Raw genomic sequence first — 72,089 nt, 5'->3', positions numbered from 1 at the left:
TGGCTCACTAAACCTCCACCTCCTGGGCTCAAATGATCCTCCCACCTCAGCCTTCTTGGTAGCTGGGACCACAGGCATGTATCACCACGCCCCGCTAATTATTATTATTATCATTATTTTGTAGAGATGAGGCAGAGTCTCACTTTGTTACCCAGGCTGGTCTTGAACTCCTGGACTCAAGCGATTCTTCTCCTTCATCCTCCTAGTGCTAGAATTACAGGCATGAGCCACCACATCTGGCCCCACCGCTATTTTATTTTATTTATTTATTTATTTTCTTGAGACGGAGTCTCGCTCTGTCGCCCAGGCTGGAGTGCAGTGGCCGGATCTCAGCTCACTGCAAGCTCCGCCTCCCGGGTTCCCGCCATTCTCCTGCCTCAGCCTCCCGAGTAGCTGGGACTACAGGCACCCGCCACCTCGCCCGGCTAATTTTTTGTATTTTTTAGTAGAGACGGGGTTTCACCATGTTAGCCAGGATGGTCTCGATCTCCTGACCTCGTGATCCGCCCGTCTCGGCCTCCCAAAGTGCTGGGATTACAGGCTTGAGCCACTGCGCCCGGCCCCCACCGCTATTTTAAAAGACAATATTGAAGCAGGTTTCTATGTTTCAAGCAAGCCGCTGTGAAAGCAGAGGGAGCAAAAGACATTAAAAGATCTTAATTATCTCCCAAGTAGCCAGGGCTGAGATTTGGACCTGGTTTATGACCCTGTTTTGTGGCAGCATTTTTGACAGTCTAGAAGCAGGGTCCCTAGCAGTAGCCAAGCAGTACTGGATCTCTCACATTTTTTGTGAGGAGATGCAGCTTTATGGACTGGCCAATCCTAATCGTTATTTATTTATTTATTTATTTACTTTTTGAGAGGGAATCGCTCTTTGTCGCCCAGGCTGGAGTGCAGTGGCTCGATCTCAGCTCACTGCAAACTCCGCCTCCCGGTTCACGCTATTCTCCTGCCTTAGCCTCCCGAGTTGCTGGGACTACAGGCGCCCGCCACCACACCCCACTAGTTTTTTGTATTTTTAGTAGAGACGGGGTTTCACCGTGTTAGCCAGGCTGGTCTCGATCGCCTGACCTCGTGATCCGCCTGCCTCGGTCTCCCAAAGTGCTGGGATTACAGGCGTGAGCCTCTGCGCCCAGCCCTTAATCGTTCTCACTAGCATACAATGGGTAACAGTTTCCTTTTGCCTTTTCCTCCTCGGTCAATAGGCGGCAGGCAGAGGCTGCGGATGTAATGGCACACCTTGCATGCTTCCTTGTCACTGTCCTGAGTTCATGAAGGTTTCATTCCTTTTTTCTTCTTTTTTGAGTCTTTATTTTTTTAGAGCAGTTTTACGTTCACCAAAAAAACTGAGTGGAAGGTACAGAAATTTCCTATATATTCCTGCCCTCACACAGGCAGAACCTCTTCCACCAACAGTATTCTGCACCAAAGTGGTACATTTGTTATAATTGATAAGCCTGCATAGACACACCATCATCACCCATAGTCCATAGCTCACTGTAGGGTTCCCTCTTGGTGTTGTGTGATTGATGGGTTTTGACAAATGTATGATGACATATATCCACCAGTATAGTATTATACAGAGCATTTTCACTGCCCTAAAAATCCTGTGCTCTGTCTATTCACCCGTTACCCCTAATCCCTGGAAACCACTAAAGTTTTTACTTTCTCCATAGCTTTACCTTTTCCGGAATACCATATAGTTGGAATCATAGTACATTGGCTTTTCAGATTGGCTTATTTAACTTAGTAATATGCATTTAAGTTTCCTCCATGTTATGTTTCCTCCATGTCTTTTAATGGTGTGACAATTCATTTCTTTTTAGCATTGAATAACATCCCATTGCCTGAATATACCACAGTTTATTTATGCATTCACCTACTGAAGATGTCTCCGTTGTTTCCAAGTTTTGGCAATTATGAATAAAGCTGCTATAAACATCCATGTGCAGGGTTTCTGCATAGATGTGCTCTCAACTCCTCTGGATAGGTACCAAACAGTGTGATTGCTGGGTTGTATAATGAGAGTATGATTAGTTTTGTCAGAAACTGCCAAATTGTCTTCCAAAGCAGTTGTATCATTTTGCATTCCCACCAGCAATGAACGAGAGTTCCTGTTGCTCCACATCTTCATCAGCGTTTGGTGTTGCCAGGGTTTTGAATTTTTGCCATTCTAAAAAGTATGTAGTGGTATCATTGTTGTTTCAATTTGCATTTTCCTGATGATATATGATGTGGAAACTTTTCATATGTTTATTTGCCATCTGTGTATCTTCTTTGGTGAGTAGTCTGTTCAAATGTTTTGTCTACTTTTTAATCCGGTTGTTTGTACTTTTATTGTTATCCATTGAGTTCTTTGTATATTTTGGGTACCAGTCCTTTATCAGACATGTGTTTTGCAAATAGTTTGTCTGTAGCTTGTCTTCTCATTCTCTTTGAGAGTGTGTTTCGCAGATCCGATTTTTAAATTTTTAATAAACTATAACTTATCAATTACTTCTTCCATGGATCATGTCTTTGGTGTTGTCATTTTCCGTTTGAAGAGTCGCTGTTCTGTACTGTGCATCTGAAGCAACAGACAAAAACCTTTGTGCCCGCGGCTGCTGCAGTGGGGTCTCAGGGCAGAGAAGCTCTTTCAGAGGGTGGGGGCGTGGCGCCTGCCTCCGCGGGAGCGCCTGGCCAGGGCCTATCCCGCGTCCCGGGAAGGCTGTTGCGTGCAGCTTCGTTCTTCCGCGCAGCAGCCTTGCGGAGACTCAGAACGATGTACGGGGAAAGAGCTGACGGGTGGACCAAGAAAAGAGAGAAATAAGCAAACGCACCTTCTTAAATCTAGAATTCTTGGTAAAGCCAGAGTTCCCAGATAAAGCTTCGGTATCAGGTGAGCTAGATGGTATGTGTGGCCCGAGTCATTGCATGTGGTGATAAAGGTCAGGCAGGATTTTCACGTTTTCATCTATTTGGACAGTTGCTTCTTCGAGCCGGGTCAAGCGCGTGGGGAGCCACAGCTCCCAAGGTGCATTTCATCATTCAACGTACTCAGATGGAGGGAATTTGGGTTGCATTTTCCATGAGCCTTCGGCTAGCAGAAAATTTTTCAAAAGGTCTTGAACAATCCCTCAATTCTTTCCGCCTGGGATTCAGTTGCGCCAAGAGGACTAATTGTGCTAAAGCTGTAAAAGTGTGCTCTGCTCTCTGTAACGACACAAGCTGGATGTTGCTGGTGCGTCCCGGAAGGAGGTTACTCGGGTGTAATCTGGATTAGGCTTTAGGTGGAATCCATCCTCAGAGTTGGTCACTCCCTGGTCCAGCACGAGATAATATAAAATGCTTCGCGTTTTTAACAGGACTGGAATTCTCCCTTACGGATAACTGGTGCCAGGGGATGTAGCTCAGTGGTAGAGCGCATGCTTCGCATGTATGAGGCCCCGGGTTCGATCCCCGGCATCTCCACGGCGATTATTTACATTAGCTTTTGTTTAATCCAGCCTCTGGCATAGAATATAAGGGGAAAAAGAAAAGAAAAGAAACTATTTTAGTCCTTTCACATATTTGCCATTATCATTTCCTTTAAATCCATCAATTCCCTGTCTTTATGTTTTTTTCTCTTCTATTTGCTTGACTAGCTACAGGCCATATTCCTGTTTCCTGGAAACTTCCAAGGTGTTTTAGTATGCGGTGAGTAGTACAAAGTCAGAGGGACAATTCAGAAATGTACTATTCCTATGAGTGCATCCAGAAAGAGGGAATACAGCTGAATATTCAAGACTATTTTAAGATCCACTAAATGAGGCCCTAATCCATTCCCAGTCTCCAGTGAAAAACAATCAGTAAAATGTAGTATGTCTCCGTATCATAGTTTTTTTTTGGGAGGTGGGGAAAGTGGAGTAGGATGAAGAAGAGGAAAGTAGCATGCTTTTTTTTAGTTTTAGTATTCAGGTGGGAGTTGCTTTCAAATTAAGGTCCACTCTAGCACCTTAAGATAATGTAGATCTTGTCCTATAGTTACTAACCTGGTAACCATTTTCTTACTGCAGCTTTTCAAGGTTTTTGTGTGGGAGACCTGGTCATAAAATATTTGGGACATCTGAGAAAGTAGTAAAGGTTACAAATAGCCTGTGGAAATGGAAGGCAGAGTTGGTTAGAAACTCACAACAGGTGGAACGCCATGGCTCATACCTGTAATCCCACCTACTTGGGAGATTGAAGAAGGAGAATCGCTTGAACCTGGTAGGGAGAGGTTGAAGTGAGCCAAAATCGCGCCACTGCACTCCAGCCTGGGCAAAAAAGAAAATCATAACAGATTTCCTGACAACACTGAGAACCCCACTGAGGTTGCATTCTGGGCAACTGTAAGTAAATGAATTTTTAGGTTTATGTTATTTCTGCATTGCACTTATGTTCATTCCTTGATTCATTTGAGTGCTTTGGAATATTGATAGTAAATTTGCTCTATTGCTTCAGTTCACATTTAAAGATACACCAAAAATGCCAATGTGTATTTCTCTGCCATTGTTAAGAGAAAATAATTAAACATGATAGACAAGAAAGGATCACAATAATAGTGAAATATTACAATGAAACATTATAAGAGGAAATAAGGAAACATTATAAACAAGACAGGATCACAATAATAGTGAAATATTACAATGAAACATTATAAGAGGAAATAATGAAACATGATAAACAAGAGAGAATCACAGTAATAATGAAATATTACAATGAAACATTATAAGAGGAAATGAAACATTATAAACAAGAGAGAATCACAATAATAGTGAAAGATTACAATAAAACATTGTAACAGGAATTAATAAAACATTATAAATGCAAGGATCACAATAATAAGGAAACATTACAAAAAAATTAGCCGGGCATGGTGGTGGGCACCTGTAGTCCCAGCTACTTGGGAGGCTGAGGCAGGAGAATCATTTGAATCTGGGAGGTGGAGGATTACAATCAGACTTGAATTTTACCAAGTTAATTCCATAAATAATGTGGAAAATGGATTGGGAATGGTGGTGAAATAAGATGAAAAAAAGACTAGTTCAGATATTACTGGAAGAGTCCAGATGAATTTTGGTGGGGACTTTCACTGAGAAATAAATTTCAGAACATGAAGACCTGTCCTATGACCATTCTTTAGGAAACAGAATAAGAGTAGTCAGAGGCTGGAACTTTCCCAGGGGCTTGAACTGTAGTTACTGCTGACTTTTTCCAAGAGATTGATATCCAGCAAGATCTACCTCAAGGATGAAGCTATCTGTCTCAATCTCTTAATTTCTCAATTAACCTCATTTCCCACTCAGTTTTCTACTTCCAATGGGATCTTTTGGGCTGTGGGGAATGTTTAATTTACTTGGAAAACATTTGATTCGCTAAACTTACTGTCTCATATTCCTGCTATCCCAGTTACCACTCTGGATATAGGTCCCTCTAATTCTCCACCTATACCTTCATCTCCATAACCCTCTGTTCTTCTGTTTCAATGATGTAGACTTGCAGTTTGTCTCTTTGCATATTTCAACTCCACTCTTTGTATCTCACATTTCCATGTTAACAACCACAATCCTTAACTACTTATCCAAATGTGAGTGCAGTGACCGGATCTCAGCTCACTGCAAGCTCCACCTCCCGGGTTTACGCCTTTCTCCTGCCTCAGCCTCCCGAGTAGCTGGGACTACAGGCGCCCGCCACCTCGCCCAGCTAGTTTTTTGTACTTTTAGTAGAGATGGGGTTTCACCGTGTTAGCCAGGATGGTCTCGATCTCCTGACCTCGTGATCCGCCTGTCTCGGCCTCCCAAAGTGCTAGGATTACAGGCTTGAGCCACCGCGCCCGGCCTTTATTTATATTTTGAGACAGAGTCTCACTCTGTTGCCAGGCTAGAGTGCAACATCCAGCTCACTGCAACCTCCGCCTCCCAGGTTCAAGCGATTCTCCTGCTTCAGCCTCCCAAGTAGCTGGGACTACAGGTGCCCGCCACCATGCCTGGGTAATTTTTTTGTATTTTTACTACAGATGGGGTTTCACCACATTGGCAAGGCTGTTCTCAAACTCCTGACCTTGTGATCCGTCTGCCTCAGCCGTCCAAAGTGCTGGGATTACAGGCATGAGCCACCGCGCCCGGACTTCTATCTGCATTTTAAAAACCCTGTTCTGGGTTGGGTACGGTGGCTCATGCCTAGCATTTTGAAAGGCTGAGGCGGGCAGATCGCTTGAGCCCAGGAGTTTCAGACTTGCCTGGGCAACAACATGATGAAACCCTGTCTCCACAAAATCATGCAAAAATTAGCCAGATGTGGTGGCATGTGCCTATAATCCCAACTACTTGGAAGGCCCAAGTGGGAAGACGGTCTGAGCCTGGGGAAGTGAAGGCTACAATGAGCTGTGATTACACCACTGCATTCTAGCCTAGGCAACAGAGTGAGACCCTGTCGCAAAACAAAAACAAAAACAAAAAAATCCTATTCTGGCCACGTGCAGTGGTTCATGCCTATAATCCCAATGCTTTGGGAGGCCGAGGAGGAGGATTGCTTGGAGCCAGGAGTTCAGGTCTAGTCTGGGCAGTATAGGTAGACTTCATTTCTAAAAAAAAAAAAATTAGAACAACCACTCTCCCTTAAGAAAAACCCTGTTTCTGGGAGGCTTTGCTTTATGAAACACAATCATGGCCGGCAGGGTGGCTCACACTTGTAATCCCAGCACTTTGAGGACAAGGTGGGTGGATCATCTGAGGTCAGGAGTTCGAGACCAGCCTGACCAACATAGAGAAATCCTATCTCTACTAAAAATACAAAATTAGCTGGGCGTGGTGGTGCATGCCTGTAATCCCAGCTACTCCAGAGGCTGAGGCAGGAGAATTGCTTGAAACCGGGAGGTGGAGGCTGGGGTGAGCCGAGATTGCACCATTGCACTCCAGCCTGGGCAACAAAAGTGAAACTCCATCCAAAAAAACCAAAAAAACAAAAAAACACAATCTCACATTTCTCAGCAAGAAAACTCTTCCTAATTTAACAAAGACCTGGTGCCTGGTTTCTTCCACTCACCCTTGGTGACTTCAGGGTCCATGTGGACAGATCATCCAGGACCCCAGCTTCTCATTCCTTTGTTCTCTCTTTTCCCAGTAATCTTTATTTCCACTCTATTTAGTCACTTGCACACATGGCCATGCTCTGGACATTGTCATGTATCAGTATTATGCCAAAAGAATAAATCCATCAATATTATGCCAATAATCCAGTATAGAGTAGTTTATAAGAACACAGACACTGGAATGAGAATACTCATGTTTAAATCTCAGCTTTTCTACTACTGTGAGATATAAGGCAGACCATTTAATTGATTTAAACTTCAGTTTTATCATCTGTAAAATGGGGAGAAAATGATGCCAACTCACAGGACTTTGTGAATTTTAAATAAAATAATACATTTAATAGTTCTAATTATTAATAACTGACTGTGGGTAAGAACTCAATGAAAATTAAATATATAAGAATCAATTGGCTGGGTATGGTGGCTCATGCCTGCAATCCCAGCACTTTGGGAGGCTGAGGCTGGTAGATCACCTGAGGTCGGGAGTTCAAGATCAGGCTGACCAACATGGAGAAACCCCGTCTCTACGAAAAATACAAAATTAACCAGGCATGGTGCTGCAAGCCTGTAATCCCAGCTACTTGTGAGGCTGAGGCAGGAGAATCGCTTGAACCTGGGAGGCAGAGGTTGCAGTGAGCTGAGATCGCACCATTGTACTCCAGTCTGGGCAACAAGAGCAAAACTCCATCGCCAAAAAAAAAAAAAAGGGGGGGTGCTGGCCACAGTGGCTTACGCCTGTAATCCCACCACTTTGGGAGGCTGAGGCTGGTGGATCACCTGAGGTCAGAAGTTCTAGACCAGCCTGGCCAACATGGTGAAACCCCGTCTCTACTAAAAACACAAAAATTAGCTGGTCGTGGTGGCAGGCACCTGTAATCCCAGCTACTCAAGGAGGCCGAGGCAGGAGAATCGCTTGAACCTTGGAGGCAGAGGTTGCAGTGAGCCGAGATTGCGCCATCGCACTCCAGCCTGGGGGGCAAGAGTGAGACTTCATCTCAAAACAAACAAACAAAACAAAAACAAAAAAAGAATAAATTAAGTTAAAACTTATAGGAGGACTTGTGACAACATCTTAGAACAATATACATGCTCAACAAATGTTAGCTGCTATTATTATTAATATTACTATCTGCATTATTTCCCTGTAACTGCCCCAAATATAATGACCAGAGTGCAATGACTGTTCCCTCACCTGGACCATGGCCTCTGGACCCTGTTAAATTTCGAGCTGTCTCCATTAGCCACAGGGAGTGCGGGTATTCTCTAGACTGAGGCCATTTCACAGCTGGGTGTTATCTTTTCTCTGCTGTCCAACAGAACACCACATCTATTTTATGTCAAAAGTGTATCTGGAATCCACCCACACCTCTCTTCCACTTTAAACTACCTAAGCCAAAAATATTCACTCAATAAATGTTGACTAAGCACTACCTAGTTGCCGGTACTCGTCTAGAAACTGTAGATACAATAGGGAACAAAGATAGACAAATTCCCTCCACTCAATGAGCTTACATTCTGGCTCAAAAAATTTCCCGGGCGTGGTCATGGGCGCCTATAATCCCAGCTACTCGGGAGGCTGATGCAGGAGAATTGCTTGAACCCGGGAGGTGGAGGTTGCAGTGAGCCGAGATTCCGCCATTGCACATCAGCCTGGGCAAGAAGAACGAAACTCAGTCTCAAAAACAAAAAACAAAAAACAAAAAAAATTAGCCAGGCATGGTGGCGCGGGCATGTAATCCCAGCTACTTGAGAGGCTGAGGCAGGAGAATCGCTTGAACCTGGGAGACGGAGTTTGCAGTGAGCTGAGATCTGAACTCCAGCCTGGGCAACAGAGAGAGAGACTCTGTCTCACAATTAATAATAATAATAATAAATTTAAATATACATATATTACATATCATTTCCTACCTCAAATTCTGTTTCAATTAGCATATGTTTGCTTCCATTAACAGAAAACCTGACCATCAGTCATTTAAATGGGAACAGTTTATTAGTACCACATAGCAAGAGGTCAGAAGGAAGGGTTGACAAAGCACCTTAACAACACCATCAAGGACCCAGACTTCTCGAATCTTTCTGTTAGAGGAACCCCTGCTTACTAGGCCTCTGGTTTAATAAAACATGACCAGAATGAAATAGCGAGACACTTACAAGTTATCTATAAGGTTAATACTCATGATCTGAAAATAGTCACATTCTAATCTGACCACCAGTTGTAATTGCAGAATATTTATGGTCATACAGAACACCTCCCACCAAGCCTGCAGAATGTCGAGATGTCCTAAAAGTGCAGCCCACTTTATTGAAAGATATGTTAATGAGCAGGCTTAATGAGTTGAAGGATTAATGGTCATTGATAGAAACAGTAGCCCCTAACTTTGGTGAGCACATCTACATATTACAAGTTTAATTATAGCTCCTCATAGTTTTTTGTGTTTTCTTTTTTCTTTCTTTCTTTCTTTTTTTTTTTTTTGAGAAGGAGTCTCACTTTGTTGCCCAGGCTGGAGTGCAGTGGTACGATCTCGGTTCACTGCAACCTCTGCCTCCTAGGTTCAAGCAATTCTCCTGTCTCAGCTTCCTGAGCTGGGATACAGGCGCACACCACCAAGCCTGGCTAATTTTTGTATTTTAATAGAGACAGGGTTTTGCCATAGTGGTCAGGCTGGTCTCGAACTCCTGACCTCAGGTGATCTGCCCGCCTCCACCTCCCAAACTGTTAGGATTACAGGTGTGAGCCACCCCGCCTGGCCCCTCATAGTTTCTTATAAGTGAAGAAACTAACAAAGGATAGTATGTTCCTCCTCCTGCTTTCTGACACGCTACTCTGTAATGGAATAGTTTCTAATAAACTTGCCTCTTTCACTGTGCTCCATGACTCATCTTGAAGTCATTCCTGGGTGAGATCCAAGAACTCTTTCTTGGGATTTGGTTCAGGACCTTCTTTTTCCAGCGACATTTTCATTCTGTCATCCTTAAGTGTCAAGAGTGTCTCTTTCATGATCACAGCAGCTCCAAACACTGTGTTTTGTCTTCAAAGTAGTGTTTCTGAAGCAAGAAAGTAAAAGCAAAAGCAAAGAACATTCTCCCTTAGCACATTTGTCCTCTAACAAGATAAATACTTGTCCCAGAAACTTCTCAGGAAGGCTGTACTTACATTGCATCAGCCACAACAGTGTCTCATACTCATTTCTAAATCAATTGCTATAAAAAAGAAATAGATGACAATACTGAATAAGCGTTTCTCAGGACAGTTCCACTTGGACATTTTTTTTTTTTTTTTTTTTTTGAGACGGAGTCTCGCTCTGTCGCCCGGGCTGGAGTGCAGTGGCCGGATCTCAGCTCACTGCAAGCTCCGCCTCCCGGGTTTACGCCATTCTCCTGCCTCAGCCTCCCGAGTAGCTGGGACTACAGGCGCCCGCCACCTTGCCCGGCTCGTTTTTTTTGTATTTTTTAGTAGAGATGGGGTTTCACTGTTAGCCAGGATGGTCTCGATCTCCTGACCTCGTGATCCGCCCGTCTCGGCCTCCCAAAGTGCTGGGATTACAGGCTTGAGCCACCGCGCCCGGCCCACTTGGACATTTTTAGAGGGGTTGGTTTTCTCAGAGACTAGTGGCTGCTACAGGCATCTAATTTAAAGGGGTAAGAGTATCTTACAAATAAACACAGCAATTCCTCATAACAGAAAAATTGCTGTACATTCTGCAAGACTTTTATATGGTTTCTTGAAAATTCATGTAGGTAAGAAAACAAACAACTAGCCTGTTTATAGTTTCCGAACCTTTGTTTTATGTATAAATACAAAGTTCTTTATTTCTGAACAATTGTTGCGTTCAAAAAAATTGTTTTCAAAATTGTTTTCAAAAAGTTTTGTTCAAAAAAAAAAATGTTTACCATATTAGCAAATCAGTTTGTCAAGGCAAGCATGGTTCTTGGCTTTAAACATCCAATACTACGTACTTGTGCCTTCATTACTGTTTTATTCAAACTAATTCTTTTGAAAAGTACGAGAACTTGACTGTATCATGTTTTCTAAAATAGTCATTTATTGATTTTGCTGAGAGTATTAAAAAGATTATTATTCCTAATCATTTCCATAAGGAAATATATGTTGTCTTATTACCTATTTTGAATTACTATCCTTTTATTTCTCATATGTATACCAGTTAAGGAGTCTTATGAATTTGAAAGGAAAATTATATCTGTGTCTAGTTTAAATTAACTATCACTTTTATTTCAGGATATTAAGGAATGTGCTGCAAAAAACTTGTAAAGAGAGAGGAATGGTTCTGTTAAGGCTAAGAACCATGCCTTAATTACATTATGATTCATCCCCTGTGATAAGGCACATCGCCCTCTGAAAACAATCAAATTTTTACAAGATAAGGAAGAAGGACTGAATGTTAGGTAAACAACCAAAGTAGCACCCTCCATTTCACTACTTTTAGCATAAAATTCCAACTCTTATTTGCCTTTACAAAGTTCTACAAAGTCTAGCCTCTAGAGTCATTTATCGAACTTCAATCACACTTTCCTTTTTTATCATTTTTGAACCAACTAAGTTAGTTTCTACCAGAGAGCTTGTTACCTTATCTCTTCTTTCTCCATGGAATGTTCCATTTCCTTATCTTTATATGATTGACTCCTTATTGTTGAGATATTATTTCAATCTAGTCCTAGTGGCATCCCTCTCTCCCTTGCCCTTACAGTTCAGGGGAATGTTCTTTTCAGTAGCTAAGACTGTTTTCCAGACATGATGGCACAATATGAACCTATTGATACATATGTGACATGATGTGATATATATTTTTCAAAGATAATTCTGGCACCAAAGTCTTGGTGGCAGCTTTTACGACAAGACAAGAATGCCTACACCATGGAATGAATACACCTCAAAATATATCCACCAGAAATTCCCTTCTTGATTCTTGAAACAACTCACATCATCAGTATTCTCAGTGCACTCTAAGGTCCTGCTTTTTGCTCTCCCAGATAGGGAATTATGACTATCCCATACTATTATTTAAAGTGATTGTGGTAAAGGGAGGCCATCCTTCCTCTCTTACCAAAGAGTAGTCAATCATCTATTAAAAAGAAACAATGATTTAAACTTATATTTCCCAAATCAGTGCAGTGCATGGATTCCTTTTTAATAAATTGTTAAGGTCTTGCTTTTAGGATTTGTTAGGGAACATCATGCCGATAGTTAACGAATGTTGTGTCTTGAGTCTGGTATAATTCTGTCCTCGATTTCCCTTTTCTTTCAAGTCAGCTGATTGTGTGAGGCCCATCCCCACTGTGGAGGGTCATCTGCTATACTCAGTCTACTTTCTTTCTTGAAACAAAGTCTCACTCTGTTGCCCAGGCTGGGACATAATGATGCAATCTCAGCTCACTGCAACCTCCGCCTCCCGGGTTCAAGTGATTTTTGTACCTCAGTCTACTGAATAGCTGGAATTACAGGCATGTGCCACCACACCTAGCTAATTTTTGTACTTTTAGTAGAGACAGATTTCACAATGTTCGCCAAGCAGGTCTTATCCTCAAGTGATACCCCTGCTTCTGCCTCCCAAAGTTGTGGGAGTGAGCCATAGTGCCCAGCCTACGCAAATTGCAGTGGCGCAATCTCGGCTCACTGCAAGCTCCTCCTCCCGGGTTCACGCCATTCTCCTGCCTCAGCCTCCCGAGTTGCTGGGACTACAGGCGCCCGCCACCAGGCCCGGCTAATTTTTTGTCATTTTAGTAAAGATGGGGTTTCACCATGTTAGCCAGGATGGTCTCGATTTACTGATCTCATGATCCACCCGCCTCAGCCTCCCAAAGTGCTGGGATTACAGGCATGAGCCATTGCGCCTGGCTGATTTAAATCTTAATCGCATCTAACAAACACCTTCACAGAAATTTCTAGACTGATGTTTGAGCAACTCTGCATTCTAACCTAGTCTAATTGATACATAAAATTAACCATAACACCTGTGTGGTGGCCTGGAGACACCTCTGAAGGCAGTAAACTGAGGCATTCGTTGTTCTCATCTTGTTTCTCATTTCTCGGAGATCACCGTCCTTCATTGCCTAATGTTCGTTGTTTCAGATTTTGCCTTTTTGGAAATTTTTGGTTGATTCAGGTGGAATAGTAACTCTGGTTCCTGTCACTCTATCTTGGCCAGGGGTTTTCACTTCCCACACTTACCAGTTTTAAAGTTCAAAGTGAATCATGATGGAAGAAATAAGAAGGCACACTATGATTCCAAAAAAATCTTGTTTCCAAGCAGAGGTGTTAATAGTTGTCTGAGTCTTTTGTAAGATTTGTTCCTTACCTTCCAGGTGTGTACTGGGGTCTAGAGTAGGGCATGTTTACGTGAATGTCAGATCTGGAAAAGATATTTAGTACTATTACTTCTATTTTCCACTCAGCAGTGAGAAAACTTTTGTGAAGGTGTTGTGATTATTACATGTTTTCCCCTCTTTTAATCCTCTAATATATTGCATTAGATTAATGAATTTTATAATATTCATTGACACATGTCCATTCCTTTAATAAACTCCGTCTTTTAGTTAGCTCAGGCTGCTATAACAAAATACCATAAACTGGGTGGCTTAAACGACAAGCATTTATTTCTGGAGGCTGTAAGTGCAAGCATTTAGTTCTGGAGGCTCCGGACAAGCATTTAGTTCTGGAGTTCTGGACAAACATTTAGTTCTGGAGGCTGTAAGTGCAAGGTAGGGTGAGAATTGCTGGTGTCATCTTGCCAAGCTACCTTTTATAGCCTCCTCCCCACCTTGCTCCTTCTCCCAACTCCAACCGTTCTGAACACTCCCAAGCACAGCCCTCCCCTCATTTCTACTTGGCATGCCTATCCATCCTTCCAGATTCAGTCAGAGGTGACTGTAACCGAGGACTTCCTAAACTCTCTACGCAGGTACAAAGCCTTCTCTGTTCGCTTGGTGAGACAGGGTTCCGAACCATCTCTCTACATTTTCTGTAGAGAGAACCATTCCCTCTACAGAAAACAATGCGCCACAGAAGCAGAGATTTAGCCTCAATCTTAGAAGTAACACGTCTCCAACTTCATTCTGGGCTCTTCATTTCAAAGAATCAGAGTAGGATCTGAGGATTCCTACTCTCCGGATTTGATTTGTATTCTCTGGAAAAAATGCGGATCAGGGGGCCGCGGGAGGCAATCCAACATCTTTACCCTTTAACCGTCCCCGTTGCTAACGGAGTGGAAAGAATTTAGTTTTGTAAAAGAAATTCCTTCACTACCTCCTTGTTTTCTAAGAAAAGGTGCATAGCGGTTTCTGGAGTTTGGGAATAGGATGCAGAGACGGGGTAAGGAATTGGAGGCAGTTTAGTAGTTTCCCTTAGTAAAGACAGTCGTTGGCAAAACATTTGCTATCTTTTCTGGAAGGATCTTTCCTTTGTCCTGAAAATCGTTTTACAAATGAGAAAAGCATTCAGAAAAGGAAGGTCTGGGAGGATGCTTCTTAACTGAAATTTCCTCTAGTCTGTTCATAATCCTTACCAAATGTCCACAAGATGCCGGTTAATCAGAATTTCTTGGTGATAGGGGACTACAAAAAGGGGAAATGAAAATTCTAACGTTCATTTATGAAAGAATAAATATAAATGTTAAAAAGAAAAAGCTAAAGAGGGCAATTTCTATATTCTTCATAAAAGTAGTTTAAATAGGAGCATTTTTCAAGGTGGGGATGTAGCTCAGTGGTAGAGCGCATGCTTAGCATGCATGAGGTCCCGGGTTCGATCCCCAGCATCTCCAGTATTTTGTATCTCTGCTCCGGAACCATCTTTCTTTTACAGAAACAGTCACAGCCCATTTCTGTAGAATCTGAAAATTAATCGTCTTGCCCCCGACTCCCATACTTATATCTTGCTTTGGTTACGCTTGTAGCTCTTTCATTTTTAAAATCTTATTCTTGCCTGGCCAACATGGTGAAACCCCGTCACTACTAAAAATGCATAAATTAGCCGGGCGTGGTGGCAGGCACTTGTAATCCCAGCTACTCGGGAGGCTGAGGCAGAAGAATCCCTTGAACCCGGGAGGTAGAGGTTACAGTGAGCCGAGATCGCGCCATAGCACTCCAGCCTACGGGACAAGAGCGAGACTTCGTCTCAAAAAAAAAAAAAAAAAAAAAATCCTTTCTATTCTTAGCCGCATTTATATATGATGAGTGACTTTGGACCCTGTTCCATTAGGGCGGTGGTGGAAGGAACATTTATCAATAAAAGGACAATTATCAATAAAAATCGTAAGTGGATGTTCTATGAACGAATTCGTCTTTTCACTGAGTTTTGGTGCTGGGTTTGTGGTGGGGGATGCAACGGTAGGCTGAGCTCTGGTCTCAGGTTTCACCTTTTGGGGCTCAATGCGAAAAAGATGGATTTCTCCTCAAGCTCGCAGGAAAGAAAATGTACTCTTCCCAGGCCGGAGGCTACGAAGGTATTGGGTAAATTTAGCGTCTCCAAACTTGGCAGTTCGCTCAGAAATCGTACACAAAGAGGTGAAATAGTAGCATTTTGACACTGATGTTTTCCTTCAGTGATTGCATTTTGCCAGTGACTTCATAGCGTTCCCATGATTGTGTGGATTTGATCCTTTCTATATTGATCTCTTTTGAAATCTCTAAATTTACTTCACTGATTCTAAAACTGCCCACTTCAATTGTGCTTCTCAAACAAAAAAACAAAAACACTTCTCTTTTTAAAACTGGTGCTTTTATACCATGCAAGTGTGTGAGGACTTTCTTTGGCTAGCTCTTTTGTGTATTTCGCAGAATACACAAAAATCTCCTTTTGGGATGCAGCGTCTCTTATATCTTGGTGCTTTAGTCTCAACTTCCAACTTCGGACAAGGCAGAGATGCGGTGAGGAATCGGGGGGCAGTTCAGTAGTTTCCCTAAGTAAAAACAGTCGTTGGCAAAACATTTTCTGTCTTTTCTGGAAGGATCTTTCCTTTGTCCTGAAATTTTTTTTTTTTTTTTTTTTTTTTTTTTTTGAGACAGAGTCTCGCTCTGTCGCCCAGGCTAGATAGAGTGCAGTGGCTGGATCTCAGCTCACTGCAAGCTCCGCCTCCCGGGTTCACGCCATTCTCCTGCCTCAGCCTCCCGAGTAGCTGGGACTACAGGCGCCCGCCACCTCGCCAGGCTAGTTTTTTTTTTTTTTTTTTTTTTTTTTAGTAGAGACGGGGTTTCACCGTGTTAGCCAGGATGGTCTACGATCTCCTGACCTCGTGATCCGCCCGTCTCGGCCTCCCAAAGTGCTGGGATTACAGGCTTGAGCCACTGCGCCCAGCCAGTCCTGAAAATATTTTTACAAATGAGAAAAGCATTCAGAAAAGGAGGGTCTTGGAGAATGTTTCTTAACTGAAATTTCCGTCCCCACTCTGCTCCTAATGTCTGCCCCCAGTGGCCCTCAGTGCCACTCTTTCCCCATCAGTTCCCTAAATTTATTTCATATAAGAGACCTGGAGAAGTTATACATTTCACTGATTTAATACTTCAGCTACCCACAGGTTAAAGCTATGCATGCTTTCTATCCCCTCCAAGAAAAAAAAAAAAAAAGATTATTTTATTTTGGTCACAGAAAGCCTGAGTCTTCCATTTATTCCTTCAGCAAATAATTTAAGTGATAGATTTATAGTTATTTACTTATTTGCATTTTCAGTGCATAGCATGTAACTGTCTTCCTCTTCCCATCTACCATCCTTCTCTTAGGTCCTTTATATTGTTGCAGTGTAGGGTAGTCCCCAAAGTCTGCCTTTCATCCCCAGTTGACCACAGGTTACAACTTACTTCGTATTTTAGAGGTTCTTGCCAAACACTGCCAGATTTCCTCCCTTGAATGTTTAAACTTTCCCAGGTTTGCCCAATACAGACAAGAAATTAAAGAGAATCACTGTTAAATTTCTGTCTACCCACCATGAAGTATTTTATTTTAAATTACTGAGAGGTTATTGATCACAATCTAAGAATAAACTGTGTGAAGATTTTCCTACATTACCTTGTAGGTCTGCTGTATCTCATTTCTCCTTAATATGAAAAGAACAAATTATATTCCTCGCTAAATAACCTTGATTCACATCTAATTTTCTCTAGCACAAGACTTTGTAGAAACCCCTAAATGGAGGCTCAGAGGAGTTTCAATCTGGTAACAAAAAGGAATCTTTTTAGCTTTTCAATGCTAAGGAATAGGCAAAGAGAAGATTTTTCTCGAGGTTTCAGTTCTCTGCTCATTTTTATGTTTTTAGAAAATTGCCCCTTTTCTTTCTATCTTTTGCTTCTCTTAATATTCTTTTGGCAGAAAAGTTACAGAAAATTAGGCCTGGTTTTATCCAATTAAAATAGCCATCTTTTGAAATATTGTTTAAAAAAATGTTTAATTTTCCTATCAGGAACCTAGAGTCATATGATAAATTAAAACAAGCCTTTCCTTTTACTTAAGACAGTCCCAAGTGATCAACTTCCCTTTTCCATGAGATAAGTTTGTTTCAATTGTCCTCCCTTGCTTTAAGATGAGGTCGGAACCATCTCAGACCACTGGCAAATAACCTCAAATTTCGATTTGAGGGAATAGGGCTTAAGGGTCTATTTCTTCCATCCCAGAAGGCCCTGAATTCTTAAGGAATCTGCTTTCCCCCCCAGTAACTAGCTTTGCAAAGTAGGGATCTCAAGAAGTGGCAATTCTGATTTCTTAGTCCTGGGACAATTTTGGAAAGACAAAACGTAAAATAGAAGCTTCTCTCTGCTTGGCAGAACTGTACCTGGCGAGATTAAGTTACACCACCTCCACTGGCCCTTGACTTTTAAAATGTCTGCGAACTGCTCATGTGTCTATGACTAACGGGCCAGTGGATACAGAGATACTGCTTTGACTCTTATTTTCCCTAAGAGCCTATCCACGGTGGGAAAACCTCTGGAGTCTCCCAGCCTCCTGCAGGAGCCTCAGTTCTGTAGCTCTGCCCCAAAATAGGCCCCAGGCCATGAGTTCTGGCTCTGGAAGCACTAAGGTAGAGCTGCTATCATTCACTGAGGCTTCTGTCTGTGCCTCTGGGTTAAATGGTTTTACTTCATGCACTTACTATGCTGAACTTGAATTACTGGTGGGTTTTTGATTGGCTGTGTTTGTTTTTTTTTTTTTATTTGGAGTTTTCTTCCTCTCTTTTTTTCCCTTATGATATGGATATGTATTTATATTGTAGTCATTTTACATTTATATTGTGATCATTTTACATTTATACTGTGGTCATTTTAAAACTTACTGGATCTATTGTTGTTGTTGTTCAAGTGGGTACATTTTGTCAGAGATATCTCCGACAACAATATTTTTTCATAAGGTCAAAATCTTCTTCTTCTTCTTCTTTTTTTTTTTTGACGGAGTCTTGCTCTGTCACCCAGACTGGAGTGCAGTGGTACGATCTCAGCTCACTGTCCTCCTGGGTTCACTCCATTCTCCTACCTCAGCCTCCTGAGTAGCTGGGACTACAGGCGTCTGCCACCACACCCAGCTAATTTTTTGTGTTTTTAGTGGAGACAGGGTTTCACCGTGTTAGCCAGGATGGTCTCAATCTTCTGACCTCGTGATCAGTCTGCGTCGGCCTCCCAAAGTGCTAGGATTATAGGTGTGAGCCACCACGCCAGGTCCAAGATAAAAATCTTTATACAGTCATGTGTCAATAGGGGCAAATGTTCTGAGAAATGCACTGTTGGATGATTTCGTCATTGTGTGAACATCACAGAGTGTACTTATGCAAACCTAGATGATATAGCCGACTACACACCTAGGCCATATGGTATAGCCTATTGCTCCTAGTCTACAGAGCTGTACAGCAGGTTGCTGAACTGAATACTGTCAGCAATTGCAATAGAGTGGTATTTGTGTATCCAAACATACGAAAGGTACAATAAAAATGTGGTATAAAAGATAAAAATGGGGCCAGGAACAGTGGCACATGACAGTAATTCCAGCACTTTGGGAGGGTAAGGTGGGTTGATCGCTTGAGCCCAGGAGTTGTAGACCAACCTGGGCAACATGGTGAAATCCCATCTCTATAAAATACAAAAATTAGCTGGGTGTGGTGGCACATGCCTGTGGTCACAGCTACTCAGGAGGCTGAGATGGGAAGATGGAGTGAGCCCCAGAGGTCGAGGCTGCAGTGAGCTGAGACTGCGCCATTGCACTCCATTAAAATGGTACACTTGTGCTGGGCACTTGCCGTGAATGGGTCTTGCAGGACTGGTAGGAGTTGTTCTTGGTGAGTCAGTGAGTGAGTGGTGAGTCAATGTGAAGACGTAGGACATTACTGTACACTACTGTAGATTTTATAAATGCTACATACTTAGGCTACACGAAACTTATATTTATTTCTTCAATAATAAATTAACCTTAACTTATTGGACTTTTTCACTTTGTAAACTTAATTTTTAAAAACTTTTTGACTCTTTTGTAATAACACTTAAAACACAAACACCTGGCTGGGCATGGTGGTTTATGCCTGTAATCTCAGCACTTTGGGAGGCTGAGGCATGCAGATCACTGGATGTCAAGAGTCTGAGACAAACCTGGCTAACATGGTGAAACCCCATCTCTACTAAAAATAAAAAAAATACAAAAGTTAGGCAGGTGTGGTGGTGGGCGCCTATAATCCCAGGTACGAGGAAGCGGAGTCAGGAGAATCACTTGAACCTGGGAGGCAGAGGTTGAAGTGAGCCGAGATCACACCACTGCGCTGCAGCCTCGGTGACAGAGCAAGACTCTGTCTCAAAAATCAAAAACAAACAAACAAAAAAACCACAGACACCTGTAAAGCTGTACAAAAAATATTTTTTCTTTATATTCATATTCCATAAGCTTTTTTCTACTGAAAAGCTTTTTTTTTTTTTTAAACTTTTAAAACTTTTTTGTTAAAAATGAAGACACAAACACACACATTAGCCTAGGCCTAGACAGGGTCAGGATTGTCAATATCACCATCTTCCACCTCCAAATCTTGTTCCACTGGAAGGTCTTCAGAGGCAATACCATGCAGGAAGCTGTCATCTCCTATGATAACAATGCCTTCAAGAATCCCTTGTGAGGGCCTGACTGAGGCTGTTTTACAGTTATTTTTTAATAAGTAGAAAGAGTACACTGTAAAATAACAATAAAAAGTATAGTATAGTAAATACATAAACCAGTAACATACTCATTTATTATCATTTTCAAGTATTAGGTACTGTACATAATTGTATGTACTGTATTTTTATACAACTGGCAGAGCAGTAGGTTTGTTTACACCAGCATCACCACAAACATGTGAATAACACACTGGGCTACGTTACCACAGCTACAATGTCATTAGGTGATCAGACTTTTTCAGCTCCATTATAATCAGTCTTACGGGACCACTGTCATCTATGTGGCTCATTGTTGACCAAAATGTCCTTATGTGGCATGTAACTGTGTTTCTACCTTTAAAGGTCAAGTACTTCATCTTTCCTTCAGTTATATCTGGTTGCTCATCAAGATTTTTAATGCATGTTTATGGTTCAAATAACTATTTCACTTGAGTAATACTCCAAAGTGTGATGATCTAATATTCATATTCCTAGGCTACTTGACGTAATGCAATTTCTTCTCAAAGTCAATCCATTTGATATAGGACTAGCAATTCTACTGTGCTTAACTATTAGTACTTTTACTTTCTCTTGCCTCATTACGGTGAAATCCGAACTCAAACATAGCCTTTTCAGGCTGTAAAAGGACTAAACTGGAGTACTGTGCTAAGTTGCTAGTGTCAAAGCTACCATTAGAGAAGTTTGAAAGGACTTTCTGGTAACCCAGTGTCACAAATGCTGTATTAAAATCACTGGTGAATGTAGATGGTACACACATGGTATACCAACATTCTTCACTAGACACTGAATGGCACTTCAATCTCATGGCAAAGTTATATTAGGGCAAAATGCCCAACATTTTAGCATAGATACCTGCCAATTGCCTGCTTTCCACTGACCGACAGTCTTATTCCTCTAGCTGATTTGGTGTTCCCAACTGGCATTTCTCTAGCCTCTCCTTGAGCCTACCCATTCTGTGGGGTCCCCTCTGTAGCCACCACCTATGCCTCTCACTTCTGTGTTCTGCCTCAAAATACCTTCTCCAGTGCACCCACTCCATCCCTTATTCCTAAATTACCTTCCCACCTTAATCTCAGATCACATTCATCTCCATCTTCTGTTCTCCAGACTCTCTTACTTTCCCCCACCTCAACTCATTCACTACACTCACTACAGTAACTCACTACCCTCAGGATCCAGCCAGCTTTGTGCTCCTAGCTCACAGTCTTTGCTTTTACCACTTCCTACGATGGCCCCTTCCTCTACCATCCCTGTGCTATCCTTTGGTTTCCATCCTTTCTAACTCCTATTCTTAGCTTAACTTTTCTTCCCAGGCTCAACCTCTCTTCTTCCCACACATCTGTGAGATACTCCCATTCTGAGTGGCCCTTGTTTATCCCCACCTCTGGTTGTTCTCAGAAACTATGGACTGGGATCGCTAAGCTGACACATACTTTTCCTTGTGCCTTTTATTTTCTCCTATCTTTGAATTCAAATTTTTGTTCAGCTTTTTAATTAGGCATATGAACCTGTCACACTTACTTCATCTCACCCCTTACTTACTACTTTTCTTTTTAAATAAGTTCATTTTTAGTAAAGTTTGGGGGAAATCTTAGGACACAACTTAGTTATTTCTCAGAGGATGCTGCTTACTGCAATGGTTGCCATGGGCTGCTATAACAAAATAACACACACTAGGCGGCTCAAACAAAATAACTTTATAATCTCACAGTTCTAGAGGCAAGAAGTCCAAGACTGAGGTGTTATCAGGGTTTCTTCTTTCTGAGGGTTGTGAGGGAGAATCTATTTCAGGCCTCTCCTCTAGTTTCTGGTAGTTTTCTGACAATCTTTGAAATTCCTTGTGATTGCATCACTAAATCTCTGCCGTCATGTTCACATGGCATTCTCTCTGCATGTGTGTGCATGTTCAAATTTCCATCCCCCCTCCCTTTTTTTTTCTGAGACGAAGTCTCGCTCTTGTCCCCAGGTTAGAGTGCAATGGTGTGATCTTGGCTCACTGCAACCTCTGCCTCCCAGGTTCAAGCGATTCTCCCGCCTCAGCATCCTGAGTAGATGGGATTACAGGCCCCTGCCACCACGCCTGGCTAATTTTTGTATTTTTAGTAGAGATGAGGTTTCACCATGTTGGCCAGGCTGGTCTTGAACTCCTGATCTCAGGTGATCTGCCCACCTCGGTCTCCCGAAATCCTGGGATTACAGGCGTGAGCCACTGCACCCAGACAAATTTCCTCTTTTTATTGGGACACCAGTTATATGGAATCAGGGGTTCACTTTACTCCGTATGACTTCAATTTAACTAATTACCTCTTTGATTACTTTATTTCCAAATAAGATCACATTCTGAGGTACTGAGGGTAGGATTTTAACATGAATTTTCAGGGGAGAAGATTCAATTCTTAACAGCTACTAACTAGTATTATGGTAAATCACCCTATTCTCAACAAAGAAAGCATAACTGAGGGTAATATGAAGTCACTGCAGTTGTGACAATCTCCGTACTCCAGTATTGATATTCATATCCCTCAGTCAGCTGTCTTGGATTCTGATGTTAGTTGAGCACTTTTGCATCAAATTGGCTGGAGATCTCATGGGAATTATTTACCCTTTCAATTCACTCACATATTTTTTTTTTTCTTTATGAGTACAAGTCTATTTGGAGGAGGATCCCATTGGGATAGTGGTATGGTTTGGCTGTGTCCTCACCCAAATTTCATCTTGAATTGTAGCTCCCACAATTCCCACATGTTGTGGGAGGGACCCAGTGGGAGAAAATAGAATCATAAGGGCGGTTTCCCCCATTCTGTTCTCGTGGTAGTAAGTCTCATGAGGTCCAACAATTTTTTTTTTTTTTTTTGAGACGGTGTCTTGCTCTTTCTCCCAGGTTGGAGTGCAGTAGTGTGATCTCGACTCACTGCATCCTCCGCCTCTTGGGTTCAAGTAATTCTCCTGCCTCAGCCTCCTGAGCAGCTGGGATTACAGGCGTCCACCACCATGCCTGGCTAATTTTTGTATTTTTAGTAAAGACGGGGTTTCACCATGTTGGACAGGCTGGTCTCCAACTCCTGACACCATGTGATCCACCTGCCTCAGCCTCCCAAAGTGCTGGGATTATAGTCATGAGCCACTGCACCCAGCCATATTCTTTATTTTGTTTAATTATCTTGGATTAACTTGAATGTATTCTAGGTGTGTTCAAGTACTAATTGTCACATTAGGGGGAAAAATCTGTTAAGACTTTTTCCAGCAAAAGTCAAAAAGAAATTTTAAAAATTAGTTGAACTGGGCAATGTCAGAATTATACCTAAAACAAAGTATTATGCTTTGAACTAGATTACTGGGCTCTGTTAGGCACTCAGCTATCACATTGTACTTCTTTTATTGTGATACTATTCCTTGTTTTACTTTTATCATCTGGCTATCTTCCTACTTGTGTCTACAGAAGTTATTTCAATTCCTGACACACAGTAGGTATTCAATACATCGTTCTTGTTGGGAAAAACTTGAACAATGTTTCCCTGGACACGATGCCATCCCAGTTGTATTTTAGTGACTGAAGTTAGTACAATCCTGATCATAAACAATTTGGCTGATTCAAATTCAGAAAGGCTATGATTCCTGGTCCTTATGATTTTGGGGGATGTTGCTTCCCAAACTCAGTAAATATTCAGTAACTCTTAATACAGTAACTGTTAGTATAGCCCTAATCATAACAGTTTGTTAACCTATATTAAATTAAAACATGACTATCTTGGTTAACAGAAAAATAAGTTTATATCCACTACAAAAACATTCCGAATGGGACTTTTGGCTCAAGAGAGGAATTAAGAAAGACTTTAGGATTCAAGGGCGTTATCAGGCCCAGAGCCCCTTCCAGCCTTTGTCTGGTTAAACAAGGAATTTTGCAGTCCTCCCTGTTGTCTTTTTAACATGGCAGGGAAGCTGGCTAATGTGCAGAGGCGTTTGCTTTATTTGGTGAACTCACTCCCTCACTTTGGCACCAGCCTCAGTTCTAAGCAAAGGCAGAAAACTAGGATACAAACGTTAACAGTTTCAAAATGGATCTTAATTTGGGGATTTTTCAATCAATTAATGTTTGTTTAGCTTCTACAAGGTGAGGATCCATAAGGAAGATATTAGGAAACATCTAATGGAAGCTTGAAGAACCAAAATGAGGAAAGCAGAATTAGGAACGACCCTGTCTGGTGCCGCCTCTCCTTCTGGTTTCCATCTGTGCCCCTTCTCAGGAGCCGCTGGAACACAAGCCTCGAGCAGGCAAAGGCTCTTTGGATTTGAAATACAAAACCGTTAAGTGAGCTCAGACCAGGTCGCCTCCCAGCTGTCGCCTGCTTTCTCTAGAGCAGTGATCTGGCAGCTGTTTGGAGAGTCTGAACGCGATAACAGTTTTTGTTTTTCAGCGCATCCGTGTGCTATCTTCTAATGGCCAGAAAAGCCATTAATGTGATGAAAATTCTGAATGATCTGTTTGGCTAGAAAAGCTTTTCACTCCACTTTTAGAATCCAGTCACTTGATTCTAAATCACCACAATGCCATGGAATGTAAAAACTGCTCTCGCTACGTCTAGAGACAGATGCCGCTTCCTCCTCTGGGAACACGGTTCATCTCCACTCTCCGATTTCACGGCTTTTATTTGCCCTCTGGGACGCGCTGACATTGTTCTAAGCACATTTTCTAAGTGATTATGTGAGTGTGGGTGTGTTTTGTTGGACTCGAAGGGAGTCTAATTTCTAGAAGTTCCTTTCAGGAGTCTGCCTTTACTACAAAGTGGATGTATTCGAAAACACAGTAACTCATTGGCAACACAACTTTTCACCTAATTAAGTACAATTCGGTCATAAAAGAAGTGATGGGGTTTGCGTAGCTGGCTCTGTGGCTTAGTTGGCTAAAGCGCCTGTCTCGTAAACAGGAGATCCTGGGTTCGAATCCCAGCGGGGCCTTAAAGTAGGTGTGTTCTTTTTCTTTCCCCTTTTAATAAGGGCCATCTGTTTTTGTAAATTTATCACAATTTTTAGTCTATAATCCTTAATCACAATATCAGATCCACTGCATAGAGCTTTAGTCTCTCCAGTCTCTCTTCATTCCACCTGCATCCTCAAAGGCTATTAGTTTCTGATGATCTCTCAGACAGTTATGTTGGAATTTCACCAAACTCAGGGGTTCAAGTTCAATCACGGATAAAAAATATCTAAAATAAAATGGTAAAACTTTAAATTCAAAACATTAAAAAATATATTCTTCTGGTTTCTCAAACTCCATGAAACCTTACTTAAATTCCACATGGATGAAAAATGGTTGCAATTTATGGAACATTTACTAAGTTGTACTTTATGTATTTTCTCACATACTTTTAATTCCTAGACTATTCACTGAAGTAAACAGTATTATGCCCATTTTACAGATAAAAAATGAAGTATCAGAAGGAAATAAACTTGTCCAAATCTTATAACTGATAAATAATCAAGCTAATATTTCAATCCGATATTTCTCAGTTACTTAAGTCAAAGTTACTTAAGTCGAAGTCTTAAGTAACAAATAATATTATTTATAAAAACGAACAGTATCCAGTGTGATTTAGAATAATAGTTCTTAAAATTGTATGGCACATGAACTAATTAGATTATCTAATAAAAACTTTTTTTTTTTTTTTTTTTTTGAGACGGAGTCTCGCTGTGTCGCCCGGGCTGTAGTGCAGTGGCGCGATCTCCGCTCACTGCAAGCTCCGCCTCCCGGGTTCCCGCCATTCTCCCGCCTCAGCCTCGGAGTAGCTGGGACTACAGGCGCCCGCCACCGCGCCCGGCTAGTTTTTTGTATTTTTAGTAGAGACGGGGTTTCACCGTGTTAGCCAGGAGGGTCACCGATCTCCTGACCTCATGATCCGCCCGCCTCGGCCTCCCAAAGTGCTGGGATTACAGGCTTGAGCCACCGCGCCCGGCCTAAAAAACTTTTGTCTATAAACACACAGACACACACACACACACACACACAAACTTATGGACAAGTTTTGCATATTCTTTTGAGATTTTCCCTGACCTCCTTAAGTTCTTTGGTGCCCATGTGCCACTGAAAAAAAATCCATGACTTCCATAAATCAATAAACAGTAAATCACAAATGAATGTTCAGAAAAAAATAAGCTATTTTAGGGTCAGGGGACATATTTTGTTTCTTGACATTGATTTTTATAGGACTATCACTCCCTTTCCTTGGTTGATTTAAACTGGGTTATTAGAAGCAGATGTCCCATAGGGGTGTTATGACTCTGAACCAGCATGCCAGTTTCAAAAAGTTGTATTTCTGGATATGAGATCACTGAAGTGAATTCTGAAAAGAATTCTATGTGGTCCATAAACACCTCTTAAAGCTAACCTCAGGTAGTGGAAGATATGCCTTCATCTGTTTTACATGAAGTTACAGAACTCTAGTCATCTCCTCATTCATTCCCAAAATTATTATTTCTTTTTTTCTGTTTTGTTTTGTTTTGTTTTGAGACGGAGTCTGGCTGTGTCGTCCAGGCTGGAGTGCAGTGGCGCCATCTCGGCTCACTGCAAGCTCCGCCTCCCAGGTTCACGCCATTCTCCTGCCTCAGCCTCCCGAGTAGCTGGGACTACAGGCGCTGGCCACCACTCCCGGCTCATTTTTTGTATTTTTAGTAGAGACGGGGGTTTCACCGTATTAGCCAGGATGGTCTCGATCTCTTGACCTCGTGATCCGCCTGCCTCGGTCTCCCAAAGTGCTGGGATTATGGGCGTGTGCCACGGCACCCGGCCCAAAATTATTAATTCGATGCCTACTCACACTAAGGTGTGGGAAGGTAAGCTGAACAGGCCTGGTCTCTATCCCAAAGGAGATAAGAGCTTATTTGGGGATGGGTGAGTGAATATAAGTTATTTATATAATGACAAACATAACATTGTGGCTATGAGAAGTGCTACAGAAAAAGAATGACTGTGATTTAGAACATACGGGTAAGATGTGGTTTCATCAGGGAGATAAGAGGAGAGTCTTCAGTTGCAAAGAAAGAGGACAGTATAGGAAAGGCAGACAGAGCATAGGGACACCCAGGCAGAGGAAGTTAGACAAAGTGCATTGGACTGGAAAAAAGCTGGTATGAGTACAGTGGGAAGGCCATGGGCAAGCAGCCTGAGAGATGGGATGCAGGAGGATAGGACCAAACTGTGTCAGAATTTTAGAGGCCATGCCAAGGAGTTTTAATTTTATTTTAAGAGCAACCAAAATCCATGTGTAATTGAACATAAACACATTTCAAAAATTATGAGTGAAGAAAAAAATATAAAGTTTAAGATGTATTCTCCTATTTACTGTGTTCTTTTTGGAAAATAAATTTAAAATTAACTAGAAAAGCAGATAACCAGTAACATAATCAGAAGTGGAGAAAGTATAAATGTAAGAAATAATTAAAAGGAATTGGCAGCAAGTTTTAGGGGGAAAACCCCCCAAATTGAGAAAAAGCCTATATCTGCAACCTCAAGGGAGTTATTTCTCACAAATGACTCCTTTTCCAGATGTTTTAAGAGTAAAACCTCAGCAGACAAGTACATCAATGCCTTTGTTTAATTTTTGATTGATAAGAAATAATGCTAACCTCTTTCTCTTTACTTAATGGTGATGAATTCACTAATGTTTTAATGAGAATTTAGTTGTGCTTACTGGGGGTTCTCTGGAAAGTTTAGCTTTCTATTCTGTTTCTTATATAAAGTTCCTAGCTGCCAAAATAAGAGAGGTTGGAGTTAAGTCCTCTAAGGTCTTTTGATACCCAAGGTGAATTATCTAAGGAGTCTTAAAAGAGCTTTGCAGTCGCCTCACACTCAGCAAAGAGCTGAGTTAGTCTCTGCACAAACTCAGCAAACAACTTCTAAGTTTATGTACTGGACCACAGATTGAAAAGTGAAGTGGCTCTCAACTCAATCCAAAGATGCTTTCCTCCTTCTAGTGAAAGCAATGCTCATTCAGTGGATCAAGTCACACCAAAGAAAAATCTATTCACATATAAATGCAGAGAAAAGGCTGGCAATAAAGTGACTGACTGTGCACAGGAATGAAAGGAGCATGGAGCTCTCAATGACAAAGTCTGTATGCATGTCCTGGATCCCTCACTACCAAATGTGAACCTCTGCTAAGTAACTTGACTCTCCTAAGGTCTGTCTCATTCTTTTCTTTTTCTTTTAATTTTTACTTTTAAAATAATTTCATCGTTACAGAAAAGTTGCATCCTTCACTCAATCTTCCCAAATATGGACCTTATCTCATATGTATATCTCATATGTGTATACATATATATACATATATATACTTTTATCTCATATGTCATATGTATATCTCATATGTATATATGTATACATACGTATTTTTTTTTTTTTTTTTTGAGATGGAGTCTCGCTCTGTCATCCAGGCTGGAGTGCAGTGGCATGATCTCAGCTCACTGCAAGCTCCGCCTCCCGGGTTCACGCCATTCTCCTGCCTCAGCTTCCCGAGTAGCTGGGACTACAGGCGCGCGCCACCAAACCTGGCTAATTTTTAAAAATATTTTGTTTAGTAGAGACGGGGTTTCACTGTGTTAGCCAGGATGGTCTCGATCTCCTGACCTCGTGATCCACCCGCCTCGGCCTCCCAAAGTGCTGGGATTACAGGTGTGAGCCACCGCACCCGGCTACATATGTATTTTATACATATGAGATATACATATGAGCTAAAAGTTCCTAATATGTATACACACACACACACGCACACATACTAAACCATTTGCCATTTAAGAATAAGTTGCTGGGCCGGGCGCGGTGGCTCAAGCCTGTAATCCCAGCACTTTGGGAGGCCGAGACGGGCGGATCACGAGGTCAGGAGATCGAGACCATCCTGGCTGACACGGTGAAACCTCGTCTCTACTAAAAAAATACAAAAACTAGCCGGGCGAGGTGGCGGGCGCCTGTAGTCCCAGCTACTCGGGAGGCTGAGGCAGGAGAATGGCGTAAATCCGGGAGGCGGAGCTTGCAGTGAGCTGAGATCCGGCCACTGCACTCCAGCCCGGGCGACAGAGCGAGACTCCGCCTCAAAAAAAAAAAAAAAAAAAGAATAAGTTGCTGGACATGATGGCTCATGCCTGTAATCCCAGCACTTTGGGAGGCCGAGGTGGGTGGATCATGAGGTCAGGAATTCGAGACCAGCCTGGTCAACATGGAGGAACCCCATCTCTACTAAAAATACAAAAATTAGTCGGGTGTGGTGGCACGTGCCTGTAGTCCCAGCTACTCAGCAGGCTGAGGCAGAAGAATCGCTTGAACCCCGGAGGCGGAGGTGGCAGTGAGCCAAGATAGCACCACTGCACTCCAGCCTGGGTAACAGAGTGAGACTCTGTCTCAAAAAATAATAATAAATAAATAAAAATAAAAAAGAATAAGTTGTAGACATAATGATCCTTTACCCCTAAATACTTCAATGTATGTTTCCTAACAGGAAAACACCCTCTTACATAATCACAGTACAATGATCAAAATCAGAAATTAACATTGATACAATACTATTGTCTAATATATGGGCCTTATTCAGACTATGCTAATTGTCCCTATAATGTCCTTTTTAGCAAAAGAAAATCTTTGAGCATATGTTGAATTGCCATGTTCTGTAGCCTTTCTTTCTCTTTTATAACATTGGTATTTTTAAAAGAGTACAGGCCAGTTATTTTGTAAAATTTTCCTCTATTTGGGTTAGTCTGCTATTTCCTCATGATTGGATTTTGGTTATGTATTTTGAGTAGCAGTACCAGAGAAATGACATTATTCCCTTTTCAGTGCATTTTATCAGGAGATATTTAATGGCAGTTGTCCCATTACCAGTGGTATTAATTTTGGTCATCTGGTTATGACAGTGTTTGCCAGGTTTCTCCATTGTCATTAATAAGTATCCTGACTTTTAGACTATGTAAATATCCTGTTATCATTCAACTTTTATCAACTTAATTTAGCACCCATTGATGATCCTGGCCTCAATCAGTTAGAAGTATGATGGTTGCCAAATGATGATCTTCTAAATCCATCGTTTATTCTACATTTACAAGTTATTTTTCTGCTATAGGAAGAAAAACATTTCCTTCCCCTCCCAGCCTCCACCAACCCTCCAGCTTTTATTTATTTATTTATTTTTTCACAGAGTCTTGATCTGTCACCCAGGCTGCAGTGCTAATATATAGATTTTTTTGTAGAGGGGTCTTGCCATGTTGCCCAGGCTGGTCTCCAACTTCTGGACTCAAATGAACCTCCTACCTCTGCCTCTCTATGTGCTGGGATTGCAGGTGTGAGCCACTGTGCCTCGCCCCCCTTCTCTTTTGACATTTACTTGTTTATTTATATGGACTCATGGGTTCCTACAATCCATTACTATTTCTTATTTTGATATTTCTTAATCTGCAAAATAATTAAAAGTTCAGTGTAGGAAACAGGGAGCATTCTAAGTATTTCAAACAAAAGGAGTTAAAAACAGGAAGTTGGGTTACTACAAAATTATCTGACAAGGTTGAGAAACAGGCTTTAGATTAGACCTTCAACTATGATTTCAGAAAATATCTATAGAACTAATCTATAAGGGCAGCTGGCAATAAACTTTTTGAGACTCAGAACATTGCAACCATAATCCAAGTAGCACAACATGAGAGCTAGGAGATTGCTTCCTTTATAATAACTTCTCAAACTCATGAAGCTGGTGACTGAACATTGGAACATGTACTATGGCCACCGCCTCTGCCACTACTCTCTCTAATTCTAAAGGCTAGAGACCAGACCCGTTAACACTGTGCTGAGAAAGCATAACTTCATGATCTTGCTTGCTAGCAAAAAATAGACAAAATCAGCATGATGATATTCTGCCTGCTAAATCTCAGAGAAGTATATCTAATCTCAGTCAAATCTCATTTGCATCAAGATTCTTAGCTGCAAAGGAGTCCAGAAAATGCACTTTCTGTTAGCTTCCAGTTCTCCCAATACAGAATGTCAACCAAAGGAAAGTGGGAATGGTTGCTGAATAAATAAGTGACAAAGGCAAACTTCTGTTTTCCCTGGGTTGTGAAGAGAATAGACAACAAAATTAATGAACTGCTTTTTGCAACAGTAACAACATCTGTTTTTTTCTTTTCTTTTCTTTTTTTTTTTTGAGACAGAGTCTCGCTCTGTCACCCAGGCTGGAGTGCAGTGGCCGGATCTCAGCTCACTGCAAGCTCCGCCTGCCGGGTTCACGCCATTCTCCTGCCTCAGCCTCCTGAGTAGCTGGGACTACAGGCGCCGCCACCTCGCCCAGCTAGTTTTTTGTATTTTTAGTAGAGACGGGGTTTCACCGTGTTAGCCAGGATGGTCTCGATCTCCTGACCTCGTGATCCACCCGTCTCGGCCTCCCAAAGTGCTGGGATTACAGGCTTGAGCCACCGCGCCCGGCCTGTTTTTTTCAAAAGTTGTTTCCTGGATTGTATTTGGGATTCTATTACTTTATTAGGGCTGTCATAACGAAGTACCACAGACTGCGTGGCTTAAACAACAGAAATTTATTTTCTCATAATTCTGAAGGCTAGAAATCTGAGATTAAAGTGTCATCAGAGTGAATTTCTTCTAAGGCTTCTCTCCTTGACTTGTAGTTGGCTTTCTCCTTGGTGTTTTTGCCTTAATGTGTGTTTCTCCTAATCTTCCCTTTTTATAATGACATCAGTCATATTGCATAAGGGCATGCCCTAATGACCTCATTTTAACTGAATTACCTTTTTAAAGATCTTACCTTGAAATAGAGTCACCTTCTGAGTTATTGGTGGTTATGATTCCACATATGAATTTTATGGAGATTTCAGACCATAATAAGGCTTAAGCAAGCATGAAATTTTCTTTTTTTTCTTTTTTTGAGACAGAGTCTGCCCAGGCTGGAGTGCAGAGGGGCGATCTCGGCTCACTGCAACCTCTGCCTCCAGGGTTCAAGTGATTCTCCTGCCTCAGCCTCCTGAGTTGCTGGGATTACAGGTGCCCGCCACCATGCCCAGCTAATTTTTGTATTTTTAGTAGAGATGGGGTTTCACCATGTTGGCCAGGATGTTGTATTTTATAGAGATGGGGTTTCACCATGTTGGCCAGGATGGTCTCTAACTCCTGACCTCAGGTGATCCACCCATCTTGGCCTCCCAAAGTGCTGGGATTACAGGCATGAGCCACTGCCCCCAGCCACAAGTATGAAATTTTCCTGAAACAAGTTTGTTTATTTGTTCATCCACTTACTATTTTATTTATTCATTGACCATTCCTTCCCCTCTTCTGCCCTTCCTTCTTCAGAAATGACTTCCAGTAATCCAAATAAAATATTAGCAAACTGGATAATGAAATTATGTTTCATATTAAGCCTGACTTAAGACAGTCTCAATGAGAGGCCAGGCGCCAGGGCTCACGCCTGTAATTCCAGCAGTTTGGGAGGCCGAGGCGGGTGGATCCCAAAATCAGGAGTTCTAGACCAGCTTTGACCAACATGGTGAAACTCTGTCTCTACTGAAAATACAAAAATTAGACGGGCATGGTTGCCCGCACCTGTAATCCCAGCTACTTGGAAGGCTGAGGCAGGAGAATCCCTTGAACAAGGGAGGCGGAGGTTGCAGTGAGCCGAGACTGTGCTACTGCATTCCAACCTGGGCAAAAAAACAAAAAAAAAAGAAAAAGAAAAAGAAAGCCTCAATGACTGAGAAAAATTTCATTTGGGGTTTCATAGTGGAAAATACAGAGTAAAACATTGTGATTATGTAACTGACATTGCAGAGTAGAACCCTGATAGAGCTTAGAGAAAAAGAACAACTCTTCTGCCTCAGAAGTTTGAAACATATTTGTCTTCTTTCCTCTCTTTCCTTCCTTGCTTCCTTCTATGCTACCTTTCTTCCTTCCCTCCCTTATTTATTTCCTTCTATCTTTCCTTCTTATCTTTCCTCCTTTAAGTTGAAGTATAAATCTATACAAGATACTATAATTTATCTGAGTGAATTCAGATCAAGTGCCATCAGCTAATGCGTTTCAGACAAAATATGTTAAGTTTTCTTGTTCAAAATATTTTAAGTCAAAATAAATGGCACTTGCAATTTACTTTTTATTAAAACACTACCTGTCATGTACGCAATTATGTACTTCCTATGGGTTAATGTATTCAACAATCAGAGTTGCCTTACACAGTTCTGCCTTCATCCACCTTTTTGGTTAAATTTTAAAAAACGGCTGCATGCAGTGACTCACAACTGTAATCCCAGCATTCTGGGAGACTGAGGTGGACGGGTCACCTGAGGTCAGGAGTTCGAGAGCAGCCTGGCCAACTTGGTGAAACCCCATCTCTGCTTAAAATACAAAAAATTTAGCTGGGCGTGGTGTCGCACACCTGTAATCCCAGCTATTTGGGAGGCTGAGGCAGGAGAATTGCTTGAACCCTGGAGGCAGAGGTTGCAGTGAGCTGAGATCACGCCATTGCACTCCACCTTGGGCAACAAGAGCGAAACTCTGTCTCAAAAAAAACTAAAAAACAAAACAAAAAAAACTTTACTCACTTTCTAATTTTTTTTTAAAATTGATCTGTGGATGCTCCTTATTTATTTTTATTAACATTTTTATTTTTATATATGCTGAAAATGTCTTTATAGTTTATTCCTGGTTTTTCAGTTTGTCAAAAGATTATATTAAATTTGACCTAGGCAAATGAATTAATATTTTTATTCATGAAGTTTTTATGTGTCTTAAGAAGGCCTTCCCCATACTAACTTCAAAAACTTTAATTTATTTTTGTCAGAAAAACCAGCTTCTGTTTCTTAGCCTCTAAATCTCACAATATTCATATTTAGCTTCTATATTCAAAATACTAAATAAATCTCAATTGTTCGATCCTAACACTTAAAAAAATTAATTTAATCCTTGCTGAGGCAAGGGAGAAATGTAAATAGAAGTGCAGACTTTCACCAAACAAAGTAAAAGCCAGAATTATTATAAGATTTGGGAGAGGGTGGCCTTTAGTTTGGTTTAATTCAATTTAAACGAAGCAGCATTTTGATAGCATCAAAGTAAAGCAGGGCTATAAGTAAAACAGTTTGCATCAGGATTGGGCTGAGAAGCAGACTCAGAATCTGCTTTCTTGAAACTACAGAGTTAAGATAAATATTGACAGATGTGCCTGAAGACCCTTAATGAAATTCTGGACTTGGTTGGAAATTGAATCTGAGGTTTTACATCAAGATAATAGTCAAAGTGAATGTCAAAGTCAAATTCATCAGAGCCACACGGCTCAGATAATCTAGGTAATAATGGATTGTTCCATTCTTACCGATATAATTTCCAGGAGCAAATTTTCTCATCATATTATTTTAAAGAACACCATTTCTTGACCTGTGCTTATTGATGTTAATTGATAACAGCAGTTTTTTTTTTCTAGTTCACAAAAAGAACTAAGGAGCAACTAACAAAAGCTGTTGACCTTCCCCCTCTTCACAAACATTTCTAACAGCTCTCGCTTGTTAGCTAAAGACCCTTCTTTGCCTACAATTTCTCCTGGTCACCTTCATAGTTGCACACAGCCACCCACTTAGAAATTAGTCATACTGGCCGGGCACGGGTGGCTCACTCCTGTAATCCCAGCAATTTGGGAGACCAAGGCGGGCAGATTGCCTGAGGTGTAGAGTTCGAGACCAGTCTGGCCACCATGGTGATACCCTGTCCTTACTAAAAATACAAAAAAATTAGCCGGGCGTGGTGGCATGCGCCTGTAATCCCAGCTACTTGGGAGGGTGAGGCAGGGGAATTCCTTGAACCAGGGAGGTGGAGGTTGCAGTGAGCCGAGATCGCACCACTGCCCTCCAGCCTGGGCGACAGAGCAAAACTCTGTCTCAAAAAAAAAAAGAAAAAGAAAAAAAAGAAAGAAATTAGCCATATTTTTACCCACTTTACCAGTAATGTACTTTTTTTTTTTTTTGAGACGGAGTCTCGCTCTGTCGCCCAAACTGGAATGCAGTGGCGCGATCTCAGCTCACTGCAAGCTCCGCCTCTCGCCATTCTCCTGCCTCAGCCTCCCGAGTACCTGGGACTACAGGCGCCCGCCAGCCACCCTGCCCCGCTAATTTTTTATATTTTTAGTAGAGACGGGGTTTCATCGTGTTAGCCAGGATGGTTTTAATCTCCTGACCTGGTGATCCGCCCCCCTCGGCCTCCCAAAGTGCTGGGATTACAGGCGTGAGCCACCGCGGCGGACCCAGTAATGTACCTTCTATTCAACAGATGACTTTAAATATGATCACTTGTAAAATAGAAGGAATGAGAAATAAAATACTTGGTTTTAGCCTGGAAACCTAGAAGTACTGTGAAAAGATCAAAGAGCTGTTGAAAAAACAAAGGGCAGAGGTGGAAACAAACCAATCCTTTTTTCTGCCTAACCTCCTTTCTTACCCCTCCCACTTTCCAGAAAAGGAGTTACAGCACCAGAGCCTGAGAGATCTTGGCAATAATAGTGAGCAAAATATTTGCTCAGCAGCACATACAAGAATCAACATTAAAACCTCAGCACTTAGTGGATTGAACCCGGGACCTCACACATGTAAATCATGCGCTCTACCACTAAGCTACATCCCCAGCAAGAATACTTTGCCAACAAAGTTTCTTAAAATATACTGTATTCGATCAATTTTTTTCCCCCCAAATAAGTTTTAAATAGTTTCTTGTGCAAGAATTGTGTGAATTTTGCAGGTCATGAGTGTGAGAAAGAAGATTTAAATGAATGTCACTAAGTCCGTTAGAGTAATTGGAAACTCACCAGGCCCAACACAGAACAAGTGGTTGCAAAACTGGCTTTTATCCGAGCTGGACTATGTATATAAGTCATTCAGATCCAGTCATTTGAAAAGGGCAGAATAAAAAAAGTAGAACCATAGATGGTTACAGCAAACTACTGGGAAATTTCCTGATGTGTTATACAAAGTCTAACAGTAATCAGAAGCCAGTTCGGCAGGGTAAAGTACTGGGATAGATTCATCTTGTAAGGCATATCCAGTCTTAGGTTTTGGTCTTGGAATTATCCACAGACCAACCCTCCGCCTAGTCTAAAAAGAAAAATCCCACTCAGTAGATTGGATGAGTAAATCTGTATCTTGTTGAATAAAAAGCATAAGAGAAATGTGAATATTCAAATATAAACCTGGGTTACAAAATGTGAGAAACAGAATTCAGGGTCAGGCAATAGATCTCAAAGTGTGGTCCTCAGAACAACAGCATCGGCATCACCTAGGATCTTACTAAAAATACAAATTCTCTGGGCCTACTCCAGACGTATGAGTCAGGGACTGTGGAAGTAGGGCTCAATAATCTGTGTTTTAGTAAGCCCTGAGGGTGATTCTGGTACATGCTTAAGTTTGAGAACCGTTGATGTAAGGTAGTGATGAATACAACATTGCTATTTCATTTTCTTTCTTGCTTTTTTTTTTTTTTTTTTGAGATGAAGTTTTTGCTCTTGTTGCCCAGGCTGGAGTGCAATGGCGTGATGTTGGCTCACTGCAACCTTCGCCTCCCAGGTTCAAGCAATTCTCCTGCCTCAGCCTCCGGAGTAGCTGGGATTACAGGCGACTGCCACCACGTCCGGCTAATTTTTGTATATTTAGTAGAGATGAGGTTTCACCATGTGGACCAGGCTGGTCTTGAACTTCTGACCTCAGGTGATCCACCCACCTGGGCCTCCCAAAGAGCTGGGATTACAGGTGTGAGCTGCCGCGCCCGGCCTGCTGTTTCATTTTCTAACATTAACACAGTACTAAGGTATTTCTAACATTTAAAAATAAAATAATTTGACATATTAGACCTGAATTTTTATGTATGTGTATTAAAACATTTAAACTTGTGAGGGAAATAAAAGTGATTTTTAATATATTGTGAAAATAGTATGTGACTATTTTAAAAATTACTTGTGTATTAGCCAAACAGTAGCAGATATTTCTGTTTATATTTGAAAGCCTTTGAACATTAAAGAATCTGTCCACCATACTGAGAGGAGAAGAGGAGTCAGGAGAGAGAGAATTTGTTTCTGGACCTCAGTTATTTTCCCAGTTTTGGTTGTTTTGAAGTAGCAACGTTTGTCTCAGTGCACATGCAATTTGGGCTTTAGAGAGGATGTCCACCCGCTGGCTTCCTAGAGAGTTTAAACTTTTGTTTCTTTAATGTGTTGACCATGGCTGAGTTTATGCAGTAGTGCATGGGTTTAGCAACCACAAAATATTTAACTAAGAAACTGTTTAAAAAATAAATTTTCACTGTTAATTTTTCTGGCTCTGCTCTTCTCCATAGAGCAAGGATAAAATCGTAAAATAATCCTATTTTTATTTTAATTATGCAATACAAGGTGTCCTTGACAGAAGTCTTGTGATATGGTTTGGATCTGTGTCCCAGCCCAAATCTCACGTGGAATTGGAGCAGGGTCCTGGTGGGAAGTGATTGGATCATGGGTGCAGTTTCCACCTTCCTGTTCTCCTGATAGTGATATCAGATTTGGAGATCTGATCGTTTAAATGTGTGTAGCACCTCCCCCACCCCTCTTACCTGGTCCGTCTGGTAAGATGTGCTTGCTTCCCCTTCACCTTCTGCTATGATTGTAAGTTTCCTGAGGCTTCCCAGTCATGCTTCCTTTTAAGCATGTGGAACTGTGAGTCAATTTAAACCTTTTTTCTTCATAAATTACCCAGTCTCAGGTAGTTCTTTGTTCCAGTATGAGAACAGACTAATATATCTTAGCTCTTGTGTTACAAGGGAGACCTCATTTGAGATCAGCCTGCTGGCATTGCAATGAAGTGCTTTGTATCAGGAAACTGTACACTATTGACCTTTTTTTCTGTTCACAGCTGAGCCACATGTACATAATCTAGATTTTGTTTTCATAGTTTTGTACTTTTATAGCCTATTTTTGAAGATTAACACATTTGCAAAATGACTGACACAATCTTTGCCTAATCCAATGAGTGTTACAGAAAGCTTGTTATGACTAGAACTGTAAATCTTTCTTTTTTTTTTTCCCCTCGAGATGGAGTCTTGCTCTGTCACCTAGGCTGGAGTGCAGTGGCACGATCTTGGCTCACTGAACCCTCCACCTCCCAGGTTCAAGCAATTCTCCTGTCTCAGTCTCCCGAGTAGCCGGGATTACAGGTGCCCACCACCGCGCCTGGCTAATTTTTGTATTTTTAGTGGAGAGGGGGTTTCACCATGTTGGTCAGGCTTGTCTCGAACTCCTGACCTCAAGTGATCCCCTGCCTCGGCCTCCCAAAGTGCTGGGATTACAGGCGTGAGCCACCACGCCCGGCCTAGAACTGAAAATCTTAAAAAGATGTATGTGATAATAGAAGGCTGAAATTAAAACCTGCATTAAAAAAAAAAAATCACCAAATGTATTTGAAAACAAGTCAATTTGTGTTATGCTGAAATTTTCAGGGGCTGTCAGATTTCTCCTTTTAGCCACATTTCTGAATGTATACAAATATCAATATTGCCCCATAGCCCTTTAGCACTTTGTACTTCAAAATACATTTTGTTTCATGTTTTTTGTTTGTTTGTTTGTTTTGAGATGGAGTTCTGCCACTCAGGCTGGAGTGCAGTGGCAGGGTCTCAGTTCACTGCAACCTCTGCCTTCCGGGTTCAAGTGATTCTCCTGCCTCAGCCTCCCGAGTAGCTGGCACGTGCCACCACGTCGGGTAAGGAGACAAGGTTTCACCATGTTGGCCAGGCTAGTCTCGAACTCCTGAGTTCAGGCAATCCGCCCATCTCTGTCTCCCAAAGTGTTAGGACTACAGGTGTGAGCCACTGCGCCCATCCATGTTTTTTTTTGAAACAACAGTACATATAATAGAGGTACAATTCATTGAGATTAAAAAAAAAGAGAGAGAGCAGAGAGGAAAATAAAACTGAGTAAAAACAGTTTGGATTTCCAGTTTGGGGTTCTGCATGTAAGTAGCTTGGATGTTGCCACTTTGCTCTAACAACAATTGAAAAGCTGAAGGTAGTGAAAAATCAATAACTCTTTTTAGATTCATAAAAGAAGATAGGTCACAGAGGAAACTGGTGCCCCCCCCAAATTGGAGAGACAGACAGACACCGAAAATCACAGCACACTGGAGCAGAAACATCTGTGGGAACCATTGCCTGGGTAAGAAAACCTGAATTCTAATCAATGAATTGCTGGAGGCTAGGTGTACACAAGTCTGAGAGTTAAAAACTCCAGGGGGACCCAGTCACAGCAAGGCCCCCATGCTTTTGTGTGTTTTACTTACAGGAACTTGACCAGATTCTCATGGTAAATATTAGAGAAAAATCCCCTTGTGCTTCCACATGGGGAGAGGAAAAGGGACTATTTTGAATAGCACCTGTTTGTCTTAATAAGTTCTGCCCTCAGGAGAAACTGGTTAATCAGAGCCTAACCTGCTGAGGTTTTATCAGCTCTGAGGGGAGGAAAATACCCAACCCAGACAGCTCTAACCTTCCATGTCATGGAAGGGAAATATTTAACTCCAGTCCACTCTAGCCATCCTGTCCCCTTAAGGGAAGAGAAAAACAACTAAGCAACACTTGTATGATTCACAGTGCAGACACACAGGCTTACTAAAAGACAGGCCTAATTGGAGGACTGCAGAAATCTTCCTGTCCCCCTCCATCTTGCCCTCACATTACTGAAGATCTATTTGTAGCAGTTCCTTTAACCCAGTGTATCATGTTGAGCTATCAAGAAAAAAGTTACAAGGCAAACTAAAAGGCAAAAACAAACAAACAAACAAACAAACAAACAAAAACAGCTTGAAGATGGAAAACAAGCCTCAGAAACAGACATGGGCAGGGATCTTGGGATTACCAGATGGGGAATTCAAAACAACTATGATTAATATGCTAAGGACTCTAATGGATAAATTAGACAGCATGCAAGAACAGATGGGCAATGTAAGCAAAGAGATGGAAATTCTAAGAAACAAACAAAAAGAAATGCTAGAGATAAAAATAAAATGCTGTAACAGAAATGATGGATGATGTTGATGGGCTTATTAGTACACTTCATATGGCTGAAGAAAGAAGCTTTGAACTTAAGGATATAGCAGTAGAAATTTCCAAAACCGAAAAGCAAAGAGAAGAAAGACTGAAAAGAAACAAACCCAAAACAAGTAGCAACTAAGCCTGTGAGAAGATGCTCCACATCATATCCCATCAGATAAGTGCAAATTAAAACAAGAGACAACACACACACCTATTAGAATGACCAAAATCCAGAACCCTGACAATACCAAATACTGTTGAGGATGTCAAAAAATAGGAACTCAAATTCATTGTTGATGGAAATACAAAATGGTATGACGTCTTTGGAAGACTTTAGCAGTTTCTTACAAAATTAAATATACATTTACCATACAAGTCAGCAATTATATTCCTTAGTATCTAACCAGAGAAGCTGAAAACATATGTACACATAAAAACTTACACATATATGTCTATAGCAGCTTCATTCGTAATTGCCCAAACTTGGAAACAACCAAGATTTCCTTCTCTAGGTGAATAAACAAATTGTGGCACATCCAGACCATGGAATATCATTCAGTGCTAAAAAAAAGAAATGAGTTATCAAGCCATGAAAAGACATGGAGGAAACATATACTCTATTATTAGGTGAAAGAAGCCAATCTGAAAAAGTTACATACTGTATGATTCCAAATATATGGTATTCTGGAAAAGGCAAAGCTATAGAGATAGTAAAAGATCAGAAGTTGCCAAGGGTTAGAGGGAGAGGGAGGAACTGATTAATTGGTGGAGCACAAAGGATTTTTAGCTCAGCAAAAATACTCTGTATACTATAATGGTGGATGTATGTCATTATATATTTATCCAAGCCCATAAAATGTACAACACCAAGAGTAAACCCTATTGTAAACTATGGACTTTGAGTAATACTGATGTGTCAATTTAGGTAATCAATTTTAACAAATGCATTACTGTATTGGGGATGTTGATGAGAGGGGAGCTATACATGTGTGTGGACAGGGATTATATGAGATTTCTCTGTGGCTTCCTCTCAATTTTGTTGTGAGCCTAAAACTGTTCCAAACAAATAAAGTCTAAAAAACCGAAGTCAAACAAACAACAACAACAAAACAAAAACAAGGAAGCTAAGACCTTTCAGACCTAGAATGCATCACAGTTGTCTAAAATGGCAGATTTTTTTTTTTTTTTTGAGACAGAGTCTCGCTCTGTTGCCCAGGCTGGAGTGCAGTGGCGTGATCCTGGCTCACTGCAACCTCCACCTCCTGGGTTCAAGCAATTGCCCTGCCTCAGCTCCTAGTAGCTGGGATTACAGGCACGTGCCACCATGCCCGGCTAATTTTTGTATTTTTAGTAGAGACAGGCTATCACCATATTAGTCAGACTGGTCTTGAACTCCTGACCTTGTGATCTGCCTGTCTTGGCCTCCCAAAGTGCTGGGATTACAGGCATGAGCCACCATCCCTGGCCCAAAATGGCAGATTTTAATATGTGAAGCCAAAAACCTAAAAATATACTTGTGTTTGTTGAATTTCCCTTGATATCTCAAATTCCTGCTAGTGAGAGAATTTTTGTGGGACATTGCCCTTTGGAGTGCCTTTTATGTGGTCCCATTTGCCACAACTGGTCTCTTTAAAACTTTCCTTGTAGTAGTGAATAAGGGGGAGAACAAGGAAGGGTGCAGATATTTTGAAAAAGGAAGAACAGAAGTTGAAAAAAATTCCACACACAGGCAGTTTGAGAGCTAGGGATTAGTGTGAAGACACAGACCCACAATTCAAAACTGCGATGGTTTTCACAAGCAAGATTAACTAGGAATGGAACCCACCAGACTCGGCCAGGTGGAGAGATAAGTGCAAGATAACAGGAACTCATTCTTCCTGAACATGTAGTTATCTGGGTCAGCCCGGTGCAGGTGCAGCAGGACAGGGGCTTAAGCCTCTCTACCCCAAAACCTCCAATCCATTCAGTTTGGTTGCCAGAGAGGCTGCAGGAACCCGGAGGGAGACAACGAGTTCCTGGAGACAACAGAGTGCTACTGAAGACTCTGGTTGTTTACGCCCTGATCTTCCCTTTAATCATTAAGAAATTGAGCTGTCCTGTTTCAGCTGGGGAAAAAACAAACAATTAAACAACCCAACCCCCCAAAAACTCCCAAATGTGTTCATTTCCTAAAATAAACAAAACTGGTTTTTTCAAAAAGCAAAAAGCGACATAAAGCAGATCTACAGGTATTTGCCCTGCAATGCAAACATACCAGGGATTGGACCTAAGACCTTATGCTTGCGAATCATATGCTCTATACCGAGTCACATTGAAGGAAGAGAGAAAGGGATGAAAGGAGGAAGGGACGCAGGAAGGAAGATTTGTTCTCTAATCTTTACCAAAGTCTCTCTCAAAATATTAACTGAGGGGGCTGGGTGTGGTAGCTCATGCCTATAATCCCAGCACTTTGGGAGGCCCAGGTGGGTGGATCATTTGAGGTCAGGAGTTTGAGATCAGCCTGGCCAACATGGTGAAACTCCGTCTGTACTGAAAATACAAAAATTACCCAGGTGTGGTGGTGGGTGCTTGCAGTCCCAGGTACTCCAGAGGCTGAGGCAGGAGAATCGCTTGAACCTGGAAGATGGAGGTTGCAGTGAGCTGAGATTGCACCACTACACTCCAGCCTGGGTGACAGAGCGAGACTCTGTCTCAAAAACAACAAAACAAAACAAAACAACAACAAAATTAGCTGAGGGGATTTAGGCTTGCTTAATTCTGGGAAAACATTTCTTAGACTAAAGTCAGTTTAGTTTCATAAATACATATGAAGTGCCACTAACCGCAGACTTTATACATTTTTTTCTCCTTGCTCTTAACACACTTTCTACCATGGTTCTCTCGCTCCTTACAGGCTCTAAGCTGAACTGTCCAGTGCAAGACTTCACCCAACCATCCAATCGCTAGTAGCCATGGCACAAAGGGCATGGTCTAAATCATTAAGTTTATGATGCCCTGGCCCAACTTGCAAGGAATTCCTTATATGTGGGGGACCATTGCAAGCCCAGATCCCCACCTTGAATGGAATTCAAAGGCCTAAAGGTAAGCAACTCCCAGGTGAGTCAAGGCAGTACACATGTTGATGGGCATTTAGACCTGGCAGTGCTCAATCTTGGGGGTAGGAGGGATGCTGATCCACTAAGAATTTGGAAATTAAGAATTGACCATTTGGGGGTCAACGACGGTCATGTAATTGTTATCATGTACTAGTCTTGTTCCTTATCAGAATTCATCAGAAAAACTACTCCACCACTAAAAATGGCCAGATATTACCACACATAGATTGGAGAAAGAGGTAACAGCACATCCATTTTTTCAATGTCAGGGTCTTGTGTCCAACAAAGCTGCAGGCTTCCCTCCTGGTGGTGCCCTTTGGTCTTCTCTTACTGGAAACCAAAGACAGCCTTCTCAGAAAGGGCTAGGAGAATAAGGCCTCAGTGCACCAGTCAATTTCCACTTTTGGTGCTAAGAAGGGGGAGTCTGATGTTCTTTGGTTCTCTGTCTTCCACGCTTCATTACTGAAAATGTTCTTGAGGTTTGTTCTGATCTGTCTTACCCTAGCCCAAGAACATCAGTCTAGGAGCATTCTAGGAACACTAAGGTCTGCTTCTCTTAATCATGCCCTCAGTTAGCAAATCAATAAGGAAGAATCAAGAGCTACTCTGTGGCTGCTGTATCCAGGCCACTGAGGCCTGCTTTGAAGAACACCTCCCAAGATCCAACTACTACCTTCTTTAGCTCCGGCAACTTTCATGTATGGTTTTAAGGCGGTATTAAGGCTGTATTACTGACTGCTAGCACCCGGCTTGCCCTCCAGTGGATCTTAGTTGAAGGATTTAAAGTGTGCTTCCCTCCAATTACAGGGCCAACAAAGTTTCCACTTGTGATTCTCCCCTCACTCCCTGGTGTCGGGGTGGGGAGTAGGTCATTTGCACTCCTGCCGCCTTTATTGGATGTGGCAGCCCGTGTATAAGCTTCTGGAATCGAACCTTGATTATGGTTAAAATTTTGCTGTCATAAATTTTGCAGATGTATACAGCTGAACACATGAACACATTGCCTGGGAGCCTTCCCAAGATCTTGGATGAGGCCGGTACAAGCCAACGGGGTTGTTAGCATCGTGTTATATCTAAGCTGATTTCCTCTGGGGGTAAAACAAAGCAAAACAAAACCTCTTGAATCCCCCATTCACACATGTCGAGCCATTTTAGCTCGGAAATTGACAGGGCTATCCGAGTAGGAGAGGAGCAAGAGAGTCCGGGAACCATTCGCATGTTCATTGTCCGCGCCAGGTGTTCCCAATCGTGCAGGTTTCATCTTGGAGACAAATCTGTGATCCAAAAGGATAAATCAGTCAGACTTGCTAGCAGGGAGAAGAGGAAGGGACACACGTGTCTGACAGTTGACCCAGCATCAAAGGAGCCCCAGCCACAAAGCGAAAGAATCCGGGAGAACATTCAGCGCCAGTGTAAACGCACGCGGGAGGGGAGGCCTCTGCCTCTGGGTTCCAGAAGATTCCTGCCCCTTTGGCGGGGAGGAGGTGTCTTGCGCTCGGATGCCAAAATTTCAACTAAGCTTATCCCAAACAACGTTCGCAACGCCTCCCAGGCCCAACCACTACCCCATATCAGAGCCGAGTGACCTCGAGCACGTGCCCCCTTAGAGTCCCGGCGCCGACTGCCCCCGCTGGCAAGATGTTCCAAGGACCAGGCTGGTGAGCCGGGACCGAGGCGGGAGAGAAGCAAGGAGGGAAGCGGTGGCTCCATTGGAAGAGATAACTATGGCCCCCAAGGCAAACTGCGGCCGCAGATCCTCTTCCTACCGCTAGAGAAGAGCCACCGCACAGCCGCGGAGGGAAAGGTCTCCCAACCCTGGGGCGTTCCTCCTCTTTTGGGATTTCTGGGATACATTTTCCTCGCCCTCAGGAAGCGGGAAGGGTGGAATTGGGACGAAGAGGAAGAGGCAGCTGCGGTCTGGCTGCTGCCACGGATATTGCGTAGGGCTCCTAGCCATCAGAAGCACACCCCGACACCGAGCTGGGGCAGACAGAGTTAACGCATTTGCATGTTGGCTTGCGGTGCCGCGACGGCTGCTGTCCCTACTCCCCATCCCCCCGAGGAGAGACCAGCCCTTTGCAGGCAGCGGGAGAATCAGGGACGACTCGAGGTGCTAGGCAACTTTCACTAAACACGCAGGGCTAAACCTGCATGGGCCTGTTGGTTACCAGCGTGTCCCGCAGCCCAGGCTGGGGTATGGACGCCCGAGTCAGGTCACCCAGATCTCTCCGCCACCCGCTGCGGTCTGTTAAGGAACCACTTGCGGCCGCGAGGAGCGGCAGGTGGTGGGTGGAAGAGAGTTAGTCTGGGATGCAGAGAAGCGCGGCGGGAGAAATAAGCAAAGAGCCAAAGATTTTATCCTCCAGTTCGGCTCTCTTTGCTTATTTCTAGAGATTTATATTTATTTATTTGCGGGCCTCTTTTACTTGATTCAAAGGGTTTCATCTTAGCTTTTGCCTTTTTGTTCAAATTGGTTTTCTAGCGGCCAGAGGGGTACAACAGGAAGGGGCAGGGCACCCACCGCTGCTCTCTGGTATTTTTGGGGAGATTTCGAGTGCTCCAGGGGACCCAGGGACATCCACACTGACGACCGAGCAAGGCTTGTTCCAATGACAGAGAGAGGAGGTCCTCCACGGGGAGGTGAACTTGCGAGGACAAGGAGTCCGCGACGAGGAGGAAGGGGCGGGATGGAAGACAGGGAATAGGATCCCTGTCCGCCACACTTACGCGGGCAAGAAAGAAAACGGGGATGAGAGGCAGGGCGAGGCACAGGTTGGCGATGTGATGCGGCCAAAAACGCTAAGCTCACCGGAGAAGTCAACGGACCACCCCAAGCTGAATCCTAAGAAGGCAGAGGCGAGGCATGGTCTGCGAGGAGTGTTAGTCCGCTGAAACTGCGATCTGCAGGTTAAAAGCAACCGCCCGAGAGCTGGGAGAAAGGGCCATGTTTTTATTGCTCAAGAGTAAAAGGACTTATGTCCAAAGCTGAGCTAATAAACGGTTCCGGGAAATACTCAACGGTCTCCTCCAGTGAGCGCAATGAGCCTCTGCCCTCCAGAAGCTACCTTACTAGAAAAAGGGAACAAACTTAACATAAATCGACACTTATAAACTCTTTGTGGTAAATGAAATTTAGGGAAAACACAGGGAAGTTATGTATAGTATTAATAATAATTTGTTGAACAGACTTGATTTTCTATGAATATAAATTGAAAAAGCCGACGGAATTGTGTAGCGCTACTCTATGTTGTTAAGAGCTATATGAGTTAACAAAGGGAGACGAGAATCCCAGGATTTGGGGGATGTAGCTCAGTGGTAGAGCGCGTGCTTTGCACGCACGAGGTCCCGGGTTCGATCCCCGGCGTCTCCACTTTAGTATGCTGAAGAATGAGAACGTTGGTTTGTTATTCCTCTTTCTTTAGGCTTGGGCAGAGCGTCCTGACATCTGCATGATGCTTGAAAATGGGTCGCTGGCTTTGAAGGTCAGATGTATTTAACATGGCACACTTGTATACTGCTAAACTTTCTCCAACTGTCAAAATCCTGTAACTGCTAACTGCTTTAGAACACCTTTAAATCTCATCACTCATTAACAAAATTGGGTTTACGTTGTTATCACTGAAGGTACATGATTTGTAACCAGAAATACAATTATTTGGAGCACAGTTGAAGATTATTCTACCTTTTTCTCTCAGCCACGGGGATTATCTTTTTTTTTTTTTTTTGAGACGGAGTTTTCTTCTGTCGCCCAGGCTGGAGTGCAGTGGCGCGATCTCGGCTCACTGCAAGCTCCGCCTCCCGGGTTCCCGCCGTTCTCCTGCCTCAGCCTCCGTAGTAGCTGGGACTACAGGTGCACGCCACCACGCCCAACTAATGTTTGTATTTTTAATAGAGACGGAGTTTCACCATTTTGGCTAGGATGGTCTCGATCTCTTGACCTGTGATCCGCCCGCCAGCTTCTCTCAGCCGCAGGGATCATCTTTTAAGAGTTAGTTTTGCCGGGCGCAGTGGCTCATGCCTGTAATCCCAGCACTTTGGGAGGCCGAGGCGGGCGGATCACGAGGTCAGGAAATCGAGACCATCCTGGCTAACACGGTGAAACTCCGTCTCTACTAAAAATACAAAAAAAAAATTAGCCGGGCGTTGTGGCGGGCGCCTGTAGTCCTAGCTACTCGGGAGGCTGAGGCAGGAGAATGGCGTGAACCTGGGAGGCGGAGCTTGCAGTGAGCCGAGATTGCGCCGCTGCACTCCAACCTGGGCGACAGAGTGAGACTCCTAGTTTTGAGGCAGAAGGGTTAGGCAGGGGCGAGGGCAGAGCAGGCGCGTCCTCGTGGCTGGGGCTCCAGAGCAAACCACCTGCCTCACCAGCCCTGGAGCTCGCGCCGCTTGGCCTTACCTCACTCGTGCTGTCCCTTCCGTTAGCTTGCCTGGCTTTGTCTCACCTGACGCGCCATGTCTTGCCTACCCGGGCTCTGTCCTCAACTCTGCCACCATCGCTGTGTGGCTGTGCTTGCCCTGCAGCCCGACCCCTGCCTCGCCCACTCTGAGCCTCCGTGCCAGCCCATGTATGCCACGGAAATATGGCTGTTGGGATTGTGGTGTTTTACGACCTTCTTAACACCGTCTGCATACGTGCTAAGCAGTCTGAGCCAGTTCAGAAAGGAGTAGATGGAAGATGTTGAGCGCCTGTTAACGTCCAAAACCTTTCAGAAAAAAAAAAAAAAAAACTGTCTTCAAAAACTGTAATACCACATTACAAACATTGTGGTATTGTTTCATAAACATCTTTGTGATAAAAATTTTGTACTGTTTTAGTACTGTGCATTATAGAGATGTATAGTCAAAAATGTTTTGCTTAAGTGTTAAATACAACTGAAGCACTTTTAAAAAGTTAGCTTTGAGCTTTATATCAGGAATTGTCTGAACTATTTGCCTTAAGATACCTTTTCTGCGGTTGTTACCCTGGTCTTTTCACCAATATGCTACTTTTTCTTGGTCGGGGGGGGCTGTCATATATACAATCTATAGTATCGGTTTATATAGCATATATTGTATTGTAAGCCATTTTTTCAGTTGCTTGTTGAATGAGACCTGGTCTGGTTCAATTGAATTTAAGGCCATTTGAAGTTACCTAAAGGGTAACTTTTTCTTCTAAAAAATAAGACCTAATTATTGACACAATCTTGAAGAAACAACCATGCAAATTATGTTTACAGAATTTTTTGGACTCAAGATTGGGGGGCGAACAGAGGTGGTTGCAAGGATATAACAACTGGTAGAGCTTACAATTTGCATGCCTAGGGTTCCCAATTCGATCCTTGGTATCTCCACTTTGTCTTCCCCACAAGGAGCAAATGAAGCAAAACCTATTCTGTTTGTTCATAGGTTATTTCATTCCTCTTTCGATGTCACTGCTGGTGTTTACTTTCTGTCTTCATTCCCACTTCCTGGTAGTTACTCTCCAAGAAACTATATAAAGACGCCATTTTTGTGGCAATTTTGGTCAACAATCAGAATAGTCAGTAATACCTACAGTGGGGATGTGGTTCAGTGGTAAAGATTGGAAGACCCAGATTTGATCCGCAGAACTTCCTCTTCCCACCTACTTAAAGAGTGAGACACTTAAAGAGTGAGACATTGCATGAATTCTGTGAACAAAACAAGGCCTTTGTCTTTCTCCCCTTAACAATTTCGAAAATAGGTTAAAACACCAGAAGTTGAGGCAGTTAAATACAGACATATATGTTTATTTAGTTTTTTATTGATGTATCGTTCCATGTGCTGGCTGGCTTAGTAGATTAGATGCTGATACTGAGTGGATTTTTGATCTTTGCAAGGGCCTCTTTTTTTGTGTGGTGAATTTATTTATTTATTTATTTATTTATTTATTTATTTATTGAGAAGAAGTCTTGCTCTGTCGCCAGGCTGGAGTGCAGTGGCATGATCTTGGCTCACTGAAAACTCTCCCTCCCGGGTTCTAGCAATTCTTCTGCCTCAGTCTCCCAAGTAGCTAGGACTACAGGCACAGGCCACCACACCCGGCTAATTTTTTGTACTTTTAGTAGAGACGGGGTTTCACTGTGTTAGCCAGGATGGTCTCTATCTCCTGACCTCGTGATCTGCCCACCTTGGCCTCCTAAAGTGCTGGAATTACAGGTGTGAGCCACCTGTAATTGTGTGGTGAATTTAATTGATTTTTTTCCAAAGCTCCCAACATCTCTTTATGTCCTGTTTAATATCACATGATGAATGTTTTCTCCCTTTTGATTCCAGCAAAGAAATTTCTTTATTTTCAGTTATTGTCCTATTATTTCTTTCTTTATTTTTTCAGACAGAGTCTCACTCCGTCGCCCAGGCTGGAGTGCAATGGCGCAATCTCGGCTCACCGCAACCTCCGCCTCCTGGGTTCAAGCAATTCTCCTGCCTCAGCCTCCCGACTAGCTGAGATTACAGGTGCCCACCACCACGCCCAGCTAATTTTTTTTGTATTTTTAGTTGAGACGGGGTTTCACCATGTTGGCCAGGCTGGTCTCAAATGTCTGACCTCAGGTGATCCACCCACCTCGGCTTCCCAAAGTGCTGGGATTACAGGCGTGAGCCACCGTGCCCGGCCTGTCTTATTATTTTATTTTCAATAGAGCACACTTGCTCTGGTGTACCAGCTGTTGACCTAAGAGATGAGAACTTGACAAATTACTGATATCATACTGACCCTATATGCCTTTGAGTTCTTGTGTTCTATGACATGTAAACATCGAACATTTCCAAGTAATTTAAATGTAAAGCAACTAAGTCACTACCACCTTTCTTTATCTTAGTTTTAAATTGGAGTGCATGCAGATGGTGAAATAAAGCCACATTGCTTGCAGTGCTAGGACCTCTGGCTCCATCCAGTTTTTGGTGGTGGAGGGAGCAGGATAGGGGAGAATAATGCATGGGTATGTATCCCACTCAGCCATTGGTCTTTCAGTAACACTATGATTGTTGCCACTATGTCATTTACTCTAATTTCTCCTCTTCCTGGTTTCCCATTGAAGCCAACTGCTTTTAAAATATATGTACCATGGAACACACATAAGCTGAAGTAGAATGGATTCTCATGATAGATTAGAACAAGACTTTAGTGAAGAGAACTGGTTCTGAAGGAAACAAAAAGTTTCTCATGAGAAAGGTAACTGAAAATATATATTAGTCTGTTCTCACGCTGCTAAGAAAGACATACCCAAGACTGGGTAATTTATAAAGGAAAGAGGTTTCATGGACTTACAGTTGCACATGGCTGGAGAGGCCTCACAATTATGGCAGAAGGCAAAGGAGAAGCAAAGGCATATCTTACATGGTGGCAGGTAAGAAGGCATGTGGGGGGAACTGCCTTTTATAAAAACATCAGAGTTCATGAGAATTATTCACTGTCACGAGAACAGCAGGGGAAAAACCTGCCTCCATGATTCAATTACTTCCCACCAGGTACCTGCCATGACACATGAAGATTATTACAAGTCAAGGTGAGATTTGGGTGATGACACAGAGCCAAATCATATCAATATGTAAACTAGCTTTCCATATTCACTCCACTCTGGTTGCCCTATCAGTAGGCAAAGGAGTTATTACATTGCTTTTTGTCATTTTTGTTTTTTAAATTTTAGAGATGTAGTCTTGCTATGTTGCCCAGGCTGGCCTCCAACTCAGGCTCAAGTGATCCTCATGCCTCAGCCTCCTGAGTAGCTGGGACTATAGGCAAGGGCTGCCATTGTATGCCCGGCTGTTACTGTGTTGTTGTGATTAATGGTTTGGTTCTGTTTCTTCATAATAACTTATAATAATGACCCAGTTTTATTTTTATTTTATTTTTTACTTTTGAGACAGAGTCTCACTCTTTTGCCCAGGCTGGGGTGCAGTGGCACGATCTCAGCTCACTGCAACTTCCACCTCCCAGGTTCAAGCGATTCTCCTGCCTCAGCCTCCATAGTAGCTGGGATTACAGATGCACGTCACCATGCCCAGCTAATTTTTGTATTTTTAGTAGAGATGGGGCTTCGCTTTGTTGGCCAGGCTGGTCTCGAACTCCTGATCTCAAGTGATCCACCCACCTCGACCTCCCAAAGTGCTGGGATTACAGGTGTAAGCCATTGTGCCTGGCCAACCCAGTTTTAATAAGAAATAGTAAGAAACAATTTTAAAAGAAATAAGATATTTAATAAGGAATAATAATAAAAAATTATTTCTTCCCTATTATGCACACAATAAATTACATGCTATTATCATTATCATTTTTGTCATCATCACAGTTTTCATTATCATTATTATCCATTGGCATGCCACACGCTAACAAGCACAGTCCCTAAAGTCAAAAAAAGGAGAGATAAATTTGATTAAATCAAAATTTAAAATGTATTTAAAAAATTAATTTTAGCCTTTAGGTTTATTTTATTTTATTTTATTTTTTATTTTTTTTTTGAGACGGAGTCTCGCTCTGTTGCCCAGGCTGGAGTGCAGTGGCACGATCTCGGCTCACTGCGAGCTCCGCCTCCTGGGTTCACGCCATTCTCCTGCCTCAGCCTCCCAAGTATCTGGGACTGCAGGCGCCCACCACCACGCCTGGCTAAGTTTTTGTATTTTTAGTAGAGACGGGGTTTCACTGTGTTAGCCAGACTGGTCTCGATCTCCTGACCTCGTGATCCACCCGCCTCAGCCTCCCAAAGTGCTGGGATTACAGGCATGAGCCACCATGCCTGGCAAAGCCTTTAGTTTTAAAGAAATTGGAGATTGTCAAAGATTTCGAATACCTTAGAGACAAAGAATACCGTAGAACAAAATTAACACATTGATGAATCCGATAATTTTATAGGTCAACTTGACTGGGCCACAGGATGCCCAGACAGGTGTTTAAACGTTGTTTCTGGGTATGTCTGTGAGGGTGTTTCCAGAAGACAGTAGCATTTGAATTGCTGGACTCATAAAGCGAATGGTTTTCCTCAATGTGGGTGGACATAATCCAATCCATTGAGGGTCTGAATAGAACAGAAGGAGGGGGAAGGTTGGATTCACCTTCCCTCTGCTTGACAGGTTGTGCAGGAACACTGATATTCTGTCCTTGATGCACCTGGTTCTCAGGCCCTCAGACTTGATAAGAATCTATGCCACCCACCCTCCAGCTCTTAGGCCTTCCAAATATACCACTAGCTTTTTTGGGTCTCCAGCTTGCAGATGGTAGATCATGGAACCTCTCAGCCTCCAGAATTGTGTAAAGCAAAATCTTAAAATAAGTCTCCTTATATATGTAATACATATGCATAATATTTGTTATAGTAACATAATAAGTATTATTCATTATGTTAGGATATGTTATAATAGATACTAATTATAATTATACTACAATGTTATAAAATGTGCATATAATAAATTATATGTATAATAATATATATCTATATAATCTGTTACTCTGGAGAACTTGGACTAACACAATGACAGATTTGGAGAAGTTATTTGCAATATTTAAAACCAGCAATGAAGTCATTCTTAGAATATACAAAGAACAATTGCAAAGCAATAACAAATCGGCCAACTCTTGACGTTAGATTTATTTAAAAAAAAAAACATTTATTGGCTGGGCGCAGTAGCTCACACCTGTAATCCCAGCACTTTGGGAGGCCGAGGAGGGTGGATCATGAGGTCAGGAGTTCTAGACCAGCCTGACCAAGATGGTGAAACCTCATCTCTACTAAAAATACAAAAATTAGCCAGGCACGGTGGCAGGCGCCTGTAATACCAGCTACTCAGGAGGCTGAGGAAGGAGAATCACTTGAACCCAGGAGGCGGAGGTTGCAGTGAACCGAGATCGTGCCACTGCACTCCAGCCTGGGCAACAGAGCAAGACTCCGTCTCAAAAACAAAAAGCAGTAACAACAAAAAAACAGATTTATTGAGGCATAATTGGTATACAAAGAACTGCACAAAATGTGTACAATATTATGAATTTGGGCATAGGGAAATACCCATGATCCATCAACGCAATCAAGGTAATAGACATATCCACCAACCAAAATTTCCTTATGTCTCTTTGGGTTTTTTTGGTTTTGTTTTGTCTTTATTTTTTGTATGTGGTATAAACATTTAACGTGAGATCTGTCATCTTAACAAATTTTGAAGCGTACAATACTTTATTGTTAACCATAGGTGCTATGTTGTACAGCAGATCTCTAGAACTTATTCGTGTAGCATAACTGAAATATATCCATTGAGCAACAATTCCCCATCTTCTTCAGCCTCCCAGCCCCTGGCAGCCACTATTGCATTCTCCATTTCTGAGTTTAACTGTTACATACCTCATGTAAGTGGAATTATGCAGTATTTGTGCTGTGACTGGTTTATTTCAATTCCCATAATGTCCTCCAGGTAGTTTCATCAGTATTGTTGCAAATGGCAGGATTTTCTTCTTTTCTAAGGCCTAATAATTTTCCATTGGATATATATGCCACACTTTCTTTTTTTCATTCATCTGTCAATGGATACAGGTTGTTTCCGTATCTTGGCTACTGTGAATAATGCTACAAGGAACATGGAAGTGCATATATCTCCTTGAGATCCTAATTTCAATTTTTTGGAAATATACCCAAAAGTGGGATTGCAGGATCACATGGTAGTCTTATTTTTAATTTTTGGAAGAACCTCCATATTGTTTTTCATTGCTGCTTCACCGTTTTACATTCCCACCAACAAGTATACAGGGGCTTCAATTTCTCCACATCCTTGCCAACACTCGTTATCTTTCTTGTTGTTGTTTTTTACAATAGCCATCTTTACAAGTATGAAATGACATGTCATCGTAGTTTTGATTTGCATTTTCCTGATAATTAATGATGTTGAGCATCTTTTTATATACTTGTTGGTCATTTGTATGTCTTTTTTGGAGAAATGTGTTCAAGTATTTTGCCCATTGTTTAATTAGGTTATTTGGTTTTTGTTTGTATTCTTTTTTTGCTATTGTGTTGTATGAGTCCTTTACACATTTTGAAAATTAGCTGCTTTACAGGTATATGATGTGCAAATGCTTCCTCCCATTCTGTAGGTTACCTTTTTATTCTGTTGTTTTCTTTTGCTATGAAATTATTGAGACTTCTAAGTTTTGCTTGTTTCAGTAGTGTAAAATGAAGTTTTGTTGTTATTTATTGTTGATTACTAATGAATTAATACTGCATCTTCACATCCTCATTAGCCTCTTGTATCTTTTCTTTTTGTAAATGCCTGTTTATATCCTTATTTGACTTTCTATTTGTTTGTTTTTGGTTTATACTGCTGGGTAAAATGCAGAATAACACACAGCCATCCTCAGAGAAATTGGCTAGTATTTAGGCAAACATGTTAACACATTCTCTATGACCAAATGTAATAGACAAAGATGCTCTGCCCAGATCTACCTGGACTTGTTGCCTCAGCTAATACAAGTGCATTCAGCAGACAATCCACAACTGTCAGGACTTTCAGGGATTGTCTCAGCTGCAGAGCTGCCTGCCCAAGATCACATCCTTTTTGAGGCTGTTCACATCAAATGAGTGAAGGGGCAAGAATATATATATATACACACATATATATATACACACACACATATACACACACACACATACACACACACACACACACCACACACACACACACATATATATATATTTTAGACAGAGTTTCACTCTTGGTGCCCAGGCTGAAATGCAATGGTGCGATCTTGGCTCACCATAACCTCTTCCGCCTGGGTTCAAGCAATTCTCTTGCCTCAGCTTCCCAAGTAGCTGGGATTACAAGCATGCGCCACCACACCTGCTAATTTTGAAGAGATGGGGTTTCTCCATGTTGGTCAGGCTGGTCTCGAACTCTCCACCTCAGGCGATCTGCCCACCTCGGCCTCCCAAAGTGCTGGGATTACAGGCGTGAGCCACCATGCCCAGCAGAGGGGGCAAGAATATTAAGGCCCCAAAGTGGATCAGATGAACCACTTAGCCTCAGAACTCCCCATGGTGTTAGCTGAGGCTGTCAGGCATGCATCCTACCTTGCATGCATCCTAGCTTGACTTCTTCTCAATCTTGAGTCTACTCTCTGCCTTCCACAGATGTGGATCTCAAAGATACTGCATAATAAACATCCTGCACATTAAACTCTATCTCGTTGGGCACAGTGGCTCACGCTTATTGGGAGGCCAAAGTGGGTGGATCATTTGAGGTCAGGAGTTCAAGACCAGCCTGGCCAACATGGTGTAACTCTGTCTCTACCAAAAACATGCACACACACACAAAAATTAGCTGGGCGTGGTGGTATGAGCCTGTAATCCCAGCTACTTGGGAGGCTGAGGCACAAGAATCGCTTGAATCTGGGAGGTGGAGGTTGTAGTAAGCAGGGATCGTGCCACTGCACTCCAGCCTGGGTGACAGAGTGAGACCTTGTCTCAAAAAAACAAAACAAAACAGAACAAAACAAAACAACTCTATCTCAAGGTCCACTTCACAGATAATCAAACCTGTGACATCAAGCCACTATGCTCCTGGGTATAGGTGGAAAATTGTAAGAAAATTCTTACACATACATGTACAGGGACATGAGGAAAGATTTTTATTGCATCATTTATTATCAGATATTTATATATTACATCTTTATTTGTACATATATTTATATATTAGTATATATAATTTGTATTTATATATTATTATAAACTCTCTCCTTCTGGGTTTTTATGGAGGTTTCATTACATAGGCATGACTGGTTAAATCACTGACCATTGGTGATCAGCTCAGCCTTTAGTGCCTCTCTTCTCCCTGGAGGTTTGGGGTTGGAGCTGAAAGTTCTATCCCTCTGATCACAAGGTCGGTTTCCCTGACAACCAGCCTCTGAGGCTATCCAGGAGCTCAGCAAGTCTCCTCATTAGAAAAAAAAGGTCTTAGGAGCTCTGTGTCAGGAACTGGGGTCAAAGATCAAATATTAGAACAAAAGATTTTCCTACTGCCCACCTAAGGGTTTCAGAAGTTCTATGTCAGTAACCAGGGGCACAGATATATTTTTTTTGTGTGTGTATATACATACACATATATACACATACATATAATATATATACACACATACACACACACATATATATAATATATATATTTCTTTTATTTTTCTTTTCTTTTTTTTTGAGAGAGGGTCTCTGTCACCCAGCCTGGAGTGCAGTGGTATGACTGTAGCTCGCTGCAGCCTCGATCTTCCTGGCTGAAGCGAAGTCCCACTGCAACCCCCCCACAAATAGCTGGGGCTACAGGTGCGCGCAGCCAGCCACTGCTAATTTTTAAAGAAATTATTTTTGGTAGAGACGGAGTTGCCTAGGCTGGTCTCTGAACTCCTAGACTCAAGCAATTCTCCCACCTCAGCCTCCCAAAGTGCTGGGATTACAGGCGTGAGCCATTGTTGGTCTGTATTTCTTATATCAAAATGTCATAGTGGTAGACCTACACACGAACTACTCTGCATCCATTATGTGACAGGCCAGGTTTCACCAACTCAGGCCTGCATCACAGCTGTTTCAGTACTGACCAAGTGGTTAAGTTAAATATTAAAAGCTTAAAAAAGCCAGTGCCCTTATACAAAGGCTAGAATGTAACAAAAGCCCCTCAGAGTTTTGCCTAGGACTTCCGTGGGCTTTAAAGCATGACAAAATAATGAAGGAGTTCTTAACAGGACCCATTTAGGATTAAACAAGTTTTATTGGGAGTCTGAAGAAACTCCCCAGGCCTCCACAAACAAGCTTATTGGAGGTCTGAAGGAACTCCCCAAACCTCCGTGATTTAGCAGGAGACAAGATAAGGGTAATCACCCCAGCGCCTAGACCCATTTAGATTAAGTAAATTTACTGAGGCTTCAGAGGAAGGTCTTCAAGACTCAGACCTTAGTTATAGATTAAAAGAAGTTAATCACTTATGTCTTTAATGAATGCACACTTACATGTAGACATATAGCTTGAAAGGTATATAAGCTCTGGAAAACTTTGACATTTTGAGTTGGTCTGGCAATAATTTCCAGGCCTTCTACCTGTAACTGGTTACAGGAATAAAAACCCTCTTCTGGCCGGGCGCGGTGGCTCAAGCCTGTAATCCCAGCACTTTGGGAGGCCGAGACGGGCGGATCACGAGGTCAGGAGATCGAGACCATCCTGGCTAACACGGTGAAACCCCGTCTCCACTAAAAAAAAAAATACAAAAAACTAGCTGGGCGAGGTGGCGGGCGCCTGTAGTCCCAGCAACTCGGGAGGCTGAGGCAGGAGAATGGCGTAAACCCGGGAGGCAGAGCTTGCAGTGAGCTGAGATCTGGCCACTGCACTCCAGCTTGGGCGACAGAGCGAGACTCCGTCTCCAAAAAAAAAAAAACCAAAACTCTCTTCCTCCCCAGTTCATCTGCATCTTGTCATTGGGCATGGAGAATAAGGGTCTGCTGTCAGCCAGACCCTTAGTTTGGTCCAGAAACAATTAGAACAATGAAGAAAATATACATGTAGTAACATACAAACATCATGTTTAAAGAGTAAGAAATAATACTGAATTCTATAAATCACAGCATTTACATTATTAAAAATATATGCACAAAAGCAACACAAGTTATAATAAGACATACAAATAAAAAGGCACATTAAATACATTCAAATTATGGGAGAAATCTGAGACAAGAAAGGGAAAATTAGATTTTTTAAAAAAGGAACAAATAGGCGAAGCACCGTGGCTCAGGCCTGTAATCCCAACACTTTGGGAGGCCCAGGTGGGAGGCTCTTGGAGACCAGTCTGGGCAACATGGGGAAACCCCATTTCTAAAACAAATACAAAAAAATGAGCGGGGCATGGCGGCGCATGTCTGTAGTCCCAGCTATTCAGAAGGCTGAGGTGGGAGAATCACCCGCGCCTAAGAGATCCAGCGGCAGTGAACGGAGATAAATAAATAAATAAATAAATAGGCTGGGCGCTGTGGCTCACACCTGTAATCCCAGCACTTTGGGAGGCTGAGGCGGGCACATCACTTGAGGTCAGGAGTTCAAAGCCAGCCTGTCCAACATGGTGAAACCCCGTCTCTACCAAAAATATAAAAAATTAGCCGGGCGTGGTGGCGCGCCTGTAATCCAGCTACTCAGGAGGCTGAGGCAGGAGAATCGCTTGAACTCGGGAGGCAGAGGTTGCAGTGAGCCGAGATCGTGTCACTGCACTCCAGCCTGGGTGACAGAGACACCATCTAAAAAAAAAAAACAATAAAAATTAAAAATTAAAAATAAATAAAATAAGAGAGGAGCCTTCTACAAACTGCTGTGGAAGAGAAGACCATGATTACCTTAAATCTATCTGAAATAAAAATAGAATAAAATGAGGCAGAGTGGGAAGGGGGTTTGGCTTCAGCCTACCCTTACTAGGCCATTCCCTCATGCATCTCCACTGATCACAAAATCTACCCCACTGCCTCACTGACGCCATAATATTAGAACCATGCATTTAAAAGAATTCCAGGAACTGACCTTAGGAGACAACCACGGTTGCCGAGTGTCCCACTTTGGGAAGGAATGTTGAACAATCGACTGATTTACAGTCTATTGCCTCCTGCCAGACCACAGGGCGGCCCTTTAACTCAAGATAACCAGAGCAAGTAGGTTTGCTGCCCTGCACGCCCTACCCCTGATGTCAGTTCCCGCGCTTTGCCTCTTAAGAAAGCCCGACTCGCGCTGCGGAGCTCCAGCAGAGGCCGCTGCCTCGCCTCCCACTTGTCAGGCCCGGCTGGAAGCGGCGGGAAACCTCTCTTCACACCTCGGTGACCTGGTGGCTGCCGGGACACAGAGCCTTTGGGTGGTGGCGTGTGTGCGGGGCGGGAAGAACCGCGCAGAGGCCACTGGAGCGCAGGGCCCCGGAAGACGGAGCTAGCGAAGGGCTCGGCCACCTCTTTAGGCCAGGGCGCGGCGCAGATCCGGTCCTCGGGAGACCGCTCTGTCCCAATTGGGCGAGACCTACCTGGTCCTGATGACAACGGACAACGGCCTTAACGCCCGGAAGGTCAGCGGAGTCCCGGATGAGGACGAGTGGAACGGTAATGGCCGTGGGGCGGTTGGCCTTCCTTCTACCAGACCTTGATGTGGGAAGAGAAAAATGGAGTAACAGGCCCCATTTGGCGCTTTGGAGATGCCCACGCTTTGGGAAGATGTACCGGCGTTTATAGAAGGTCTGCGTATATAATGTGAGAAAACTGCTCTCAGCTTCCCCCAAAACTTTTACAAGACAACATTTGCCACATCTAGCCCTTCCAGATGGGAAGAAGCTGCCGAGGTATGATAGAGTAAGAATATCACACATCTTGTAAATTCCCATTTGTTTTTTAAAAAATCGTAGAAAATAAACATCTTCTGTAGATGACTTTTTGAAATGGAGTTTTTGCACCACCTCTGGAAGCAACACCAGGAGCAGACACATACACGTTTGTTCAGTGGGTTAGACTAGGACATGGAGAAGTGAGAAGGAAGAGAAGAAGGTCCTATGCCAGACTGGTCATATTTAGAAGACGTTTACACATTATAATCATTGTCTTGTGTGTGCATTTTATTCCTCACTACTGTTTATGTAGCTGACAACTCCAAGTACTTTTTGAAATGTCTAGTCTTTTTTTTTTTTTTGATATGGAGTCTCTGTTGCCCAGGCTGGAGTGCAGTGGCACGATCGTGGTCGCCTCCCATGTACAAGTGATTCTCCTGCCTCAGTCTTCCAAGTAGCTGGGATTACAGGCACGTGCCACCATGCCCAGCTAATTTTTGTATTTTTAGTAGAAACAGAGTTTCACCATTTGGCCAGGCTGGTTTTGAACTCCTGACCTCAAGTGATCCGCCCACCTTGGCCTCCCAAAATGCTGGGATTACAGGCCTGAGCCACTGCTCCTGGAAACTTCTAGTCTTTTTAGATGTTCTGAAGTGTCTAATTTGTGTTAAAATTAGAAATAGTAAAATAACACATTTGGTAAATATCTTTTGGTTAAAATTCGTATGAAATGTTTTAAAAGGAGAATGGCCAACCACCAGTTCAGTATCACACGTTGTGCTGATACACTAGTTCAGGGGAGGAGGAGAAGGAGGCTGTGCAGACAGCCCTATGCCACCAGTGTGCTTACAGTGAGGCAAGATTAGCTATTGTCTCTCATGTCTGTTCACTTTGTTTTCCTTATCTGTGTATACAGTGTTTATAGAGAAAAACAAGTCCTAATTTACATGTAGACTTTCTAGACATTAAAGAGGTTTCCAGTATATGACAAAAGTAGAGTTAGTAAACTAATATATTTTGAACATTTTGTTTTAAAATTCCTTGGGAAGATTGTCTTCTGAAAATTTGAACATTATTGGCCACTGGGTTGAGATGGGAAGGGTTCTAGGCTGGAATATTTTTATTTGAAAGACACTTTCAGATTTTAACTATTGTTACATGTGTACAGTTTATTCAAGACTGCTTTGCAGGACCAGCACGGTGACTCACGCCTGTAATCCAAGCACTTTAGGAGGCCGAGGTGGGTGGATTGCTTGAGGCCAGGAGTTCAAGACCAGCCTGGTCAACATGGTAAAACCCCATCTCTACTAAAAATAGAAAAATTAGCTGGGTGTGGTGTTGCATGCCTGTAATCCCAGCTACTTGGAAGACTGAGATGGGAGAATCACTTGAACCTGGGAGATGGAGGTTGCAGTGAGCCAAGATCATACCACTGCACTCCAGGCTGGGTGATGGAGCAAGACCCTGTCTCCAAAAAAAAAAAAAAAAAGACTGCTTTGTATATAGTGGGCAAATATACTCCTTACCTGAAACATCTAGCCTATCTAGATGTTTAGAAGTGCCTGGCATATGTTAAATGTACAGGTAACATTTAACCTCTATTGTAAAAGTAAGAGTAAAATAATCACTTAAAAATATCTTTTTGCTAAAATTCATAAGAAATAGTGTCTTTTGAAAGTGGAATTGTTGCCGGGCGCGGTGGCTCACACCTGTAATCCCAACAGTTTGGGAGGCCAAGGCAGGTGGATCATCTGAGGTCAGGAGTTCAAAACTAGCCATGGTCAACATGGTGAAACTCTGTCTCTACTAAAAATACAAAATCAACTGGGCATGGTGGCGCATGCCTGTATTCCCAGCTTCTTGGGAGGCTGAGGCAGGAGAATCACTTGAACCTGGGAGGCAGAGATTTCAGTGAGCCAAGATCATGCCATTGCACTCCATCCTGGGCAACAAGAGTAAAACTCCATTTCAAAAAAAAAGAAAAGAAAAGAAAGTGGAATTGTTAAACCACCTCTGTGAGCGGTATAGTAGTGTCTATACTTGTTTAATGGTTTAGTGGAAGTGGAAGGGAAGATATTGCAAAAGGTAATATGCTAGTGTGTTTATACTTGGACTTTTTAGACACCATTTTTCTGTATGTTTTGTGGATTTTGTTTTGCAGTGTATAAACTTTATAATAAACAAATGAGTCATAATTTTGCAACATCTAGTCCCTTAGATGTTAGAGGTTGCCAGTGTATGACAAAGTACTCAGTAAAATTAGCACCTTTTGTACACTTTGTGTTGAAATTCATAGGAAAGCTTGTCTTCTGTAAATGACTTTTGGATACAAATTTGTTCCACCATCTCTAAGCATTACATGTGCCTGTACATGTCCACTGAATTGAAGTCAGAGAGAAGGAAGTGAGGAGGGAATGGTTCAAGACCAAAATGATCGTATTTGGAAGATACCTCAGATTACAACTATTGTTGCATGTATGCAATTTTATTTAACAGTGCTGTGTACATGGTGGAAAAGTTATATGAAATATCTAGTATTTTCAGCTATTTAGAAGTGCTTGATGTATTTAAAAGTAGAAGTAGTTGAATGACACTTTTAAATAGCTTTTAAGACTGAAGGGAAATATTGTGTTTGGAAGTGGAATTGTTAAACCACCTCTCTGAACAGTGTGCTCTCTACTTGTTCGTTGAGTTGAGGGAGGTGGGTGGAAAGAAACTGCAAAAGGTGTGTTGTTAGTACTAGAAAATTTCAGCTTATTCATTGCCTTATATGTTATGTGCATTTCATTTAACTTTGCTATATTGTGCATATTGTGTATATACTGGATAAATGAGTTGTCAAGTGTATATTTTATAATATACAGTCTCTAGATATTAAACTTTATAATATCTAGTTAATTTTTATAACATCTAGTCTCTAGATATTAAAGAGGTTGCCAGTTTATGACAAAAGTAGTGTTAATAAACTAACATTTTGTACACTTTGTGTTAAACTTCATTTAAAGACTGTCTTCTGAAAAGGACTTTTGGAAATGAAATGATAACATCGGCTAAGTGACACACGTGCCTATATCCACTGGGTTTGTGGTGGAGAGGAGTTGGAAGAAATTAAGGATTCTAAACTAGAATGTTTCAATTTAGAAGACACTTTCAGATATAACCACTGTTACATGTATGTAGCTTATTCAACACTACTGTGTATATAGTGGACAAACTTAAGTCCTTATTTGAAAAGTCTAGGCTTTCTAAGTGTTTAGAAGTGCACAAAATACATTGTAGATATCCTTTTGATTCATATGAAATATTGTCTTTTGAAAATTGATCAAACTACTTCCCTGAGCAGTACACATTATTGTATTTGTGCTGGTTCAGGGAGGAAGGAGAAGAAAGTGCAAAGGGCTTTATACCAGTGTGTTTATGGTCTTTTACTGTGCTGTGTATATAGTGTATATAAATCCACAAAGGAGTCCTAATTTACAACATCTAGTCTTTACAGATGTTAAGGAGGTTGCTAGTGTATGACAAAAGTAGAGTTAGTAAACTGATACATTGAGTACAGTTTGTGTTAAAATTCATAGAGTGTTCCTAAAAACACAGAAGTGAGCTGGGCACAGTGGCTCATGCCTGTAATCCCAGCACTTTGGGAGGCCGAGGCGGGCAGATCACGAGCTAGGGAGATCAAGACCATCCTGGCTAACGCGATGAAACCCTGTCTCTACTAAAAATACAAAACAATTAGCCGGGCATGTTGGCACAGGCCTGTAGTCCCAGCTACTCGGGATGCTGAGGCAGGAGAATTGCTTGAACCTGGGAGGCAGAAGTTGCGGTGAGCCGAGATCACGCCACTACACTCCAGCCTGGGCAACAGAGTGAGATTCCGTCTCAAAACAAAACAAAAAACCCCCACAGAAGTGAAATTGTTAAAATCTCTAACTGGATGCTTATACCTCTTCTGGATGCTCATACCTGTCCACAGGGTTAGTTTAGAGGTGAGAAGGGGAAGAATTCTAGGCCATAATGTTCCTATTTAGAAGACACTTTTAAATTATAGCCTGTGTTATATATGTGCACCATTTATTCAATGCCACTGTATATACAGTGGAAAACAACTCCGATCTGAAATATCTTGTCTTTCTAGATGTGTAAAAGCACACAACATAGGTTAAAAGTAAAGACTAAGTAACACCTTTCACCAAAATTGCCTAGGAGTGGTTGTATTTGGGAATGGAATTGTTAAACTTGATGTTTTGGAGAGTAGACTGACTTTTCACTGGGTAGTGGCAAGTTGTGGAGGAAGAAGTATGTAGGGGGAAGAGTTCTGTACAGGTGAGTTAGATTAGTTCAGATGGTCTAACCATTGTTCTATATGTGCATTTTAGTTAATATTGTTGTATATTAAAAGGTAAGTCCTTTTGCTCAAAGTGTGTGGGAAGTAGAGGTAGTAAAACAATCCCTTTATATCCTTTTATTAGTTTTTAGGAAGGCCTGTCTTCTGGGAGTGACCTTTGTTAATCCACCTCTTGGAGCTGGACATAGCCACTTGGATGGTGGAAGAGGGAGAAGAGGAAAGGTGAAGGGAAAGGCTCTTTGCTAGTATCTCCATTATCTAGAACATGGTTTTAGATGATAACCATATGTCTATATGAGCACTTTACTTTCCAGTAAACATCTTTAGAAGAGATGTATCTTGGACATGGAATTGTGAAACCACCACTGGGCAATGTTTATCAGGACTTGTTCATCAGGTTAGCAGTAGAGGGGCAGAAGGAAGTATAAAGGGAGAGATGAATGCAGATGTGTCCATATTTCCATTTTGATGAGAGCCATTGATATATGTGCATCTCCTTTGGCTGTACTATAGGAACACATGAAGTAATTCAAGGGAAACATATCTTCTTGCTAATATTTTAATGGTATAGATCTGTTAATGAATTCTCTTAGAAACCTTATACTTAGTGTATTCACTTGCTTTATGTTTTATTTTAAATTGAGCACTAAGGGAATGCAGTATTTTAATCAGAACTCTGCTAATGCTTTTATCTAGAGGCATGTTGTCATTTTTGCCTTCTATAAAATTTTTGTCCCCAAAAAAGGCAGGATTACATTTTTTTTCTAACAGACTGAGTTGGTGCTGTATATTCTTGGTCATCAAAATACTCATATAGCTTTGCAATTCTGAATTGGTAAATACTTATAATGTGTAAAAAGCATAATATATACTATATACTGTGCAATCTCAATCCCATATAACTGGATGTTATGTCTACACACACACGGGACCTAGAAGGACACATCAAAATATAAACTACTTGTGATTGTGGATGACTTTGTTCTTTGTTTCTTGTGGTTTTTTTTTTCCTTTCTTCCTTCCTTCCTTCTTTCCTTCCTTCCTTCCTTCTTTCTCTCTCTCCCTTTCTTTTTTTTTGGAGTCTCACTCTGTCACCCAGGCTGGAGTGCAGTGGTGTGACCTCGGCTCACTGCAACCTCCACCTCCCAGATTCAAGCAATTCTCCTGCTTCAGCCTCCTGAGTAGCTGGGATTACAGGCTCACACCACCACACCCAGCTAATTTTTTGTATTTTTAGTAGAGACGGGGTTTCATCATGTTGGCCAGGCTGGTCTCAAACTCCTGACTTCAGGTGATCCACCCACCTCAGACTCCCAAAGTGCAGCGATTACAGGCGTGAGCCACCACGCCTGGCCTCTTGTGTTTTTTAATTTCCTATAATGCACATATTACCTTTAAAAAAAAAAGGTTATTTTAAAAATCTGGGGAATAAAAAGCCCTAATGGTTTTAAGCGATTCTTGTACCTCAGCCTCCCGAGTAATTGGGATTACAGGTGCCTGCCACCACAGCCGGCTAATTTTTGTATTTTTAGTAGAGACGGGGTTGTACCATGTAGCTAGGCTGGTCTTGAACTCCCAACCTCAAGTGATCAGCCCTCCTCGCCTCCCAAAGTGCTTGGATTTCAGGCATGCGTCAACATGCCTGGACTCCATGCCATTTCTTTCTTGAAGGTCAATTTGTCCAGGAGAATTTTCCACATTGTGGATTTAGCTGATTGCATCATTATAATGTTATTAAACACATTTCTGTATCTCCAATATTTACTCTAAACAAATGATTTTTATCTATTTGGTTATAGAAATTTAATTTTCAACACCAGTATTTTATTGTGGTCCTGGTTATGTTCTACTTTATTATGGGTCACATGATTTGTGGTTGTCTCACATCTGATGATATAAAATTTAGCTTTGGTTTTAGGTGACATCAGCCTACTCCAACCATTCTAGAGTCTTTCATCCAATTTCATCTCATGGTTATAGCAGCCATTGCCAATTGTGACCTGGATGTGTTACAGCAATACCAGTTGCAAAATATTGACTCTAATTTTGTAATCTCTCCTGCATTTATTAGCTGTTATTTCCTGAGAAGAAAAATCTTTCCCTCATCAACTATATGTTTATCCTGAAATACATTCCATACGGGAGAGAGAGGATAAATACTTGATTCTTTTCCTTCATTTGTTAGCTTTCAAAATAAAACTGATATTCAAAAACATTCAAAGGTTGAATATGGAAAAGCTATTTTGTGTGTGTGTGTATGAATGTGTATGTTTATGTTAACTTTGCATCCAGCTTCTTTACCAAATTCTCTATTTATAATTAGTTTTTCATTTTGAGGGGTGGCTTCCAGATATATAATCCTACCAAGATACATAGATAGCTTTATCCCATTCTATCCAACAGTTAATCCTTTAATTACTTTTTCATGTCTAAATGCTTTGGCTAATACCTCCATTACAATGTGTAGTAGTAGTGAAGATAATCAATATCCTTGTCTTGTCATGAAAAATAATTTAAATGTATTTGATCACAAAATACTGTAAAAAGACTTAAATAGGGAATATATACCATAAACACCTCCCCCCCTTTTTTTTTCAGACAATGTTTTGCTCTCTTTGCCCAGGCTGGAGTGCAGTGATACAATCACAGCTCCCTGTAGCCTTAACCTCCTGGGCTCAAGTGATCCTCCTGCCTTAGACTCCCAAGTAGCTAGCTGGGAATACAGGCATGCACCACCATGACCTGCTAATAAAAAAAAAAAAGATTGTTTGTAGAGATGAGGTCTCTCTATGTTGCCCAGGCTGGTCTGGAACTCCTGGGCTCAAGCAATTCTTCTGCCTCAGCTTTTCAAAGTTCTGGGATTACAGGCATAAACCACCATGCCCAGCCTCATAAACATCTATTAACACTATATATTATACAGAATTATTTATCAGAATAAAACATAATTTCTAGAAATCAATAAGTTAAAAAGGGAAAAACTGGTTTCTTTCCTCTCATACTATATATTTGATCAATATTTCATACTAGCTCTGGCGTAGGCAAATCACCTTTAATTTGGATTGATTACCATATGTAGGTGTTGTGGGAGACTTTTTTGTGTTAGGGGCAGTGGAGATGGTCTTCTAGTTAAATGTGTTTGTAAAATGAGTTCAACATGTGTTGGGGACCAGCCTCAACACCACCCCTAGGGTACCCAAAGTCCGGTGGTGACAAAGGATTGAGAAGAGACAAGTTAAGAGTAAAGGTGGGGAGCCAGGGGGCCAGTTGCAAAATGGAGGCTGCAAAAGGCTCAGAGCTCTGGTCTCCGCTAAGCGTACAATCACTTAGATCTAACAAGCAGATGTTCCGGGCAAAAAAGTGAATAGGTGGCAGTGCGTCATAGCCATAATCTATAGCAATAGCGGTTTAAATGAATCTCCTTTGTGCTCAAACGGCATATCTTTAACTTATCAGAGAGTAGCTAGTGGGAGCAGGCTTAACTAGGAGCCTGCACGTCTGTCCACATTCCAGTGTTTCGAAGGAGTGTCTTTCTCCTTGAACACAGTGTTTACAGATAAGAGAGCGGGTCTCGCTCTGAGCATGGGAACATGATGGCAATTAGGAGGCTTTCCTCCTCAGAGGCCTCTTGTGGCTTTCCACAACTTATTGTCTCATATTTTTACGGCCAGTTTATGCAGGCATCCCACAAGCTCTTTTCCCACAAGCCCTTTTCCCAACAACATGTCATTTATGTTTAATGACATTTTCTTGAACAAGAGATATTTGGATGCCTGGTCTCTCACACTCCCACTAAGCTATTTCAGCAAAGGGGCAGTAGTTCTGGCTTCATTTAACCAGCCAATCCCATCTGTCTCATTCAGGTTAGATTTGGGAGGCACCCTATGCTATGGCAGACAGCATTTTATTGTCCTTCATGTACCTATCACTCCATGATACTAACGGGGCCCACTGCTTCCCTATCTGGTGATTCAAGAAAAGGTAAGGTATAGGGTGGTTGGAAGCTCAGAAGAAAGACATCAATAAGATATGTTTCTGCTATTAAACCTCCATGCTGTTCTTTGCTCCAAGAACTCTTCAGAATTCAAAAAAAAAAAAAAAAAAAAGAAAAACACAGTGAATAAAACAATGGGTCTCTTATTATTTTTACATTTTTTCTGTTTTTTTCTTTCTGTTTTTCAGTAATACCATAGCATGAAATCCAAAGAAACCAGGCCGATTAATGTGCAAAAATGCTTGTTACAAAGGGTTCAAGACCTTCCTGGTGTGGCAATGCTATCTATCGATACAGATATTGAACACCGCAAAGGCTGTACAGACAAGCAGAAAATTGAGTGAGTGAGACCAGGTTTATTTAACGGGAGGGAGAAATGAAAGTGGAAAGCCGGGGGAGAAAGTGCGCACTCCCAAAACTGGTGGAGGTGCCGGGGATTGAACCCGGGACCTCGTACATGCTAAGCACGCGCTCTACCACTGAGCTACACCCCCAACCGTAGGCAACTTGCTTTGCATTTCTTTCATGATTTATAATCAGTATTTCTCAAAGATTTAGTAAATTGCAGTGTAATCATGAATGCAAACTCCGCAATTTGTGAAACAGCTAGCCTAGGTCCTGCACAAGCAGCGTCCAAAGAAAGCAACACAGTGAAATTACAAAGGAAGGAGCCTGAAAGCAGACAATCTGTTGTCTCTCGCATTTTCCAGCTTGATTTCCTGCTCTTTTCAACCATAAGGCCCCAGGAGGCCAAAGCCAGTAGCGCAGTACCAGCTGAGACCTACGTGTTTGAAGGGGAACTGTAGGGGGGCATCAAAGGGGATCCTCGCCTACCGAGTTCCAGTCCCCGCGCCCAGCGCCGCCTTTCTTGGAACAAATACTCTCAAATCACTTCCGTTTCCAAAAGCCCATAACGTCCACTGAACATTTAGTGGTGATGGCAGGGAACGTTCTTGCGAGCTCAAGATGTCATGAGTCAATCACAAGGACAAACTGGAAACCTGGACCCGGGTGAGAGGCATCACGTAGGCACCCAGATCGGCACTTCTAGAGTACTTTACCTCCGACAAAACTCTGAGGGTCCCCTGCTAAGCCAAGCTGGTGGGGGTGGGGGTGGGGTAGTAGTGTTATTTGAAAAAAAGATAAATTAGGTAAGGCAGGGCTGGCATCTGTTTCTTGGCGACCGATCTGTAGGAAACCATGGAGCAATGAAAAATTATTGGTTTCTCGAATGGTGAGGGGAGGTGGGGGAAGCTTCCCACGTTTTAAAGAGCTGGCCCAGCCAACCCAGATTCACAACTACTGACTTCTGAGGCACCTCCGTTGAAATCTCTCCCTCTCTCTTTCTGAAACAATTTATAACTCACTAAAAAGTTGAAAAAATAGAAATAATACAAAAATACCCTTCTATCTTTTACTCGGATTTAGATATTATTAATATTTTACCCCATTTGCCTTATCATTTGCTGCTTCTCTCTCCTGTACATTGCATACATCACGTCTATTTCCTTTACTAAGTATTTTACTATATACCCACAGTACTATTAGGAATTTTTGTAAATTTAACATTGATACAATAGCTGTATTTAATCTACGGTCTGGATTTCAAGTTGACCAATTGACTTGATGTTTCCCTCTCATACAGGATCTAGTCTAGGGTCAGGCGTTGCATTTAGTTGTCATATCTTTTTTAGTCTTCTTTAATGAAGAATATTTGCATAGTCTTCATTTTTTATGACATTGATATGTCATTTTAAAAATAGTGTTATTTTCATTTCTTTCTTTTTTTTTCCGAGACGGAGTCTCGCCCTGTCGCCCAGCTGGAGTGCAATGGCTCGATCTCGGCTCACCTGCAACCTCTGCCTCCCGAGTTCAAATGATTCTCCTGCCTCAGCCTCCTGAGTAGCTGGGATTACAGTTGCCCGCCACTGCGTCTGGCTAATTTTTTTTTTTATATTTTCAGTAGAGACGGGTGTTTCACCGTGTTGGCCAGGCTGGTCTCAAAGTCCTGACCTCGTGATCTGCCCTCCTTGGCCTCCCGAAGTGCTAGGATTACAGGCCTGAGCCACCGCCCCGGCCTCATTTCATTTTTAAAAATAGAATGTCTTTCACTGACTGATACTTTCTCATGACTAGGCTCAGGGTATACGTTATCCATTGGAATACTAAATAATCTTGCATGCTTATATATTTTTCAGCCATTGGTCTGTACTTTTTGGTTCTTGCTTTAAAAAAATCTTCCCAACAAAGTCTCTTGATAGTACACTTTTTGTGACATTTCTGGTCTCACAAAGGATTAAGGAATTCTTTAGAGGTCACTCAAAACAAACATAAATGAATATTTTCTGAGAACTAAAGTGACTTAGAAACACCTGGAGCCCAGGTCAGGGTAGTGAGTAGTCAAAGCCGTAACTGTTGGAACTCTGCCTAAAGTTCCTGGGAGTTAGAACAGTTGGGAGCAAGAACTGCTGGAAGCCAGCCTGGACCAACAGAGGAGTGGGTTTAACCTGAAATCAGATACCAGTAGAAATACTACAACTGTGAGGATGAATATTTAATATCAGAAAAGCAGAGAGGTGGAGAAGCTGAGCCTGACACTGTTGTTATGGGGCAAAACCTGTAGTGAGACCAAGTGGTTCAGGGTCAAGTTTGTTCCCTAGCTCCTGGCAGAAGTAGAAATATATCCTCCCTGAAAGAAAACTTCCCCGAGTTAGGCCTGCAGAACGCTCTTATGTTAAGATCACAAAATAAGGTTAAAAATAAAGATTACTACAAACCTAAGAAGGTAAATTACTATGCTTGAGACTCAACAGATACAAAAAAGTCATATTGAAACCTAAAGAACTGTAGATGTTAAATTTTAAGATACAAAATGTATGATAGCTATGTATGACATATATCAATAAATTAAGGATATGATTATAAATGGAAGTATGCAAAAAGATTAAAATTATGTAAAAATTTAGATTCAAGAAATAAAGACACAATAGTTAAAAAAAGATTTTTGTTTTTTGAGACAGAGTCTCGCTCTGTCAGCCAGACTGGAGTGTAGTGGCACGATATCCGCTCACTAAAACCTCTGCCTACTGGACTCAAGCAATTCTCCTGCCTCAGCCTCCTGAGTAGCTGGGGTGTGCCACCACGCCCGGCTAATTTTTGTAGTTTTAGTAGTGACAGGGTTTCACCATGTTGGCCAGGCTGGTCTTGAACTCCTGACCTCAGGTAATCCACCAGCCTCGGCCTCCCAAAGTGCTGGGATTATAGGCATGAACCACCGTGCCCAGCCAAAAAAAATTCCTAATGGACAAGGCTAAATAGCATATTAGCTGCAACTGGCGAAGGAATTACTAAGCTGAAAGATAAAGACAAAACATTAACCCAGAATACAGCAAAAATGGTTAAGAACATGGAACATATGAAGCAAGCTGAGATAGCTAAACACGACTGCGAATTATTTGCATCTCCTCCCATCAGAAGGTGGAGCCAAATCTTATTCCCCTAACCCTGGAATGTGGGCTGCCTTTGTGATCTGCTTTGACCATTGGAACACAGTGGCAGTGCTGCTGTGTTACTTCTAAGTGCAGGTCTCAAGAAAGCTTGCAGCTTCAGTTCTCAACATGTTGGAACATTATCACTGTCTAAGAAAGCTGGGCAGTCCTGTTGGGGAGATCACATGAAGGAAAACTGATGAACTCCAGAAAATAGCCCTTGCCAAGTATCAGACATCCAGGCATTAAGGGCATCCAGGAGCAGCGAGTCCCAGCTGACCTGCCAGCTCACATTAATTTGTAAATCCAGCTGATTTTACAAGGAGATGAGATGATACATTTCAGCTGAGTTCTATGTTGTTTTAAGCCACCGGGTTTGGAGTACTTTATTACACAGCCACAGAAAACTGATTTTAAAAAAACAATAATGGAAATGGAAGATTATGTGAAAATTCTGAAGTATACACGATTAGAGTTCAGGAATAAAAGAAGAGAAAAAAATGTAAGTGAGGTAATATTTAGATATAATATACCTGGGAAATTTCCCAAATTGGAGAGAAAATTTTCACTTAGAGAGTCAGAAAGCAAATGTGT

The 72,089-nt window shown here is 42.0% G+C and overlaps 5 non-coding genes across 5 annotated transcripts; 4 read left to right on the top strand and 1 right to left on the bottom strand.

Moving 5' to 3' along the window:
• The first annotated feature begins 3,378 nt into the window (after positions 1-3,378).
• Positions 3,379-3,450, top strand: TRNAA-CGC. The gene has a single exon. It is a non-coding gene; the product is annotated as a tRNA-Ala (tRNA).
• Positions 3,451-14,793: 11,343 nt separating this feature from the next.
• Positions 14,794-14,865, top strand: TRNAA-AGC. The gene has a single exon. It is a non-coding gene; the product is annotated as a tRNA-Ala (tRNA).
• A 10,235-nt stretch (positions 14,866-25,100) lies between these two features.
• Positions 25,101-25,174, top strand: TRNAT-CGU. Its single transcript has one exon. It is a non-coding gene; the product is annotated as a tRNA-Thr (tRNA).
• Positions 25,175-46,670: 21,496 nt separating this feature from the next.
• On the top strand, positions 46,671-46,742 carry TRNAA-UGC. Its single transcript has one exon. It is a non-coding gene; the product is annotated as a tRNA-Ala (tRNA).
• A 21,687-nt stretch (positions 46,743-68,429) lies between these two features.
• Positions 68,430-68,501, bottom strand: TRNAA-AGC. Its single transcript has one exon. It is a non-coding gene; the product is annotated as a tRNA-Ala (tRNA).
• Between the last annotated feature and the right edge of the window lie 3,588 nt (positions 68,502-72,089).

The sequence above is a fragment of the Trachypithecus francoisi genome, unplaced genomic scaffold, assembly GCF_009764315.1.
Source record: "Trachypithecus francoisi isolate TF-2019V2 unplaced genomic scaffold, Tfra_2.0 Lachesis_group10, whole genome shotgun sequence".
In the NCBI taxonomy this organism is placed as follows: Eukaryota; Metazoa; Chordata; class Mammalia; order Primates; family Cercopithecidae; genus Trachypithecus; species Trachypithecus francoisi.
The sequence above is the reverse complement of the archived record's forward strand: the minus strand, read 5'-3'. Positions and strand labels throughout refer to the sequence as shown.